Source organism: Asterias rubens, chromosome 8, assembly GCF_902459465.1.
Source record: "Asterias rubens chromosome 8, eAstRub1.3, whole genome shotgun sequence".
NCBI lineage: Eukaryota > Metazoa > Echinodermata > Asteroidea > Forcipulatida > Asteriidae > Asterias > Asterias rubens.
In genome coordinates this window covers 20393216-20449421 of record NC_047069.1, presented here as the reverse complement: position 1 = coordinate 20449421, position 56206 = coordinate 20393216, and the positions used below count along the sequence as shown (strand labels likewise).

Genomic DNA, 56206 nt, shown 5'->3' with positions numbered 1-56206 from the left:
AAGACTTGTAATGCGCACATATCCACCCTGCTGGGTGTTCAAGGCACGAAAACTTTTAAACTTGTTTCATCAGAACATGAAAAGATTGGTTTATTTGCAGGGAAATTTCAGCAGAATCAGGGAGAGTTAGCACCTATAATAATGCATCGATGTATTGGTTTATTGTTGCCAGAAATGATGGCCATCTTTACACATTGTGACTCAGGAGCCAAGAGGGAACTATCTATCACAAATAACTGTCGCAAGCAAGATGGAACCCCTCAATATAAAAACAATAGGCTTAAAGGGTATTTTTTTCTGACACAAAACACAATGTCCACAGATTTATATTGAACTTACAGTTTAAAGATAATGATAGTAAAAAGCTTCACTTAAAATATTACGTACTGAGGTGCATGTTAAATCGTATTAACCAGTTATAGTGTGTTATGGTATAATATCATAACTGGTTAATACGTTTTTACAGTACATGCTAAAATGCTAAAATAATTTTTGAGACTTGTTTTACTCATTTCTCAAAAACTACAGCACCTCAGTAAGTAATATTTGAAGGGAAGCTTTCTTCTATCATTATCTTCAAACCAGGTAAGTTTAATGTAAATCTGTGGACATTTTGAAAAGTACCCAAATCCAACTTTTACTCAAACCATTTCACCGGCAAGTGGCAACAATAGACTACACCAACCAAATCCAATTAACCTGATGGGAAAAATATTCTTTCCAGATAAAGGTGGGCTTGCAAATTTAGTGATCGTTTGGTTCCCATCAAAGGCAATTTATACAGCGTCTTTCTTAGTAGATACTTCTCTTCATTCTGTCTTTGTGTACAAACAATTGTTGTTCCTGGTTAACGTCAATGACGAGTAGAATAAACGCAATCTGCAGCCAATTCATGAATATTCATGAAGCAACCGCTCATCAAGGTCTTCGCTTCCGTGAGCTGGAATGAGTAAGATTAGTCAAGGAATAACAAGATTGATGAGTTATTATTAATTAATACTATAATTTATTCAAACCCAAATTCTATAAATTGAGTCTATCACCCTAAATCGCCTGACCACAACACCCCAAAGTTATTAGCTAAAGTTTGCAGTAGCACCATGTGTAATTTTTTTAGGAGAAGTGTTGGTTCTGAAAGAAACCGGCAGTATGCTCTGATCATCTTCAGGAGAATGAAGACGAATGAAGAATTTCTCCTGAAAATTTTAAAAGCAAACTGATTGAAACGTTGGGTTGTCAATCACTGGTTCTTTTCAGAACTGACACTACTCACAAGAGATTTACACAAACTTTTTCAAAACTATTTGGGTCACGGGTTCGAATCCTGACAGAGTTATATGCCTGTGATTTTTGTTCACAGATCTCGGGAAAGTAGCGAGTATACAGTGCTTACAGAGAAGTTAGGTAGGTGCAGTGGTGCCTTGCCGCCTTCCACCTCTGGGACCTCTATTCGAGCTCCATCGAGGGCACTATGTGGATTGGGTTTTCAGTCCCTACTTGACTGCTTAAGTCTTCCTTGAATTAAATTTCTGGGGTTTTCTTCCCACATCTAAAACTTTAGTTTCATCATCATCTTCTCTTCTCATTAGGCTCTAATTAGAGCGTTGAGAATATTTATCCAGATCTAGAACACACATCCGTGTAAGGGTAACAACCAAAGTTAATATTTCAAACTATTTCAAGAAAAGGATATTGTCTGTCTTCGTCTCTGTCTTCCTCCTTGGCTTCTCGTTTACTCTTTCTCGCCTCTTCCTTCCGCCCATCCTCTCCTCTTGAATCTCTCTTGGATGACTCCTTGACCGGTTTATCGGAACTAGCCTCCTCGCCTCGGCCCTCTTTACGAGACTTGGAACTCTCCTTGGGCATCTCCTGATATTTCAAAATGAACATAAATATTATTGTTTAATTTTTTAAATTTTAATTCTTTGGTCAATACAATAAATATAACAAGCAGGTGCCGTCCAGCTAAAGGCAAAAGTAAAACAACTGTCTGCAAAAAACATGTACCCTCCCATAACTCATTTAAGTGAGTAAAGATGTATATACCAGATGTATGATTACACACAAATCTAAAATTGTAGTTAAAAGTAAAACAAGAAATGGCAAGTAAAAGAAATACTAAAACAATAAACACCAACCATAGTATTAAAACTAAGATCCCAACTGTCAAATGTAAGCAGAAACACCAACCAGACGAGACGAAATAGGAAAAAATGAAAAATAATAAATAAGATTTTTGGTGGTTAGTTATGAACTATTAGGTTTTTACTTTATAGTTGTTGTCCTTTTTTAGTAAGATTTGATTGAGTAAGACTGAGCAAGACGTTGTATCTTCTAAATAACCTAAGACAACATTCTATGGAGTCTAAAGCAAAATCTGCTTACCTTCTGTTTACTGGAGGATCTCTCTCCATTGGTAGAAGCATCCCCCGAGCTTGAGGGACGAACTACGCTCGTAGTTCTTGGCATCTTCATTTTATCCTTATCTTCTCTCACACTCGGTGAACTGGATTTCTTTCTCATTCCTTCAAGAGAGAAATTTCAAGAGCATCAAAAGTAAAAAACCCAAAACAATAATGATTAAAAATAAGTTCTGATAAGTCTCAGGACTGAGGTGATATTTGAAGATTTTTTTTTAACCACCCTTCAAAGGCAAAGTCCGGTTGTTTTAATCCTATACAAATGTAGATGTACAGTATACAACAAAACTAACACGTGAACATTTAATTTTCAAAAGGTGGTTGTGCTTTAGAGATACCCCCCAAAATCCGGAGGAAGAATAATCCCTAATTAATAAGAATACAAAATCTAAGAAATGTTAACACTAATGCTTCTCAGATGCAAATTTTGGGGTGTTCATTTTACAGAACCACATTACTTTAAAGTGAAATGTTTCTGAAAAATGCTTCATTCTATCAAAAGTTGCTGTAGGTTTCTAACCAAAAGTTTTTAATTGCCATTCATTTTAAGAGTGATTACCAAGCCGTGTCATCCCTTTAATTTAAGCCCTCCACCCCTTAGAGGAATAAAAAATCAAACAAATTAATGAAAAAGAAGATGTTTTTATACCTAGTTCGTCATCCTTTCTCCTCTTGGATTCATGTCCCTCCTTGTCTCCTTCAGAGTGATCTCGTTTCTTCTCTCCAGGTTTCTTCTCTTTATCTCGTCTGCCTTCTCGTTCCCGTTCGCCTCGCTCCAATGATTCGCTTTCCTTTGCTTTCTCCTGGCTCTGTAGAGACATTCAAAGATATTTGTTAATTTTGTTTTTACCCAAATACAACGTTGTCTATTAGCACTGTATACTTAGCACTTTCCCGAGCTCTGTGAAAAACATCACTGGCCTATACCTCGGGTGGGATTGGAACCCACGACCTTCATCTAGAGCAGTGTCTTACCAACTAGACAAAAGATTGCGCAGTAGCTAGAGGCAGTCCGAATCCTATATTTCAGCACCCGGTACCGCAACGATTTAATAGATGGAAATTTGCATCCGGCAGATTTCAAATTAACATTACACGTAGATATAGGCCTAAACAACAGTAGAAAAGCACTACATTGTATACAAGCAATACATGCAAATTTACAAATATTAAAAAAGATATTTGTGTTGGTAAATTCATACATTAAAGACACTGGAAACTATTGGTAATTGTCAAAGACTAGTCTTAACAATTGGTGTATCTCAACATATGCATAAAATAACAAACCTGTGAAAGTTTGAGCTCAATCGGTCGTCGAAGTTGCGAGATAATAATGAAAGAAAAAACTCCCTTGTCACACGAAGTTGTGTGCTTTCTGATGCTTGATTTCGAGACCTTAAATTCTAAATCTGATGTCTAAAAATCAAATTTGTGGAAATTTACTTCTTTCTCAAAAACTACAATACTTCAGAGGGAGCCGTTTCTTACAATGTTTTATACTATCGACCTCTCCCCATTACTCGTTACCAAGTAAGGTTTTATGCTAATAGTTATTTTGAGTAGTTACCAAAAATGTCCACTGCCTTTAAGCAGCTCTGTGAAATTTGGTCCACGTTGTGCGTGAAGGAAAAACTGCCCAATTTCATAAAGCCTGCAGCAGCGACTTTCTGCTTATGGAGCGGTCGTCAGCAGAATTTCAATTTCATAAATATGCTAACTGTCTTAACTGTAAGCAAAGCAAAATTTCTCTTTGATTCTTTTTTTATATAATTACTCACTGGCAAACCATCAAAGGCAAAATGACATCTTCCTTAAAAGTCAAAAGTTGATTCCTTCAAGAAAGGAAAAATTACTTACATTGCTTGTATTTGGAGACTGGTGACCGATCTTGCGTCGTTTATGCTCTGTGACAAATAAGACAACAAGTTGTTTATCAATTGTTCAAAAAGTGGTAAAATTTTTGAGATAAAACCAGAGCGAATATTTCCACACAGGAAGGACAATCCCTATACAGAAATACAGTAACGCTTCTAAGATTCAAACTTTGGGGCATAAAAGTTCAAATCTTTTTACATGACCACATTACTTTGAGGTTAAATGCTTCTCAAAATGCTTATACTATCGAAAGCTTCTGTAGGCTTCCAACCAAAAGTTTTAAATTGCCATTAATTTTAAAAGTGATGAACATACATAAACTTTCCCTTTAAGGGACTTTCCAGTTGAACATAAAAAAAGCAAATGATCAAAATAAAAAACATAACATAGTGCCAAGAAAAAGGAAAACGTTTAACATTAAAAATAAAAACTTTACCCTTCTCTACTCACCTCGATCAGTTGCCTCTCTGGCTGGAGACGCTTTATGAGATACTGTCCCCGCTGAGCCGTGAGATGCTGTCCCCGTTGAGCCGTGGCTGGAGTTAGATGCTATACTCTCGCCTCGTTGAGATCTCTCGCTACTCTTCCTCTCCTCCTTAATCTCTCCATCAGCGCCAGCCGAAGTCCGCTTGGATTTGTGCACCTTCTCTTGGCTACGGTCAGCGGAGGGCGTTGTCTTCTCTTGTCTGTGACATCACAGGATCAATACCGAATTTAGAAATTATTATGTCAGTCATGCAACTGCAGTTTTTCAATTAACACCAAAAAAAAGAAGAAAACAAAAACCCCACAAAATCTGGGCCCAAATTCATGGTATAATATAGCATTACATTAAGTTTATATTGTTGTGACTGGTGCCCAACTAAATTTTTGCTTAGCAAAGAAATTTGGCAAGCAGTATTTTCTGCTGAACAGCTTTATGAAATTTGGCCCTGGTGAAAAGATACATGGCTGATAATTATGGAGAAGTTGATGAGATATTTTTGGTTTCTGGGATGTGACATGAAAAGGTTTGTCTGACCTGGTGACTTTCTCCTCTTTTTTGCGAGTTTTGTCTTTGTGGTTCTTGACTTTCTCTTCCTTCTTGTCCTCCTTGTGGCCTCTGTCATTCTTTGTATCATCCCTTGTTTCCGATCTACGACAAGAAATAAAGAATTATTTTATATTTCTGGCAATGAAACCAAGGATGCCTCATAAGTGAACGGAATCGATGTAGCTCGCAAGCCTCAGGAAACTTGTATCTCTATTTGTCGAATACTGCAACAAACTCCTCACATGATAAATAAGTTGCAGGTGTGGGGTGTGGGAAGTGGACACAAATTAGTGATGAGCTCCCCTCATGAAAGTGCTCATTTGACTTTTATCTAGCCTAGTCTTGAATGAGTCTATTGATATTGCTTCTCTTATACTTACTGGTAGGCAGTTCCATTCTTGGGACAAAGGACAATTTGTAACAGTCCTTATTGGTTTATTAAGGGTGGGTGAATGAGATTGATGATGATTTCCTAGTGAGAGTTTGGTTTCCCTGTGGTTTGAGTTGATACTGGTCCGTGTCAATAGCAGTTTTATGGTGAACAGATTTTTATAGGAGTGTAATCAAGGTGTTTGCAGTCACTCACTCACTCACTCTATTTCTGATTGCAATGTGAACCAGAAACACTGGGGTTAACCCCAACTCTTCCATGATAATTGTTCTGGGTTCTTTTACGTGAATCACCAATCCTAGAACATGGATTAATGTCCCATCAAGGACAAAGAAATCGTGGTAAAGCATTTTGTTTAAAGGGAAGGTACACGTTTGGTAATTGTCAAAGACCAGTCTTCTCACTTGATGTATCCCAACATAAGCATAACATAACAAACCTGTGAAAATTTGCTGTGCTAAAATGGTCATCGAAGTTGCAAGAAAATGATGAGAGAAAAAACACCCTTGTTGGATGAATTTGTGTGCTTTCAGATAGGAATCAAAGACTTCTAGCTAGAAGTCTGTTATTGTTTTGGTGAGAAATTGCCTCTTTCTCAAAAACTACGTTACTTCAGAGGGAGCCGTTTCCCACAATGTTTTATACTATCAACAACTCTCCAATGCTCGTTACCAAGTCAGTTTTTAAGTTAGTATTTGTTTTGAGTAATTACCTAACATGTACCTTCCCTTTAAGGACACAATTACCAGGACTGGGACTCAAAACCACACTCTGCTGATCAAAGATACCACTGCTCGAGTCCAGTGCTCTTAACAGCTCGGACATGACACGAAACATGTGAACATGGAAATGACCCCCATAAAATCCCCACAAGAGTTCTACTGGGCTGAGGTGTTTGGGTGTTGATTTCTGAGTCAAAAGTTCAACCCAGTCAAAAGAGGCTTTCATCTACCTGTCTGGAAAAGTTACAACAGGGAACTTGTGGCTTTTTTATAACTTTTGACTTAAAGACACTGGACACTATTGGTAATGGTCAAAGACAAGTCTTCTCACTTAGTATATCTCAACATATGCATAAAATAACTACGGAGCTCCAGGAGTGCCATCCCACATATTGAGAAGTCGTCTTGATGAGATAAATTATGTCAGTATCTCAATATGTGGGATGGCACTCATGGAGCTCCGTAAATAACAAACCTGTGAAAATTTGAGCTCAATTGGTCATCGAAGTTGCAAGATAATAATGAAAGAAAAAAGACCCTTGTCACACGAAGTTGTGTGCTTTCAGATGCTTGATTTCGAGACCTCAAATTCTAAACTTGAGGAAAATGGAAAATTACTTATTTCTCGAAAACTATGTCACTTCAGAGGGAGCCGTTTCTGACAATGCTTTATACTATCAACCTCTCCCCATTACCAAGTAATAATTAATGTGAGTAATATACACATAATGAATGTTTATGAGTGCAATGGTGCGAATATGTTCATGAGTTGAAAGATGGAATGTTCTATTCAACGAGGCGGAGCCGAGTTGAATGGAACATTCCAGCTTTCAACGAATGAACATATTCGCACCATTGCACGAATGAAAAACATTCATTATTTGTTTTATATAACATCCAAGTAGAACTTTGTCATTTTGATTGAAAGAAACAACTTTCAAAACAAACAATTTCAACTGTAGAAGCCGAATGCTAGTAATTTTACTATGCCTTCTTGCTTGCAGTAACACCTGCTGCGTTACCAAAGACATGCGCACGCAGTGATGTTTTTACTCAGCTTTTTCGTTCCATTCGAAAAGTACCATTGCACGCTGGCAGCGTGCCAGCGTGCAATGGTACTTTTCGGATGGAACGAAAAAGCACGGCGAGTGACTCAGCGTGCAATGGTACTTTAATTTGCTATCACGTGACGGACAATCCTCCAATCAAATGGCAAGGATCTGCTTGGGTGTTATATAATACCCAATAATGTCCACTGCCTTTAAACATGGCAGAGTAAACAACTTTGGGGAAAATTTAGTATTTTTCTGTTCTTTTGGCACTTTAACACTAAAAGCAGATGAGACACAAATTCTGTGATTATCTGTTTTTTTTAAAGCAGAAATAAAAGATCGGCATGGTCAATGACATATCTCCTTAAAAGTGTAGATTTCACAAGCCTGCTCCTTTATGATCAAGTGTCTTGGCCCATGGTAGGGTTTTGAAATTTTTCCAGAGCAGTCTTACTTTGAAATTTGTGCATGTTGGAAATACGATATAGTACGGTCTGCAGTAATACAATGTAATGATAAACTCTAAATGAGTTGGGGTGGTTATGAAAAGAACCATTGGTTCAACTTTATGTTTTGATCTGTATGCTCTGAGCCTCTTCTTGAGAAAGCTAGACTCTGAGATTCAGAGATAATCATTACATGGTGTTACTGTAAACCTTATTTATATCAGACTTACTTTGTTTCAGTCTTGATGTTGATTGATAAGGGCCCACTCATGCTAGAACTGTAAGATTTCTTGGTCGTGGAGGAGTGGCTGTTGGAAGAGGACTTACTTCCCGATGACCTCTCTTGAGACATAGCTGAAGAAAAACAAAAAACGAAAAATTAAGAGCGTTAACAATCAGGCCATTGACAGAGTTACTAAATAAAATGGCAAAGATGATACACAAGGATTTGGGATGATTAGGGTTAATGAATAATCCTGAATTAAGAAGAAAAACATCTGCCAAATCTCAAGACTGTGTAACTACCTGCAGTAGCCGTTACATCAGTCTTGGTATCCCCAGAGGTACCTGCTGAGTCTGCTGAAGTCGCTGTACTAGGAGCTGTACTCTTCTTAGTACTCGATGAGGACTGCGACTTAACGTCTTTACTGTGGAACTGATCTTCAGCAATCATGTGAGACTTACGAGCCTTCAACTGTCCAGAGTACCTGCCAAGAGAAAGTATCAGTTAGTTCTATAATTAATAGTAAACTTTAAGTAATAGTAATAATAAAATAATAATATGGATTTATAATGCGCACTTCTCCAGAACACCGATGAAGGCGCCTACACAAAAAGAAAACATTATACTATAGAAAATGAAGAATTTATTCAATTATGTTTATAAACATAATTGAACTTATATATAAATTATTGAAGAATAAACATAATTGAACTTAAATAAAACCCAGCCTTGAGGAGAAATTCAATGATAGGTCCTATTGTTAACAAAAAGACATAAACCCCCTTCCACTCAACCAAAACATTCACAGTTTTGGCCAGAAATAACCTTCTAAAAAAATGGTGCACCCCTTTGTGTCCCCCCCTTCAATGTTACCCAAGTTTCAACGCTGTACACATTGTTACTCACCCCATAGCGAGAGCAAACAGGTCAGGTCGTTTATCCTTCCCCTCTGCTCTAATCCAAACCCTAACCCTAACTTGTACCCCCTTGCAATTTGACCCTAGTTTTGTCACCGTACACATCGTTACTCACCCCATAGCGAGAGCAAACAGGTCAGGTCGTTTATCCTTCCCCTCTGCTCTAATCCAAACCCTAACCCTAACTTGTTCCCCCCTGCAATTTGACCCTAGTTTTGTCACCGTACACGTCGTTACTCACCCCATAGCGAGAGCAAACAGGTCAGGTCGTTTATCCTTCCCCTCTGCTCTAATCCAAACCCTAACCCTAACTTGTACCCCCCTGCAATTTAACCTAGTTTCGTCCCCGTACACGTCGTTACTCACCCCATAGCAAGAGCAAACAGGTCAGGTCGTTTATCCTTCTCCTCTGCTCTAATCCAAACCCTAACCCTAACTTGCACCCCCCTGCAATTTAACCTAGGTTCGTCCCCGTACACGTCGTTACTCACCCCATAGCGAGAGCAAACAGGTCAGGTCGTTTATCCTTCTCCTCCGCTCTAATCTTATCCACTCTTTTCTCCAAGACGACACTCAGATTCAGCACCAACGGAAAGTACATTAAAATCTGCCACAAAGAAAAACATACAAGATTCTCAAAATTTTTCATCAGAACATGTAAAGATTGGTTTTATTATCAGGGAACTCTCCACAGGTTCAAGGACAGTTGGCAGCGCTGGAAATTGTAAATTTCAATGAAATCTTTACTGAAGAGTATACGAGTAGTTCTTGAAAGAAGCTGGAGTATTTTGGGCATATAACAAGGAAAGACGGGGAAATTTTAAGAAGCAGTGCATGGAAGGACGTGTTGCTGGTAGCACTGGTAGTGCATGGAATACCCTAATGAACTTAAGGAGAGAAAGAACTAAATGCTCTACCTTCGTTAGCAGGATCAACGTGTTTCTAATCTGGGTGTAGTCCTTTGACTCTAGACAGGAAACTACAGCCTGGAGGGAAAAATACAAAGAAACATTAATTATTTTTTCCATATTAAACTTATTACTATTTTTATTTTTGTTTAAAATGTTCAGGTATGTGAAGTTGCACAGGGAGCTGTGATGGTTTAATGAATGAAATCAATTGTCCAGTGACCAAGGGTAACAACGTTTGAAGCCCAATGACCATTTCTTTGGAAATGAACTCTCTAAGGTCCGTGTCACACAAGGCAATTTACAGGCAACCAATCTCCAAGAAGAAAAGACATTCACATTTGGATGTTCACCTATTTTTCTTGGGTATTGTAAGACATAAAATTACTTATGTGCTAGCAAAGTGGCCCTGCAGCAGCCACCCTTGGTTGCCTCCAAAAGTTGTCGTGTGTGACAAGGCACTTAGAGTTGTTGTATTTATAACTATTATCCATATAGTGTTTATTGAAAACTTACCTTGGTTAGTTTATACTGCCATTTATGACAAACATGTCTGAAGTTTTCATAGTCTAACTGATCGGCCTTGTTGCTGGACTCAGCCCCGCTTGCTCGTAGTACAGTCACAAATCCAATGTAGTTCCCACATTCCTGGACAGCAAATAGTGAGGAAAAATGGTTCACCAGTCAGTCGTATTAGAAACTTTGCATGGTGGAAATACGGTATAGTAAAGTTTTTGGTAACACCATGTTATGAAAATCTCTAAATGAGTTGGGGTGGTTCTGAAAAGAACCATAAGTTTCAAAACGATGTTTAGGTCAGTATGCTATGATCGTTTTCTGGAGAAAACTTCTATTTCATGAACACAGCTGACTGTATTTTACCTTTTCGTAGATGGCTTTGTCACTATGCCATTTCTGAACAGTCTTCAGCATTTCACTTAGGAAGCGACCGTAACGACTTGCTTCATTCTCTGTACAGCTTGCTAAGGTGTACGTGATGTCCTGGAACACCTGTATGGACAAAATCAATCAATTATGTATCACACCTTGCCTATAGTTTTTTATCTTTTAACACTGTCCAATATTGTCAAACACAGTAGTTTATATAATGTTGATTTTAATTTATTAAGGGACAAAGCATTGGCTCAGGACTATAAAGTCTTTTGTGCAAACTGTATGAACTTCAATTTTTGAAGCTCCTGGTAAACTGGGTTTAGTGATCAAGAGAGGTCTCAAAAATAATCGTTTCACAAAAAGAAACATTCAGTTTTAAAGAAAACCATCTATTTGTGTATTATGTTTGTCTTAAATTTATATGCATTTTACACTTGACAATGGATATGAAATTGATCTGATGAGGTTGTTATTACAACAGAGTTCATGCAGTTTTTGTATGTAATGAGTTATTCTTTAAAGGCTACAACTATCTTTGGATATGAAATTGTTATCAATGACACTGTAGCACTAAGCCAACGATGGGCAATTCATGTCAATTTATCAAGTTTCAATGTCAATGTAACCACTGTTTCAGCTCCTATCTAAACAAAGTTTGGACTAGGAATTTTTTACAAATGCAAAAAATAGTTAATAGCCTGGTGTATCAAATTCAAGCAGAGGTCTTTTAGGGTCAAGGGTCAAAGCGTCAGGCTATTTTCAATTTTACTGCATTTCTCACATTGGTCCTTCAGGTTGGTCAGCTGTTTGAATCAGCTAATTTTGTTTTTCACTTATGAATTTTTAGTGATTCTGTTCATCTAAACTGCTCACAAGAAGTTAGGAAACTTTGTTCAATCAAGTATATTTTTATTATTTATTACTCTCAATGTGTTATGTTATAAATCAGTACAAAGATGAGATGTTCCTCTTTAAAATGGTACCACATTTGCAATGATGACATGTTGCTGGACTTGCTGGACTTGGCCACATGCGTGAGAAAGAGACAGAGTCACAAATCAAATGTGCCAAAATTAGCAATTTTCTGTTGCTGTATGAACAAACAATTGACACTGTAATTCAAGCAAGCAAGGCAACTTACTGATCTTAATCCACTTTATATTGAGACAAGAAGTTCAGTAATGAGTCTTGCAAATACCCAAACAAGGTGATTTTCAAGAGATACGGGGTAATTGTGTGTTGTGTTCTCACTGGTGCAAATCTTTGTGTAAACCATTCATGGTTCTGAAGCTTGACCGGATTGATAATTGATCATTACCTATCGACTGTTTGGTACAGATAACGGTAATTTTGGCACATTTGATTTGTGACTTTGCCTCATTGTCATTCATGTAGCCAATTTCAGCAACATGTCATCATTGCAAATGTGGTACCATTTTAAAGAGGAACAACTCAGCTTTGCAATGATGTATAACTTAATACAAACAGAGTAATAATTAATACAAATATACTTAATTAACAAATAGTTTCCCAACTTTTTGTGAGCAGTTTAGTTGAAATCATAACTCACCCTGTCGTAACAAAGTAACGTTGAGAAGTTCGATGTCTTGAGCTGGTGGACAGTGAGAACAAACTTAGCGCAGTACAAGGCGTCGCTGGCCGTGAAGCAGCATCTTGGGAAGATGCACAGCTGAAGAAACTGAGTTATCGTCTCGTTCTTGGTGGACCCTTAGAGACGAGAACAATCAGACATAAACATATTAAGAGGATGTAGCTCTTGGCAAATAAGTTAATTATTTAATTGAAAGACACGAGACAACTGAACTTGTTAGCTTTGGGTTTACTGGCTCTACTCTAGTATTTACTGGCCCTCTACTTAAATTGCCCTGGGCAAGCAATCTGGACTTGTTGGCCATGAGTTTACTTGCCCTATTCTAACATCACTGGCCGAGGGCCAGCAATTTCGGACTTGTCAAGACACCAGTTTACTGGCCTTATTCTCAAATCACTGGCCTTCGGGCCAGCGATCCGGACTTGGCAGGTCATGAGTTTACTGGCACTACTCTTGGCAGTGATCCTGTTCAAGCCCTGGACCTGGCGCTAAAGGTTTCTCATCATTCAATATAATAAGCCAGCAGCTGATTTCACAAAACTGTGCACATCAGCATTACTTCACTTGTGCAACATTTACTGCCCAAGTTGTGCACCACTAACACAACAAATCTTACTAGATGTTAATAATAGCACAACAAATCTTGTACAAGTGGACTTTTTCAGTTGCGTAAAGTTTTGTTAAAATCGGCAGCTAAACATACTTGCAGTGAACCAGTTATCACATTCACTCTTGAGTCTAGCCAGTACTCGTTGACAATGCTCCACTTGTTTCTTCTGCTCATCTCGTAGCTTCTCCATAATCATGTTGTGTCGTTCACGTTCCTTCTTCCGCTTTGTTGATACCTACGCAAACAATAAAAATAAAAATTTGAAAACTTGGTTCCTATATACATGTAGCACACTTATCTTAGTTGCAAGATCACGTGCTTAACAACATAAATATCCCTGTTCATTTGAGCACACTTTAAGACCATTCTTCAAACTTTCTCAACCCAACATAAAACAAAATTCTGCTTAAATTAGCTCCAAGGGGTTAATCCAACACAATACTGTCTAAGAGGTTTGTCAGTGGTGGTGGGAGGGGGGGGGGGGAGTTGGGCTGGTGGTCATGCTTTTATTTTGTAAGGGGAACGCTGCAGGGGGCCACAATTCTCTTATGTTTTTTTGCATTTTGTGGTTGCAGTAGCAAGCCCGAACGCAATCATTCACTAAATTAAATTATGGAAGAATGCAATTTCCTCTTTTTTTCCTGTTTCTTTTTGTGAGCACTTTCAAACTTGGAAGTGGGGCATGGGAACTTTGTGGGAGGGGTAGTGGGGGGAGGGGGCACTAATGACTCACCATATCTTTGTTGTCCTCTAGACTGTTGACCTGTTGTTTGATCTTATTGACTTCTTTATCATAGCTCATGTCAGGAACGTACAGATCGTACATGGACAGTGTCCAGAAGGTGCAGTAAAACTGGGGACTACAAGCGGAAAAAAACAACAACAAGAAAAGTTTAGCTACAGGGTAATATCAGTGGTCTTATTGGTTAGACACCTGCTCTAGAATGGCAAAGGGAGTGGGTTCGAATCCCACCCAAGTAATATGCCTGTTTTTTTTCTCCAAGGGTTTGGGGTGTTAGGGTTATAGATTTGTTGAAGATGAAACGGAGTGAAAAAATACTCAGCACAGTGAGGTATACTGGCCAAATAAAACGTCTGACAACCAGTCATAATTTTCTCCAAGTGGTCCAGCTAGCTAGTTTATTTTTGAAAAGCATCCCAATTTAACATAAAATATAGACCAGTGAAAAAACAGATAGCAAAGTGAAAGAATAAGCTGAAGTGGTCCAACTGGCAAATTCAGTGTTGAAAGGCATCTCTATTTAATATAAAATATGGATTTGTGATAAATGGCAACTGGTTCCGCTGGCTACTTCAAAGTAGAAAAGCATCCCAATTTTCCAAATAAGGAATGAAATCTGACCAGTAGTGAAGCGACAAGCTAATCACTTACAAACGAAGAGCAAACCCAGAGACTCACCTGATATCATCCCATACTTTGGGAATATGTAGCTCTCTAACACTGTCAACCAGCGAGCTGAGGACAGTCTGAACTGCCTTGACGTAACACTGCATCTTCTGTTGACTAGATAGCTTCTGGCTGCTATTGGCTGACCGATCAAGCTTACGAAACTCATCAAATTTAGACTGTAGAAACAAAAACGATATTTACTTATGATATTTTTGTTATATTTGTGAAAAATAAATGCTCTGACAACAGGAAATGTAATTGATTATACACATTATTTCTAAATAAACATTATTATGACCAAAACTAAAACCAAAACAACAGCAAATCTGAGTAAGAGACATTGCAGACAAAAAGGTCTAAAATTAAGATCAAAATTTTAGGAGTGCGTTTTTTTCGACCTTCTATAAACCCCTGGAGTTAAAGATGGTCAGGGGGATTAGGGAACAATTTTCTCAGCACTAGAGATCAATTATTTCATTTCTGATGTGGCGTGTTCTGGTCAAGCAGTTAAAAGAGCACCATACTTAAACTCTGGTGTTCCTGATCAGCAGAGTGTTGATTTGAGTCCAGGTTGCAACACTTAACAATAAGGCGCGTCCTTCGGATGGGACATTAAGTTTTAGGTCCCATCTACTAGGATTGGTAGTGCAAGTAAAAGAGCCCAGAAAGTTTAACCCCGGTGTTTCTGGTTCACATAGCAAGCACCCTCGTTTACAGGTTTCAGTGGCTGTTTAAGACCTCGTCGCCACTCTTTTTCCCCATGATCTTGACCTAGTCTTTATTCTACTCACATTAATTGCATGCGTACACATTGGTCTGCAGAGAAAGAAGGCACACTCAGGTGTAAGATGAAACTCAGTCACCATGGTGGATAATGCTGGTAGATGCTTGGTGTAGTCTTCAGAACCAAGCTGGTTGGCAAGAAATCCTCCAAGTTGAACCAACGTGTCTTGACACTAGAGATGATTAGGAGAAGACATAGAGGTTTGTTTTATTCCTAAGATATTACCAATAAGGGAGACCACCAACATAGGGCTAGCCAGCTAGTACAGTAGGTAGAGCCCCATTATTTTCATCTGGAGGTGGTTGGTTCAAATCCTGCTCTAGTAAATTTGTCTTTGTTCAACAGCACATCATTTACTTACCCAGTCAGTTTCCCTTGTGGTTTATTATTTGACAATAAAAAATAAAAAAAGATAGTGCAAGATTTCTTCTTTTTATTCTCAAAGAACGGAATGAAAAGTGCACCACTCAATTTTTTTTTAGTTGATCTTAAAATGATACATTTCAATGTCAGATAGCTATTTTTCTGTAGTCGTGCATGGTAACTTGATCTGCTAAGAAAATGCCTTCTGTGCTAAGCAATGTTGTGTGCTTTATAGCTTCATGCAATTGTGAACACATCTTCTTAGGGAACTTCTTCCTAGGGTCCAATTTCATAAAGCTGCTAAGCACAACAAAATTAGGCTTACCAGAAAAAGCTTACCAGCCAAACAACCATGTCACATGTACAACCTGTGGCTGGTATCCTGCTTATTTCTGCTTACCTGGTCATGGAGTTGACCGAGCAACTTGACGTGAACATCAATCCCTTTCTTGAAGACCACATGGAATCTTTCTTGAGACATCAACATGCAAAGTGCCACACCCAGGCTGTCTGTAAGGAGAGCATCTTTAAGACGCTGAGACGACTTCTTGGTGTTACGGACCTGTGAAAAGTAGCCGCCCTAAAAAAGACAAAAACAAAACAAAACACTTAAATACAAATTCAGGAATTCAATCGTGTACATTCTGGGAAAACGATAAGTTGACTCCAGTGGTTGGCTCAGTTGTTTCCTTTCCTGCTGTTCATTTCTGTAAACCCCGGTTCGAGTCTCCAGCTGAAAACTTACTTGGTGTAACAAGCAGTCAAGAGCTGGTGATAGTATAAAAGGTTGTGATAAATGACTCCCTCTGAAGTAGCATAGTTTTTGAGAAAGAGGTAATTTCTCACTAGAATATTTTAATCTAAGAAAGATTGGAGGCCTTTCTCAGGCATCTGAAAGCACAAAACTTTGTGCAAATTTATCTTTTTATTAATTACTTTCTTGCAAATTTGATGACAAATTTTGCCCAAATTCCTACAGATTTGTTATTTTATGCATATGTTGGTATACACCAAGTGAGGATAATGGTCTTTGACAATTCCAAAACATGTCAAGCGCCTGCAAATAAATAAGAAAAATAATAGACTTAATCTACCTCGGCTCTGAGCAGTTCTCCTCCAGCCAGCGCATCAAGCTGATCAGGTGTCATCTCCTCAGTGACTTCAATCCCGGCCATCTTGACGATAATCTCTCGTAAGATCAGAAGATCATAACTCTTACATGCCTTCATCTGATTGGTCACATACTGTAGCAGACCAGTCAGGTCAATGTTGTACTTACGGAACACTGTCCCACAGAAACTGGCCAGACCTACATATTAGGAAGTGATTAAGATAAGCGTCAGTCTAACTGAATGAGTTTTGATTATTAGTACTAGTAATTTTATTTATTTTGTTACGCATCCTACAGGGCAGTTAGTGCCATTTACAGAATGAATAAAGGTATGATTATCTGCTATTTTAAGCTAATATTTGCAAAAAATACAGCTGCTCAAAAACTGCAATTTGCATAAATCTGCGCTTCAAGTTTGCTTAAAGATAAATTTCTCACAGGCGAACTCGGGGAATCTGAAAAAAAAAGCGCATCTGTGTCTAATATCCAACTCTGATTTCAGCCTCACTAGATATGGTAAGCAGAAGTGCTTTATTTTTCCATTTCCATTCCTGCTTGTGTCACAACCAATTATTACCCCTGGACCTACACCCGTAAGAAGGGCACACATGTTGCTTACTAGTAATTCACACCAACAATCTCTACCCTCGCAGGTAGCCATTTACTCCTTGGTGATGAGAAGCAACTATTGACCCCTTGCACAATAAGCCATTTGTGTGTGAGCCTCAAACTGGGGACAGCGTTGAATAGAAATAAGCATTATATAACTCTGTATTGTCACAGTAGTAGGGAGGTTTAGCTGCATGTTACGCCAGCAAAAACACAAACGTGAATGTGAGAAATTTTGTTGTAAAAATCTCACAGTTTAAGCATATGTCAAGTTACCATTTTTCACGATATACGTGAGCATGCAATAAGCACAAAGTGTTGATGACACCTAGATACGACACAATTTTCTGGTGTTCAAGTTCTCGCTTTTGCTCGCGTAACGTGAAGCTAAACCTCCCTACAGTAGTGACACTTTCATCCAAACAGAAACATAAATAAAATAAAAATATTGCATGAAGGCGAGGCTCGCTACACACACATGGCGGATTCATGCAAAGAGCCAATACTTGAGTTGTCAAAGAGCACTCTTTGAGAGAATTTCACTTACTCTGTATCCAGAGAGATAGGTTTGTGTCGTCGTGTTTCATCCGTTCCTTCTCTGGATTGGCTAGGGCTTCGATTACACAGTCTAAAGGTAGGTCAAATTAAGGTCATTTCATTCCAATAACAGGTAGCTTGTTAAAAACAACTTGGTTTATGTTAATTTTATTAAGCAAGTTTGATTTTGCTATATTGAAGACTACTAATCATACTAATCTGATGAGTAACGAAAAGTCTTTGTAAAAATTAAACGAGTCTACCAGTCACAGCATAGTGTTTCACTTGTAAACCTTTTCTCTGTTCCATTCTTTCTGATAAATTAATACTTAAAATTACTTTAAAATTGAACCACATGTCCTATTTCATAAAGCCAGTTGCCAGAAAATATTTTGTCGCAAATTTTTCCTCCTAGAACAAAATCTTACCAGTCATAAACATTTTACCTTACATAATAATTTTGCTGGCAATTATGCTAAGCATATTTTTTGTGCTTAGTAATGTTTGGAAATCTTTTTAGATCTTAGTGGATAAGCACAGTGATAAGGATACATGCTAGGACATCATAAGACAATGATGTCAGGTACTTGAGTGAGTCCACCACAGGTCCAATGAAGTTATCATATCTCTGAATTGTGGATAATACCTGAAAAACAAACAAATAAGAAATTATGATAGTTAACCCTCCTACTCTCTGACCATTCAATATGTTCTCCATGGTTTTAAATGATATATAAACTATGCCAGCCTGCAGTAAGATATCATGTGGTGAATGCGTCTTCATAGCACACACTCATGTACAATAACACAAAATATTTTAACAGTGTTGAATGGTTGGATTAACGTGCTTGCGCTCTATCAATTCTGAGCTATCTAGCCCAATGTTGGTGGTCTCTCTGTTTTGTTGACATCTTTGTTCGGGAGTGCCAGCCAGAGGTAAGATCTTTGGTCATATTTTATGGCATGATAGTTGGTCCTTCAATAAAAGTATGAACACGGTTAAGGCACTAAAAGACTTTCCAGGCTATTTAATCACAACTTTTCTGATTTTTTTCCATGGGCAAACAATCTGGAATCAAACTAGAGTAGAAAGAATACCATGCCTGAATTATTTAGACCAAGACAATCAAGATAGAATCTAAAAAGATCTTACATATTCAAAGAGGATTCCCGGATTGACGTGACTCAGTTTGCCCAGCTGGCGTCCCAGTGGTTTGACATTATCTTTAGTCAGTCGCTTCATGATGTATTTGGCTCTATCCGTAGTGGTTGCTTTGATTCGAATCAATGGAGGATGGACGGCGTAGGTACTGTTCTTCCAACGACCGTACAGACAATATCTGGATGCACAATTGGGATAGAAAAGTTCATCCTTAGTGCGTAATACGGTTATTACTCCTCTTTGTAACAATACAAAGCATTTATAAGGCACTGTACGAATAAAAGAACAGAGGGCCTAACAGAGGGAGGTAACAAATTAAACAAGAAAACTAATACAAAAACAATTAAATGTCTAGCCAAGAAAACAAAACAAAACAAAAACAGAAGCAAGTTTCTGGGAACAGAAGTGTCTCGAGGAAGCGTTTTAACAGTGCCAAGACTCCACTTCTCTTAGATGTGTAGACTTTAGACAGGGCAGCAACAGAAAAATGGTCTGTCCCCTAGCTTTCCTTTTAGAAATTAGTCATTCAGCCAACAAGATTTCGGTTGATGTTTGGAACGGAGCCATTGCCTTGCTTAAAGCCATTGGACACTTTCTGAACAGAACAAAAATTAAAGGTTCAATAAATAACTTACAGGGTTTACAGAAGGTAATGGTGAAAGACTTCCCTTGAAATATTAATCCATGAAATGCTTTACTTTTTGAGAAAACATTAAAACAATTATCAATTCTCGATGTCGAGAATAACAGATTTTTTTTAAACACATGTCATGACACAGCGAAACGTGCGGAAACAAGGGTGGGTTTTCCCGTTATTTTTTCCCAACTCCAATGACCGATTGAGCCTAAATTTTCACAGGTTTGTTATTTTATACATAAATTGTGATACACGAAGTGTGGGCCTTTGGACAATACTGTTTACCGATGTTGTGCGATTGCTTTAAGGACATAAGTGAAAAGACAGGGACTCGAACCCCCATTTGATGATCAGAAACACCAGAGCTTTTACTTCTGGTTTATCAAAAAACATCCGATTGAGTTGACAAAAAAAACAACTGTACATGTAAACATAAACAAACCGTAAGTAATGATTTGAATAGATTTTAAGGCGAAGACGTACCTGATATTGTAGGGCATGAGTTTAAGTAGACTCCACATCTCTTCTGAGAGGCAAGCATTGCTGTCTAGCGTACTCATAGATGGTAATAGAGTGCCCTCAATCAGTGATAACAGGTTGCGATAAACCTCCTCCTGATCAACAAAAATCATGGACAAATCATTAGAGACAATGGATATAATGATGCACAGTTAGCCACCTCCAGAAACTAGCACCAAAACTGGCTGAACAGCTAGGATCCAGTGCTGTGCAGCATTATGTAATAATACATTTCATCCCTAAGTACTGCTTAAAAACTGAATTGCGGCTACAACATCTTGAGGGCCTCTTTGACAGTCAGTAACATCAGACAATAAATGACCACAGACAAATATTACGGACAAAGATTAATAAATGAAAATGAGGCAAAATGAAGGTCCTGGAGAACCAATTTAGATTTTAAAACTTTAATTTGCTATTTTTATAGTTTTTATAAACTTACTAGGTTTGATTTAAAGTGTTGCACAAAAACATCATCTAATAATAAGTGGTATTTAAATTAATTGGTTTACACATCTCTCTCCTGACTGACAAAATGCTTTAAGCCAAAATTTTCACAGGTTTGTAATGTTATTAATAACACAAAAATAACACTGTCTTTATCTATTTGTTGAGCTCTACCAATCCTGTATAATACCTTTCAAAAAATACAGACAAATCTGAAATAAATTGACTGTTTCTTCACATGAATCCCCTTCACACTCCCGCGCTTAATTCACATCAAAGACCGCATTCCTACTTACCCATTGTTCTTTAACCTGTTCCTGCGCCGAGGCTCTCTTATTCAGCACCACCTTGCCAAGTCGTACCAGCTTCCAAATCAAGACCGGCTGAGAGCCGGCGTACGGACCCAGGTAGTTACATATCCTGAAGGTGGGGCTTAGCTGGAGGAGAGCCTTGGGGACTGAGATGGATTTACTGTTGGTTGGAGGATTGACGGATGAACTCTTTGCTCCTTTGGGCATTGCGTAACTTAAAAGGAAAAAAACCTCAAATGAATATATGTCATTCAAATTGAATTAGCCTTTTTAAGATATTGTAATAAGACAGTACTAGCCAGCAGTATTAGATCAGTCAGTTATTGCCAGCTATCTGCCTAACATCCGGTTCAGACAGGCGCGCCAGAGTTGCACCAAACCAAATAGATTAGGAGCGACTCTGGGTCGACTCAACTAAATTTTGGTTTCAGACAGGCGAACTTAACATAAAATTTACATTAGGTTCGGCTCATGACAAGATCGACATCTGAAACCAATGCACTCCAGAGTCGTTCCGATCGACTGCAACAGTCGATCTTTCGCCTTCTAGCGTGTCCAGTCGCTCCAAACTGTTTCAGACGCCAACTTTTCAAGTACTTAATTCAGAATTTGGTTCGGCGCGACTCTGGAGCGTCTGTCTGAAATGGGTGTTAGATGGTCTTAGCTTAGTCAACCGTTTAGCCTGTATTGATACCTGTCGTCGCTAACCCGTTGAAGGGTTGTACTGAAAGACAACGCTTAATGGCTCAAAAATATAGTCAATTGCTTCTTCATTCTTATACTTAAAAATGTTTTTTATTTGGTTTGGTTACACATCCAACAGCAGAATAGGAAACAAGAAATAATCAGCTTTAGATGTGGGAGGGAAACCCCAATAGGGGAAAACCCACTGATGTAGACTGGGAACCGAATTGGAGGTGAAAAGGCAAGGAAAGAAACCAACCTGAAATTATTTTTTCTTGTGATAGAAATTAACAAATTAACATCCATATTTTGAAGTGTAAATTGATGACCAATTCTATACAAGTTTTGGCATCAACAGTGATAAGGTCTAATAAAAAAACACAAAAAACAACAACAACGACAACAACTCACTCTTTGTAGAGAGGTTGAATCATAGATCCGACGAGATCACAGAGTGCTTTAGCTACTGGGGCATGAGACACAGCACTGAAGTGTGGTAAGCGGTCAATGAGTTGCTTAGCATGAGACCAATCACCGATCCTCAGCATTGCTTCAATCAAACCAATCTTCTGATTATCTAGAGCCTGAAAACGAGTTAGAAAAAAGAGTCGTTTAATCACTGTTTCTCTTTAAAGTCACAAAACCCAAGGTAGAGACACGGCGTTTAATATCACCATGTCACTGCCAACCTTACAAGTCCTACTCCAAGACAAACCTATAGACCTTATGCACATCGCAGTCAGGGAGATATTTAGAACTACATTCCACATTATACGGACAAATTTTACATAATCGTGGAGATTTTCAGAGTCCTTCATCAGAGAGCATGGAAAGACTGGCTTATTTTCAGAAAACTTTCTGCAGTGTCAGGGAAAGCTGGTTGCTTTGGTATAGCCAGGGACCACACCCAAGTTTATAATTCAACCTAGGAAGCAGCAGGGGGATGCAACTTTTTTTAGGGAGACAGCCAACATTACGCCTAGACAGCTCAGTTGGTACAGCCCCGATACGTAATCCATCGGTCGCAGTTTCAAAGGCAACTGAGTTTTTTTTTCTTATTCAATCACAAATAAATATTTACGACTGAGATCAGAGAGGATTCATGCAAACTAAGAAAAATCTTGGAGGTGTCCAGTGTCTTTATAACAAAAGATTGAAAAGATGGGTCTTGAGATGGCACTTGAATGATGACAAGTACGCACCCTTTCATCTTTGTTCTCTTTATCTTTCTCCGCTTGCTCTTCTTCTTTCTCTCGATCAGACAGCAGGACAATGGTCATCTTACGAGCAAACTGACGAGCCTCTGTGATGGACTTTTTGTAGGTTTGCATGATATCTGTGTCTGATGGCATCAACTGGACAGAAACAAAATACACAAATAACTTCAGCAAATTTCCTGATTATCTGTAGAGAATCACCACCCAACTTGATCTCTGGGAGTCTGAAAGTGTGGGTTTGAATCCCTTCCTAGCTGGTAATATAAATGTTTCCTTTTTCGGATACTGTAGTTTCTATTTTTCTCTATTGACCCAATTCATCCAAGATCATATCCCCAAAAATGACACTTATCCTTCATCACTGCCACCCCCACGACCCCCTACTCCCATCCTCTCGCCTCTCTTCAGGTACACCAATCTACCTGGTACCCAAATCTATCTTTAACTCAATAAATATTGGTTGGGTCAATTTTTGCAGTCAGATTCTCTCCTGTGTTACTGTGCAGGGTCTATTTTAGGTGCTACATGAGATTAAACAGGCATCACATATTTGCGCTGCAATTTGACTCCCCAAAATTGGCAGAGCATGGGCACGTATGAAGTCAGTGCAAGGTGTGAGGTCAGTGCAAGGGGTCAATCAAGCAAGAGTTGGTGCAAAACATAAATGAACAACAAATTAATTTTGCCTGTGGGGAATTGCGCCAAATGTACAAAATATACTTACATGTGGGTACAGGTCATCCAAGTCCACTAGTTCATGTTGTAGAAGCAACGCAGCTACTTTCTGAAGAGAATCTGGTGTTGCAATGTTTTCTTCCTATTGACAAAATGAACATGGGAACAGTTCAGACGAGGAACATTTTTTTCTAGGATTAGCCTGTGTTTATGCTTAACAGCTTTATGTAATTAGGGCACCACTGGCTTTTATCATACTTTCGTCATGTCCCCTGTGTGCAAAAGCAATAAAGAAAACTGAACCTCATCATATCAAAACGGGAGACTATTTTAGGGATAATTTCAGTCTCATGTAACATCAATGACTTACCTTGTAGAAGTGAAACTTGAAGCCCAGAACGTGGCATATAGTCAGCGGTTCACACATGTAGTTCTGTAGTAACGGTACAAACAGTTGGTCCATCTGTGGGGAACATTCAAACGCCTCCAGGATGATGTCCAGGACACGGTTAGGATCCAGATCAAAGCAACCTGTCGACAATTAATGAATGAATGAATGAATGAATGAATCAAAAGTCATTTATAGAGGCACAGTTGAACAGTTTGAAAGCCTGCTGGAACAGGTGAGCCTTAAGGATTGTCTGGAATGAGGTGAGTGAGGTGCGATTCTAATTTGTACAGGAAGCTTATTCGACACTTTGGGGCCATATACGGAGAACGGTCTCTCTGCAAAAGTTTAATAGCTAGTTCTTGGCACAACAAAAATGGAGCAAGAGTCTTTGTTGAGATCTCAATTTGAGCATGCCCGTGATATATCCAGGAGCTCGTTTATGGTACACTTAATCCATCAGGATCATAATTTTGAAGATTAATTCTTTGAGAGATAGGAAGCCAATGTACAATGTAGGTTGGTTAACCTGTTAACATTCAATTACCAAAAATAACATCATCAACTAGTAAATAACCCACTGTTTTGATTTGTAAATAAGTCCATTTAGGTCTTGAAGGTACCATACTGTAGGTACAACCATTTTTTTAGTAAAATAATTCCCTCCGAAATGAAATCTCTGAAGAAAAAAAATGCTTACTGTCTGCAACCACTTTGTCTGATATTATTTGTCTAAAAGAGATAGGGAATTGTCCATACCTATAAGTGATTTGATACTTTCTAGTAGCTGTTCATGATTGCTTTGGGTCCCACATGAAAGCTGAGCTAGCTCCGCCCCTAGTTTGCTGTAACCTTCACTCTCTTCACGTAGGAGGTTGAACTTCTGCTGCTTGTAGCTATGGATAATAATAACAATAAAAACTAATTCAAGTACAGATTAGGTGAGTGTGTCTACGTTATTCATATATGCATGTCATAAGGAACCATTGCCTATAAGCTTTGCTTCTTAAAGACAGTGGACACTATCGGTAATTGTCGAAGACCAGTCTTCTCACTTGGTGTACTTACAACAGCTTTGTTTTAAGTCGTACGTATTTTTGACTGAAGGTTAGCTTGCTCTGGATGACTTTGATTTCTTCAAGTGTTTCATACTCCATGCGTTCCTTCAGCATGGACCCACTTAGAAAACTTTTCTGAGGATCAAAAAGAAAGGAAAAAGCGTCACAAGTCAGTGAGACAGAGTGTAAAATAACAAAGAATCCCAGACCAAATTTCATGGCTCTGTTTACCCTGCAGAACTTTTGCAGTAGCCACTTCTAAAAATCTGGAACGGTTTTGTTCATGCAGAAAGAATAATCCGCAATTTGAATTCACAATCTGAGAAACGTTTTTAAATGAAACGTTACTTGGATAGAACATTTCTTGAATCCCTCTCTCTGCAACTACATTCGTTCCTCAGAAGGGAATCCTTTCTCAAAATGTTTTCCGTTATCAACAGCTGCAGTGCTTCTTACTAAGTAAGTTTTTTATGGTCAGTAACATTTGTAGTAATTTCCAAAAATATACCCTCCCTTTAAATACTAAAGTTGTTGATTTAAATTCATTAAACAGTCTTCAATGTATTTGAATAAAAATATTTCTAACAACTTACAACACACAGCTTCAACAACTCAAATAGAATCTCCCTCTCTGATTTGGTCTCCAGACACACTGTTTCAATATCTGCAAAATAAACACACAAAAAAACCATTTTAAACCAGGAGAACAAAAACACTTCAAGTAATACACCACAAGGGAAACTGACCAGGGTAAATGGGTACCTGAAGGGATGTTGATGTTATAATTAACAAACATGTTCAAGATGGGCTTGGGTGCAAGTCCAGCCTGTGAGTGCGGAGCTGCCCTCCAAACAGCTGACTACATCACCAGTGACTGTGTTTATCACAGCTGCCTGGTGAGCAGTCCATATGAGCTAGACAGTCTGGCCACACAATGGCTAGTGACACCAATTGTATCATCTAAACAGTTTAATTAGCATGTATCAGCAACTTGTGTACACTGCTGGTGCTGCATCTTCCTAAGGAGTTGATATGGTTTCGGGAATGTTTAGGGCCTAATAAACAGGGGTAATAATGGTACAAGACTCTTTGCGGGGCCTTCTTGGCTTCATACAATAAACTCACATCAGGGTAAGAAGGCTTTTAACCAGTATAATTAAATGACCTTGGAGCCCCTCTTTGAAGGTGCTGGACACTATTGGTAATTACCCAAAATAATTGTTAGCATAAAAACTTACTGGGTAACGAGCAATGGAGAGCTGTTGATGATGGTATAAAACATTGTGATAAAACGGCTCCCTCTGAAGAAATGTAGTTTTTGAGAAAGGTAATTTATCACTCAAATAATAAAACACTTTAGGTCTGGGCATCTGAGAGCACACAAATATGTGCAACAAGTTTTTTTCCCCCCATTATTTTCTTAAAACTACAATGACCAACTGATGAAACATTTTCATGGATTTATTTTTTATGCATATATTGGGATACACAAATTGAGAAAACTAGTGTCCAGTGCCTTTATTGCCATTTTACCCTTTCAAAGAAGTGCCTGATTAGTGCATGGAAATTTGTTTACGTACCAATGATGCTGAATGTGTCTGCTATAAGGGAACCAATGCCGGCGTGCATGTGCTGCATAAACAAAAAACATACAAAATAATATAAAGTGTTTATGAGAAAGTAGAATCAGCTGTTGCAAATAACTTACCAACCATAACACCCAAGGTTATAAATGCAAAAAATTGTTAGTAGCCTGACGCGTCGACCCTAGCAGTCTTTCTCGAAAGTGTTTATGAAATAAAAACTCTGCTAATGGCTGCTCAGCGGGGGGCCATTCTGAGTAATCAATGTAAACAACAATTTAGATTTTGTTTCAAACTTGGACGAATTGGTCTTGAGAAATGAAAATCAAAATTCAGTTTTTGTTTAAACAAAATATACATAATCATTTACAAACAAATAAGATGAAACACCCAGCTGCCCAAGAGCACTCATTTATTTCCTGATTAAACTAGAAAGTGCTTTTTTAAAAAGGAAAAGCTATTGAAAACCCCTAATGTTGGAGATATCTGGTTCATTTGAGGCATTACTTTGTTCTTCAGTGTACAGATTATATTATGAAGCTATTCAATATTAAAAAAGCAAATTTTGGGGTGGTTGGGTTTTTTAAAGCCGATTGGAGAATAACTTACAGAAACATCAGCGAGAGCTGCTGTTGCGACGTCCGGTTTGAATGCCCCTTTGAGGCACTGCCAAATGATGCCATACAAAGCATCTCGTAATCCTGTAAAATAATCAGTGAGCACTATGTTAACAACAATGTGACTGGGGTACATTAAATAACAGAACTCATTTTCATCCACTGTCGATATCAACCTGCTAGGGTTTGACCTTAACTTTTCTTCTGTCTGAGACTTGCATGGCGAGTCAATTTTTCAAATAAAATCGTCAGCTCAGTATTGCAATATTATTCTCATATCAACCAAAAAGTCCTCAAGTAAAAAATGTGTATAAGTTTGAAAAAATGAATCAAAATCCACCCACAATTGCCAGATAATTACTTTGGATACCACTCTTGATCAATAAAATTGGTACCAAATTAGGCAAAAGCAATTTTAAGAAATACAAACAACCTGACAATGACCTTATATTCAATGCTTTCCAACACTGGTGAACTAGCCAGTCGAATCACTTGGATTGTGAATTTTGACTGTTCCTCAGGTATTTTAACTAGCATTTGGCCAGTGGACAACTGTCAAGGAGAACGCAGTGAGAGTTTAGAGGAAGTTGGTTTACCTTGAGAGTCAGCTGATACGATGCCATCATTCGTTGCCAGGGCAATCTGAGAGCGACACTGCTTTAAACTAAAAAGGAAAACACATATAAAGGAAAACAATGTATTTGTAAAAACAATTATGTACAAAGGTTCCCATTTGAAAATAATTTCAAAAGGTAAAATATGCTTCAAGAATCAGGATAATAAGAGAGAGCAGGGTCTAATAAAATGACACTGTTTACCGCAGAATTCTGCGCTTGTAAAGCCATGTAAAGCACATAATTCTTGGGACAAAAGCACAGAGTTCCGCTGTAGGCCTACCACTTAAATTGAACCAAGTGGTAATAATTTGATTTAGATTGCAACTTATGCAGTGTGGGGGAAGATAATAGAGTGAAAAGTATTATAATTTATTGTACAAATTAATAGATGCCAGGTAAACATAGTTAATTTTCAAATAAGCGATCAGTCACAAACGCACTGTTCATTTTTTAAAACTATTTATTCGAATCATCATACATGTTGTTTAAAAATATACTGAAATCTTTATGGTAAATAAATGAGTAAAGCCCGGTTCATACTTCCTGCGAATGCGAATGCTATACGAATGTTGACGTCACAAATTCGCAACGAAATTCGCATTGAGTTGAGTTGACCTCAACTCACTTGCGAGTATCGCTGCGAAAGGAGGGTTGTGGTGTGGCGTCAAGTTCACTTCAATTTCGCTTCGCATTCACATTCGCAGCAAGTATGAACCGGGCTTTAGGCGTTATAATATATGAAAGACAGGCACATTTGTACTGGAACATTTCAAAGGGCACCAAGGCAATAACCAAGGGGCATTGATACACATAAGAGTGATACATGTGCAAGTTAACTCTATGTAACTATAATTAAAAGGTAATTTACAGTACAGGATAACTTTATTTAACTATAATTAAAAGGTATTATACAGGATAAAGGAAAAACTTAATTGTTTAATTTTAGTCAGAAAGCTTACTGATTATGAAGTTCAAACTAAAACCAGTTTTTTCCTGTGAAATATTTCCCTCTGAAAAGAAAGTCATATTTGAGAAAATTATACCAGAAAACCTAAAATATACAACAGCTGATTTCGGAATTCAGGATATTTTTACATGCTGAAAAATTTGCATTTTTTTTTCTCACTCGACAAGTCCAAAGTATTTTCTTAAAAGATACTGAAAAAAAAGAAGAAAAAAAAAAGAGTTTCTAGATAAGGGGAAAAGCTTCTATATGAGTCCTGATTATAGCATCAAGTTAAAGCCATAACACACTTTTGGTACAGAAACAAAATTAAAAGTTCACAGATTTACAAATAACTCATAGGGTTTACAGAAGGCAATGGTGAAATACTTCTCTTGAAATATTATTCCATGAAATGCTTTACTTTTTGAAAAAACATTAAAACCATATCAACTCTTGATATCGAGAATTACAGAATTGTTTTAAACACATGTCATGACACGGCGAAACATGAGGAAACAAGGGTGAGTTTTTAAGTTATTTTCTCACGACTCCGATGACCGATTGAGCCTAAATTTTCACAGGTTTTTAATTTTATATAGAAGTTGTGATACACGAAGTGTGGGCTTTGGACAATACTGTTTACAGAAAGTGTCCAATGGCTTTAATGTCACATCTCAGAAAGCCTATTGACCAACAACACAGAGGCTAGTATGTTTGTAAACTTGCAGTTTGAAACTTTGTAGGGTGAAAATAAGGTGCGTTTTACAGTAACACCATGTGTAAATCTCTTTCTCCTAAAGACGATTAAAAGCATACTGCTTGAAATTGCGTATTGTCAACCATTGGTTCTTTTCAGAACAAATACTCAAAAAACAGATATACATGGTGCTACCACAAACCTCACCTACTTGCAGGATGCTCCCAACTCATAGAAGAATTTCCAAGTTTCATGTATCATGTTACAAAGCATTGGCTTATTTTGTACTTCACAGTTGCTAGTGTGGGTTGCGCTTCACAAGACAAATGTGCTTCTAGTGCCCATTCTTAATTAAATCATAACACCCCCAAAAACCATTAAAATCCAACCGCAAATGCATTTTGTTTGATTCCACTGGACTGAAGACTTCACAAGTAAAATATGAATGCTTTACGTGGTATTCGGCTTGCTTACAATCATCAGAGTCAACAGCGTTATGTTTGGTATGGTTTTGGATTTTGTTAGACCTTGTAAGTCACTCAAAGGAGTTGTGGTTCCATCGACTTTGGCTTACTGTGGCTGTTTGCTATAGCAGCAGTAATGCAGCATTGGCAGAGAGTATTCTAGTCAAAGTCATAGCCAAAGCCCTGCATTGGCACACAGTGGTCCAGTTGAAGCCACAGCCACTGTCATGTAAGGATGCAGCATTGACAGACAGTTGTGTAGTCAAAACCATAACCAAAGCCCTGCAAGGAGGAAGCATTGGCACACAATGGTCTAGTCAAAGCCATAGCCATGTAAGGATGTAGCATTGACAGAGTGGTCTAGTCAAAGCCACATCCTTGAAAGTATGCCAAATTTGCACAAACACTACATTGTCCAGCCAAAGCCAGAGCAAAAGCCCTGTAAAGATGCAGCTTTTGCATTCAAAGCCACTGCCAAAACCTTGAAATGATGTGCAGCAATGGCACACACATTGGTCTAGACACAGCCACAGCCCAGACATGATAGTTTAGCTTTGACACCCAGAGGTCTAGTCAAAAGCGGAAGCCCTGACATAGAGACAAACTCTGTAACTTGTGTGCCCCACCTCATAAAGCTTTTGAACACAAACAACTGCTTAGTAGAGAATAATTATGGTAACCAGAATCATGATATGAGCCCCCCCCCCCAAAAAAAAACAAACCAAAACATGCAAGGTATAGTTTTGCAGAGGAAACAACTTGCTTAAGCACTACTGCAAAACAGCATTATCAAATGGAGATTAGGACTTCTGCATTAGATCCGTCTTAGTTTGATTTTTACAGTTCTAACAAATATTAACAAATAATTTAAAGGAAACATAATAATGAGCAGGCTTATAACCTGATTTTTATGATAATAAAAATCATAATTACAGTACCCTCATTAAAATGATAAAATAAGCACATAATTTACAAATTTAAATAACAGCTACATCCTATACAAAGTCTCAACTTTCAGGCCAAGATGGAGGTGCCTTTTGCATACTATGGCTTTGCCCTCTGGAAGATGAAACTAAAGTGTAAGGTTTTATTCAGGTTTTGGTAAAAGGATGTCAAAATTTACTGGAAATCTAAAAATGGGTGTCCAAATTGTTCACTTATTATACATTCACATGTAAATCCACTGAAAAAACAAAGCTTGATTAGAAAAAAAATGAATATAAAACATTCTAGATTTAAAAAAAGGGTTACTTTTTAAACAAAGAAGTTTTTGTAAGGTTTTCACATGTATTAGTGAGAATGGTTTAAGACACTGGACACCTTTGGTAATAGCAAAGACCAGTTTTCTCACTTGGTGCATCTAAACATATGCACCAAATAACAAACCTGTGAAAATTTGAACTAAATTGGTCGTCGAAATTGCGAGATAATAATGGAAGAAAAAACACCCTTGCCGCACGAAATTGTGTGCTTTCAGATGCTTGATTTCGAGACCTCAAAATCTAATTCTGAGGTCTCAAAATCCAATTTAAATAATTTAGTGGAAAATTACTTCTTACTCGAAAACTACTTTACTTCAGATGGAGCCGTTTCTCACAATGTTTCATACTATCAACAGCTCTCCATTGCTTGTTACCAAGTACGTTTTTATGCTAACAATTATTGTGAGTAATTACCAATAGTGTCCAGTGCCTTTAACAACTTGTACAACCAGTTTTAAAGTTTCCATCATACAAAAAGTCTTAAAAAACATAAACACATAATTCTAAGAATTTGTTTGTTTTGTTTTATAAGAATCACGTTAAACTTGATAGTATATAATTTACAGAATATGCATTTTTGCCAGCTAATGGCCCAAATCCCCCATATCCTCTGACCTCTCCTATGTCACTCCACATCAAGTTGTTTGAACAAGATTTAAATGTCTGACTCAGTGATAAGCAACTGATATTAATTTTGTACACTGGACACTATTGATAACTGTCAAAGACCAGTCTTCTCACTTGGTGTAGCTCAACATATGCATAAAATAACAAACCTGTGAAAATTTGAGCTAAATTGGTCGTCGAAGTTGCGCGATAATGAAATAAAAAACACCCTTGTCACACGAAGTTGTGTGCTTTCAGATGGTTGATTTCGAGACCTCAAATTCTAAACTTGAGGTCTCGAAATCAAATTTGTGGAAAATTACTTCTTCCTTGAAAACTACGTCACTTCAGAGGGAGCTGTATCTCACAATGTTTTATTCTATCAACCTCTCCTCATTACTCATTACCAAGTGAGGTTTTTTGCTGATAATTATTTTGAGTAATTACCAATAGTGTCCACTGCCTTTAAATGATCCAGCTTACAACAGTTCAGCTTCTAAAACTAAACATCAACTAAACCATCCGAAGACCTTGTTTCAGTTCAGCATGCCCAGGGCAAACTTAAAACTTAAGCCTAGCCTCCAATTTATAAAAAAAAACAAAAAAAAACTGGGAAAAACCCTTCTCATTGTACCGAAGTACTTATGACAACAGAAAACATTTTTTGGGGTTGATTCAACAAACCATGCAAACTGAGAAAATCACAGACGCTACAGGTCAAACATGAAACAACTGCAAAGTAAAATTTGAAAGACGGCTTTGTGATCCCTCTTCACATTTTACACAAAACGTACCTGCCAGCATAATTTTGATTAAACCATTGATAAACAATGGCCTATTCCAAAACAAAACTAAGGTTGAATATGTACTTAGAAGTTGCCTTTTGGACTCTTTTGCCTTTTGGCCTCTTTGCCCTTTGCCTTATGTAATATTTCAATTTTAGCAAAATTAAACTCAAGTTAGTTTTTGCAACCTTTTGAATGTTGGAACACACACAAATAGCCAAAATTGTCACACACAAAAATAGGCACTACTTTCAGTGTGTCTCAGTCACTTAAAAATATTAGCAAATTTGTTTGTTCTTTGATTGTTTCGCTGGTTTCCCTCAGAATTCATAATCACATTAGACACCACTTTGCAGTTGTTTTGCATTCATGTTTCACATGACGTTGCCTTGTTGACACATTGAACATTTGAGCTGTAAAGAAATATCCAGTATCCATAATCATGTGTTTTCTGTCATGGTCAAACTGACACGAACACAGATCATGTACCTCGCATTAGTATCAGTGTAGCTGTGAGATTCAATTGCCCATTCAAACAATTCCCACAAAATGAAAGTGAAAATGAAAGAAACATCACATTTTTATGTCCCGACGGTTGTTGGTACTATCGACATCGAAGACAGGTTTCTTCCCGATTCATGGAGAAAACAAAGTACGTCCAAATTGCAAGAAGAGCGGAACGGTTCACTCATTTCATTACAAACTTAAGATGTTAGTCATTATGAGTTGGAGCATTGCATTCTGAAGATGCACAGTGTCATTGAGTTCATCTCTGAAGAGTGAATGACTTCTTTTCATTACTTTTTGTTTAGGGTGGGAAAAACAACGATGACAACAAAGTAATTCATTACTTTTAAGGTCAACATAATGATGCATGTAGTGAAGCTGATGAGATCTTCCAACCAACATGTACAATGTCTGAGGTTGGTTGAATCTTGTGGAGTTTCCATTTGAGTTTCCAAATAAAATGTTCTTGCTTTTATCAAGAGTGAATGATGATAAATTGGTACGGTGTGCCAGGGCAACGATGCTCAGGAATGATCTTTGACCTCATTTTGAAAGAGAGGGTAAGCCGAAAATCTTGAAGGGGGAGCGGGGGTGGGGGGATCATCCATGGAATGTGCTAAGCGAGCTGTAATGCAGATTATCTGACAATGTGGAAACGAGCTGAATGCACAAAACAGGAAGTGTGGGGGTGCTGTGTTTTAAAGTTGGGTACAATCTCAGTTGACAAAGCTCAGTTGGGTTGAAATTCTGGAACATGCAGGATAGGCAACAACAAGTTTCACAGATTTCAAACATCAGACTCAGAGTCATGGATGTATCTCTTCATCTCGTCCTTGCAGAGGTTTGGGGTGAAATAATTTTCACTGAAGAAGAATATTGACAAAAGCTGAAGCTTGATGTGTCAGTATGAGTATGTTGAGCCAACTTTTAACTTTTTAGTGTTCCTGGTGAAGTGTACGCTGACTTCCAACACAAAAATTTGATTGTTCATGGTAGAACTGTTGCAGATGTGGTCTGTTGTGTTGGTGTTCATCGGCCATCCTTGGATTCCTCTGTCTAGTGGAGTACGTGTGAAAATGGCAAGCATCAATGTGGTATTGGTGGTAGGCTAGATATGCCTACTTGTCATTTGTTTTGAGTTCATAGTCAATATTTGGTGGAGACAACTAGCTGATGCTGATACAAGGTGTCATCTGCCTTGTTGATGGGGGTAAACTTGCTGGTCTTGCATGACGATAACGATATCGACATGATGATAATGATATCGTGCCATACATACAACCAATGCTGCAGGATCTCATCATCTGGAACGTAGTCAGAAACTGAAGAATTTGCTTGCATCTCCGGATTTGCTGCTTTCCTTCTTGATCTAACTTAGCAGATTTGACGGCACTGACAGGAAAGTGCCAATTGGAGAACCACTCTTGATCTTTGTTGCGCTGGATTCATTCCACCTGCTGGTTTTTCTTGGTGGTCAGTGAGCGTGATGCGTGGCTTGGTGGTTCATGGCATGTAGATGTAATGGACGACGATGAAGCTTAGCTTGGCTTGCTCTTCTTGACATGCTTGGACGAAAAACAAGCCCTTCTTCTTTTCGTTGCAACCTTTTTTTCTGCTATTGCTCGCCATGTCGACCGACTTTTTCTCGACTCCATTTTCTAGATGAATCTTTCTAGCTTCCCTAGCTTGAGTGGTGGGAAGCTATCTCTCGATTGGTAACTTTCCTCCAACGATGCTGCATGTGCTGCCTGCCGTTCATAGTGAATGGACAACAGCCGGCCGTACTCACGTAATACCGCTGCTGCGACCTCGACCTCCCCACCAAACCACCGACGTGAGAAAGCTGAACAAGATCCGTCGACGTGAAACTACATTTCGGCTTCCAGATGAAAAACCTCTTTTTAATGAAATAACCTCTCCGTAAACACACATTTTCGAGCCAGATTCGTCTTGGCTTTTACAGCTATAAACAGGGTTGAAAAGTTCTTCAATTGATGAAACTTACAACTCATTACGGCCCGTTTTCTCCCAGGTTTTGCACAACTCTTCAATCTCCATAAACTGCGCCATCTTTGATCAAAAAAGTTCCCGGATGATTGACGTCACGGGCAATATCGACGGTGGCCGAAAGAGGACATCACAAGGACTAAATATGTAGCCGCATATGGGATCCCGCCACTGACCTATATATAATAGAGATCAGTGGATCCCGCAAGTGTTTTACCGTTTTCCATCTGGATCTGGTTCAATACTTCTGTTTACTGAAAAGGGAATCTGTATCTCCACTGAGCATGATCATACAGGGGCGTGTCAGTTTTGGAGGGGGGGGGGGGCAGGAAATGAGGTGAACAGTATTATCCCTTATTAATATCGAATGCTCCTCCTCCCCATTATTTTAAACACTAATTCTAGCATCAATGATTCTATAAGTCCTTTTCAGAGAAATTTTTTCCAAAAAGTAACATAAAACAATAAGAAAGAGAATAATTGAACATCAAAGAACAAAGAAATAAAACAACAAATTGATTTACATCACAACTTTTTTTTTTTTTATTCCTATAAAAATCCAGGAATATATAACATGTATAAAATATTCTTGTTAATTACAGAATTACATATGTTAATTTGATTATTTGAATAAGATTTTCCCAATCTTTATCTTATTTGTAAAAACACCACTTTTGTTTTTTGTAAAAGTATTAGCAGTTTTGATACTAGCAGGATTTTTGTCAACAGAATTGTTGTTAAAATTGTTTAAAGAAAAATCAACTTGAAATATTTTTTTTTATAAGATAATAATAAAGCAAAGTTTCATATCTTTAAGATCACTAAAGTAATATGCGAACTAAAGTAATTAAAGTAAACATAATTTTGAGGAAGACATCTAGATAAAATCAGTATAGACTATATTGACACAAGGATGATGTGTAAAATTACAAATCGAACCAGAGCCACAATGGTAAGAGGCAAGAGCTTCAACCACTAACTATAATTGAACAGTTAATTATCACCATATACTTCTTCAAAGATTGTTCATTTGTCTGTTTGTTTGTTAAGATGATCTTCCTGCAAGGGTTATCTGCAAACTCTCACAAGGGGATATAAACACCAAGCTGGCAACAGCCAATTTTCCTCATACAAACATTGGTTTAACATCTATGATACAAAATTGTTATTAAGTAACTAGATGAAAACACTTTTTCTACTCAGTGAAATTAGAGGTTAGCTTGGTAGGATTCAAACCCACAACCTTGTGGTTGCAAGTCTTGCAGGCTAAACCACTGAACCATGGTGATTCTTTTCAATCATCTCCATCGCAAAATACAGCCTCCTTGTGGAGTTTTTACTGTAAGCTAAGAGGCTCTGCTACCCTCCTGGGCCTAAAGTCATAAAGCCTGTAAGCACAAAAACTTGCTAAGCACCGAACAATATTGCTTAGCAGAAACTGGTTACCAGCCAAAAGTCCACTAATTTTACAAAGTTGTTGCTTAGAATGGAAATTTGCTAAGCAGTATTTTCTGCTTAACAGCTCAATAAAAATCTCCTTATCAAATTTCTTTGCTAAACAAAAACAATGAGTAGAGAAAACAATGTAAACTTTATGAAATTTTTGCTGGTAACCTGTTGTAGCTAAGCAAGATTTTCTGTGCTTAGCAATGTTGTTGTGCTTACAGGCTTTGAGGAAATTGGGCTCTGATCTAAAGCATCTCATTAGCTACCTCGGTAGGTACTGTAGGAATATGGACTTAGAAGTAACGGTACGTGGTAATGTTGATTTGGGTTATGAATCTCAAACACAATCTGTGAAAGAACGAAAAAAGAGAAAAATAAACCAGGGGGATAAAATTAATATTATCGAATGGTGTTGGAACGAGAACTGCACTAATAAACTGAGCTTTTTTATACCACCATAGTCAAAGTCCAACAGTTTTGGTGTTGAGTAACTGAATGGTGTTGTTGGACTGAGGACTGCACTAGTAAACTGAAAAATGCTTAAAATGGGATCAGGCATACCGTGTTAAGTTACTGGTTGATGTTGGATTGAGGACTGCACTAGTAAAACATTTATGCTATACACGGGATCAGCCCTACCACCTTATCAGAGTCCAACAGTGTGTTGTTGAGTATTAACTGTATGGTGTTGGACTGAGGACTACACTAGTAAAACGTTTATGCTTTACATGGGATCATGCATACCACCATCATCTGAGTCCAACAGTTTGGGAGTTGACGTAGGTCCAAGTAAATCACTAAATGGGGTATGGGCTATGGGATTTGAGGCATGGCTCACATGGTGAGGTATCAATGTATATGGTGATTTTGGTTTGCAGGGATAACATGTGTAATATTATAAGAGAAGGAGTTTGAACGACAAGACTAACCACAGAGTAACAAAAGAAAACCCTGACAATGCCCCTGTCTGACCAGTGGGAAAAGATAGGAGACCTCCAGCAGAATGGCCGCTTAATGAGCCGGATTAGATCTCTTTGTACAGAAGGAGTGGTACTGCCACACTGCACTGTTGCCTGCGTGTAAAGATGAATCATTGGAGACAAGAATTGCAAAAACACACAGTTTTTGCATGCGCAGTGTGTTTTCTTTGTCTTTCATGGATGCGCAAATGGTAGAACTGATTGCATTGACTTCTTTATATACCATTTGAGGTGTTTTCATGGAAATATCATTTTTACTTTTTTGCGACTTTCCTGTCGCTAGCGGTGGTTCAAAATTTGGGTATTAGCACATGAGGGTGGTTGCTATTCAATTGTGTTTTTCGATTTGGTGGGCGAAAGTGTCCGAAAATTTCATCAGGTCTCAAAACAGAAGTTTTTTCTTTAAGATATCCATACGACATACGACGCCAAAGCTGCGTGAAGAACCAAGTGCGCACGGGCAAACTCACATACGCCACGTCGCCGGGTGATTACAAGGTGTCATTAACAGCCACGGTACCGAGGGTTCAGCTGTTGAAGTCCCATCGTTCAAACTCCTTCTCTTCCTTCCTTTATGGTAATATCCACTTGCTAGGTAGATAAGTTCTTGTGAGATCTTGGGTCGATTTCACAAAGAGTTAGGACTAGTCCTACCTTAGGACTACTCCTAGGAGATATACAAATTGCATGGATAGTCCCAAGTTAGGACGAGTAACTGGTCCTAACTCCAGATAAGACTAGTCCTAACTCTTTGTGAAATCCACCCCTGGTCTTTCTATATGTTCCATTGCCGCATAGTAGATTTTTTGAAAATTGGGAGACTTCTCAACTTTATGGGTTAGGGTTAATAGACAAAAGTAAGTCTCAACACTACCATGCAACCATGCCCTGCTTTCACGTACCTCTACATATGGATAAAACCCAACAGTCTGGATTGATTTGAAGTAACTTCCTGTATCAAACTTGATCTTGTAGACTCCAGCAATGAACTGAGCTTGAGTTAACAAGTTGGGTGCTCTACCATCACTGTTGGTTTTCCTGGATTAGAAACAAATAAGTAAAATAAAAATGAAAGAAGTTGTAAATTAGTTTTTAATTACAACTGTTTTGTCATTCCAGTTAAAGACAGTGGACACTAGCAATAGTTATTTGTAATTGTCATAGACCAGTCTTCTCACTTGGTGTATCTCAACATATGCATAAAGTAACAAACATGTCACGCAGAGTTGTGTGCTTTCAGATGCTTGATTTCGAGACCTCAAACTCTAAACCTGAGGTCTTGAAATCAAATTCATGGAAAATTACTTCATTCTCGAAAACTACGTTACTTCAGAGGGAGTCGTTTCTCACAATGTTTTATACTATCAACCTCTCCCCATTACTCGTTACCAAGTAAGGTTTTATGCTAATCATTATTTTGAGTAATTACCAATAGTGTCAACTGCCTTTAAAAGCTGATGTTTATTGATGATTTTTTTTAAAGAGAGCTTCAAACAAACCAGAAAAATCCATACTTGACTAAGCCTTAAGAATTGTATCGGCCTAAGTAAATTGTGTACAACTTTGGTAATGCATACAGACACAAGCATGGCCTACATGTAGGTATAGGTACACACATTCTTGTGTCCATAATACAAACAACAGTTTGAAAATCACTGTGTACTAGTTAGATGTACATTAAAAAAGCGGATATCAGAATATCATGCATAAAATATATAAGTCAAAAGGTACAGTGACAATCCATTCATTACCCTCTCGCGATGACATCAAATTCTTGGGATTCTGAACGTTGATAAGACACGTCGATGGCAAGGTTTTGAGCTGGTCGGCCTAGCGCTGTGTCTAGTACATGAGTAGTTAAAGGACTACCTGCCATTGTTGATGATGTCTCGTTAAGCCCAAGAAGTACAGTCTGTGTAAAACAAATTAAAATAAATCAGTAAACTCTAGCGAAATAAAGAAAACAACTTAGTGTGTCATGGCTGAGTGGTCTCGTGCACTGAACTCAAGTTTTGCAAATTTCATAGAGCTGCTTAAGCAGACAATAATGCTTAAATTATTCTTACTGAGCCAAATTTTGTAGGAAACCATTTGCAAATTGTACACATTGCATGGTATTTTGGTCGGTGACCTTATTCTGGGAAGCAAAATTGTTTTGTGATTAGCTAATTTTGTGCTGATAATCACGTCTGTGAAATTGGGCCCTGGTAGTTAAGTCATTGGGGAGGGGTTCGAATCGCGGTCATAACACTTGAGTCCTTGAGCAAGAGGCTTAACTATTACAAACTGCTTCTTTTCACCCAGGAGGTGTATTAACGGGTGCCTCCCAGACAAATGGGAGACTTTCTGGGACGATAGAGGGCAGCAGACCTACCGGGTAAATCCATTGTTCTCAGAATTATGCGCATGTTCAGAACTACGTTAACAAAGGAAATTTATCCGGTAAGTCTGCTGCCACCTAGCGTTGGAACGTCTCCTATTGATAAGAATCCATCGTTTTAGTCCATGGTATACATAAACCAAAGTTTTTCCATTGCTACCTCCTGAGTGCTGGCACTGCAGTTCTAGTGTGCCACATTGCAACCATCCAATGCAATTCATAAACAGCTACTTATAAATCCTGATCCCCAGCATGGTGAGAGATCTCTGGATCCCAGGTATGGTTTGGCCATCTCACTACTACAACACTCGGCCCCAGTTCGGGGCTGGTCCCAACTATAGTTGGGACAATCGTGAAGTTTGGAGGGAACAAATAAGTGAGGATTGATCGCTACCTACTCCTAGAACTGTGAGTTCGAATCCTATGTTTTGGCAGCGGGTATCGCAACGATATGTAATAGATGTTAACTTTGCAACAGGGATTCAGAATATTTTATTTTTCGGTGTATGGGTAAAGAATTAATATTCTTTATCCCGATGCAAATTTAACATCTATTATATAGAACTATGAGGTTCGTTCTGCAAACTTTGTGAGACGATAGCGGACTGAACCTCATAGTTCTAGGAGTAATCGTTGGGAGGAGGGTTACACACCACATCCTTATATCCTTACCTGACCTTGAGTGGTGCCCTGCAAGTGACCAATCAAATTCCGGATTCGATAATTTGAGTCTGACATCACATCACATCTACAAATTGTCTGCTTCTCTTATCTGTGAAAAAAGAAAAGAGATTTGTAATTCAATTCATAAGCTTCGACTTAATAATTTTACTTTGACATTGAGGTTATAACAATAAAAAAACATGATTAAAAAAAGACGCCACCTCAAATGTCAGAACTTTTTTGACAAAATGGAACAAAAGGACACAATTCATCTACATTTCCACCAATCATTTGCACACATTTCCAACATCATGCATGAATCGTTTGATTAGATTTCTGAGGGTTGGTGTCTGTTCAAGAAAGCTGTGTTTAGTAATAAGTGAGACTAAAAAATATTGTGAACATGAACATGTGCGTAGACACTTAGTTGCGATAACGTAACTCTCCTGCCGACGGCGAAGCCTCCGCCTTCGCCGTCGATGGAGGGTTATTTATCGCAGCTAGTACTTTAGTAGACACTTTAGTTGCAATAATCGTAATCTTCAATCGTTCCAGCGGTCACAGAGGATGGAGGATTGCGATTATCACAACAAACTAAAAGACACAAAGTGGAATTCAGCTGAAACTTTCTGGTGTGACTTTTAAGTTTTAATCAGTATCTTTCTTGATTTATTTTGCCAATAAATCAGCATTACATATTTACAAAAATCACAATCTAAAAATAAAAAGACCCTACCTTTATTCAGGTCTTAAGTACAGTAACATTACTAATACTACACTATATCATCCCCATATCATGACATATGTACCACTCAAAACCACCAATTATTAACACAAGCACTGGGTGCGCAAGGTACATGGGCAGCAGGGCAAACATTTTTTAAAATGCAGTTGCATGGGTCGCACTAAATACCGACAACTCACGACCCCTCATGACAACTCACGACAACAATTTTTAAATGCACTTCAACAGAACATTTGAACGTAAGTCAACCGGTAAATATATGCACAAGAGTAATATGCACCCAAATCTCTTTCAAACTGTTGAAAAATTGTATTTTTAAGTGTACAAAAAGTGTTTTTTTTTATTTACACCGAAATTAGTAACGAACGGAAATATCCGCCATGTTGTCTTTCAACATACTTCGACGATTCCATTACACGGCAGGGGTGATACAATATGCAAGAATAAGATGATTATTTACCATATATTATGTGCCTCTCATAGTCCCCATAGAGTTTTAAAAAATATTATATTTAAATCTTCCACTTTTATTGAATTCCAGAGTGTTGGCTTAGTTACTAAACCGCAGCTAAAACCAAAAAGAAAAAAATACAACTCAGCCCTCAGAAGTTACCCATGCCCCCTGCGGTGTAATAGAATCGTCCACGTACGTCGAAAGACAACATGGCGTATATTTCCATTTGCTACTAAATTCGGGGTAAAAAACACATTGGAAAAGTTTCCGTATGGCGCCACCACTTTTTCATTCGAAATAAAATAATATAGTATCTAATTTACCTGATTGATATATCCCTTTTTGTAAAAATGAGTGAAAAAGTGGTGGCGCCATACGGAAAGTTATCCAACACATTTTTTACAGTTAAAAGAACAACATTTTCAACAGTTTAAAAGTGGTTTAGATGCATATGACTCTTGTGCATATATTTAACGGTTGACTTATGTTCAAATGTTTTGTTAAAGTGCATTTAAAAATTGTTGTCGTGAGTTGTCGTGAGGTGTCGTGAGGTGTCGGTATTTAGTGCCACCGCAGTTGCATTGTTGCAGTGCATTGCATTTGCACTGATTGAATTGCATTTATTGCACTTGGCTTGCCGTTTATCACAATTAAATTAGAGACAACAGCAAAAAACAAGTAACGGACAAAAACATGCCATAAGCCCATTATAATGCTATGATATACCTTCAAGAGATAAAATGTCTCACCTCACCTCAGTCAGTGTCTATTGTTTGAAAGGGTTTGGCGGCAGACTAGCACCGCTTATGAAGTTGGTTTCCCTTGCTTGTTGCTTGTTGCTTGTCCTTTTTCATGCATCCCTTTTAGTTTCTCTTTATTGAGCGCATTGGGTTACCAGACTGAAGTGAGCATCATTTCAAGTTCAAACTTCAGTCTGGTGCCGCGCGATTTGTGTGATACACATTTTTGTGACATCATTCATTTCCTGTTGCATAACTTGAAATCCTGAGAGCCTGAGAGAGCAGAGGCTTACCGCAGACCGGCCGGCCTCCCGTTTTATGGTCTGTTTAGATGTTTTGACAGCAAAAGTAGCAGGGGCTCGAGGATGGCGGTGCTCAGAACTGTTGCAAAAGGTAATTGTGGTGTATATCAATCAATAATAAAATGGCAATATTCTGTTTTTCACTTTTTTTTAACGTTTCTTGTTATCCTCTAATCTAATATAATAAATATATCCTCCTCTTACCAGTTTTCACGCTATTTTATGCCTTTTTCTTTGAATTGGGAACAAAATAATGATGCCATATATCAACCGATGCCCTAAATATCGTACTAGTACAATCGATAATTACAAAAATTTTGAAAAAAGAAGTAAAGCGGCCCAGTTACTGGGTCTACTCCAATCCCATGAATCCCATACTTGACTCTTGATTGAAACTCATTGAAGGCAGGTACAGGTGAGTATGACTTCAAACAGTGCAACCAACTTCCTCTACCACCCGGTAGTACCATTCAATTGTTTGGCTTCCTCAATTATCTCTAACCATCCCATCCTATGGCCATGGACACATTTATTGCTGTGTAATTCTAGCAGTAGTTTAGAATTACAATATATTTTTACAGCTATTTCCCTGTAATAACTATTTAACTTGACGCTACTCCTAGAAGTTATGAGGTTCGTTCCGCTATCACACCTCATAGTTCTAGGAGTAACTTATATAAGGCTATTTAATTGTCAGAATTATTGTTTTTCTGGTTGATTACATTGTTGTATTTTAAAGCCTTGAGCGGGCTATTTAAAGCCATTATACACTTTCGGAACAGAAAAAAAAAAGTTCACAGATTTACAAATAACTTACAGGGTTTACAGAGGGTAATTGTGAAAGATTTCTCTTGAAATATTATTCCTTGAAATGCTTTACTTTTTGAGAAAAATTATCAATTCTCGATAGCGAGAATTACTGATATATTTTAAAAACATGTCATGACACAGCGAAATGTGCAGAAACAAGGGTGGGTTTTCCCGTTATTTTTCACGACTCCAATGACCGATTGAGCCTAAATTTTCACAGGTTTGTTATTTTATATATAAGTTGTGATACACGAAGTGTGGGCCTTTGGGCATTACTGTTTACCGAAAGTGTATAATGGCTTTAAAAAGAATAAGAACAATGTAGGTCTAATGTTAGATGTAAGTAGACCAAGTAACAGGGTCTCTATTTTCCTCTAGTTTCATTTAAAAAAAATTATACATAACATCTAGCATCACCTGATTTGCTTTCTAGTCATGCTGAGAAGGAGAAGAAAACAAGCATTAACACATAAAGTGAATGGAGACAGTTGTTTGGTTTTGAGTTTATTTGTCACCTTTTTTCATACTTTTAGGAGTTGGTGTTGTGGCAACGATGTCAACAGTCATGGTTGCTTATGACATTTACCATCAACGCAAATCTACTCTCCACACTGTGAACAGTCTAATCAGACAGTACGTCATTAATAAACTTATCGCCGTCATTGGTTCTCGGATGCGTAAACGACTCGAAGATGACTCCAAGAAATGTCGGGCTGTTCAAGACGAAATTCTCCTAGCTCGAGTTAAAGAGGCATCCAATCTGGTCTACGGGAAAGAATTTGATTTTGGTGACGTCGTGGACAGAAAGGATTTTCGCTTGAAGCACCCCTTGACAAAATACGACCACTTCAAGCCATACATAGAGCGCATTGCAGCTGGCGAGGGCGGGATTCTCACCAAAGACCGGCCCATCATCCTCGGTGTTACGTCAGGAACGTCCGGAAAGAGCAGCATCATCCCAATGACCAAAGGGCAATCTTTAGCATTTTTCACTCAGGGTATATCTGTTTTATACAACGCCATGAACACTGCTTACCCGGAAACAAACAACCTTCAGAAGATCCTTAAGTTCTTCTACACACCGAAGTCTCGCATCTCGGCTGGCGGCATACCAGTCGGTCCGAATTCCTCCTCCCCCAAATCCACGCAGGGTCTTCTCCCACTCTACACCACCCCCCTCACCGGTTACGAAATCATGAGTGAGCCAGAGGCACTTTACGTTCACCTTTTATTCGGTTTAATGGACAGAAATCTGGGAATGATCGAGGCAAACTTTGCGTCTCTCATACACACAGCTTTCGTCGAGCTGGAACGTAAATGGCCGAGCTTAGTTCGAGACATCGAGATGGGGTACATCTGCCCCAGTCTTGACATCGACGATGGGATCCGACAAAGTCTTAATAAGATGATGAAATCGGACAAAGCCAGAGCGGAGGAGCTGAGGAGAGAGTTCAAGAAGGGCTTCAAAGGAATTGCTAAGAGGATTTGGCCTCATTTAAACATCTTGGCAGCTGTCGATTCTGGACCGTTTCAGATGTATGGGAAGTTACTGAGTGAACACTATACAGAAGGTTTGTTTGGGGGAAAAAATTAAAACTGCAGAATTTCTTCTTGTTGGTGAAACCAAGGAACTCTCACATGTAACAAACAAGCACTGTAACCCAAAGGTCTGAAGATACCTGTGTAGGGAAGATGATGAAGAAATGTCACTTTTAGATATGGGAGGAAAACCCCAAATCACTAAACTATCTTTTTTTTCAAAAACAGACCCTAAACAATTTTTGGTGAAGTTAGTGGTGACTTGTGTAAAATGTCTTTTGAGTCCGAGAAGAACTGGTGGTTTGACAACTCGACAGCTCGATCAGTTTGTCCTGATTGTCTTCAGGAGAATGATCATCTCCTGAAGATGATCAGAGCGTACTAATTTAAATAGTTGAGTTGTCAAACTACTGGCAGGCACCCACAGCAAATGTCATGTTTGTGCCATGTGCTTTGCTGTGGTGCCCTCTGCAAAGCTCCAATACAACTTTCATTTTACTCGTAGAAGTGCCCTTTATTACCAGAGGAAAGTTGTTGCACCCCTTCAAGAGCGAAATTTCAAGGCCTGCATTGGTTCTTTTCGGAACCACCATCAGTTCATAAGAGATGTATTGCATGGTGTCTCCACAAACTGATCACTTGATTGTATCTCCACCATGCAGAGTTTCAAATCCTACTTTAAAGGCAGTGGACACTATCGGTTATTACTCAAATCAATTATTAGCATGAAACCTTTCTTGGTGACGAGTAATGGGGAGAGGTTGATGGTATGAAACATCGTGACAAACGGCTTCTTCTGGAGTGCCATAGTTTTTGAGAAAGAAGTAATTTTCTACGAATTTGATTTCACGACCTCAGATTTAGAACTTGAGGTCTCGAAAACAACCATCTAAACGCACACAACTTCGTGAGACAAGGGTGTTTTTTTCTTTCATTATTATCTCGCAAGTTCGAGGACCGATTGAGCTCAAATTTTCATAGTTTTTTTTTTTTATGCATATGTTAAAATACACCAACCATGAAGGCTAGTCTTTCACAATTACCAATAGTGTCTACTGCCTTTAAAACATTTGTGTAATGAGTATCTTATATTATTTTCTCATCAGGGGTACCTACATATTCTGCATTGTACGCTGCAACAGAAGGTTTAATTGGTGTCAATATGTGGCCTAAGAGTGACAAGAGAAGGTACATGCTGGCACCAAGAAGCATGTTCTTTGAATTCATTCCTGTAGATAAGATGTAAGTTGACATCCTTCAATTTCATTTCATTCTGTTTTATTCACCAGCAAACATTACAAAATTGCTGATCTAGAGGATCGTCATGAAACAGACCGAACAAAATTGTAAGTTTTGCATGTGGATTTTGTTCACAGAATCAGGAAAAAACTGACTAGACAGTGCTAATGCATATCGGTGTAAGGGTGAAAACAAATTATATTCTTGATCTCTTTAAAGGATTTGGTGATGAGAGCATCAGTCGTATTGAAACGTGTGTTGGTGAAATTCGTGTTTGGATGCAAGACAATTTCCTTAAACTTAATGATAACAAGACTGAATTTATGATACTTGGTTCACGCCAACAACTCTCTAAAGTTACTATTCCGCCCCATATTAATATAGGTGACTCCGAAGTTACCGCTGTTACCAAAGCTCGTAATCTTGGTGTGATCTTCGACTCTTCCATGACACTTAATTCACATATTTCTAGTATTGCACGTTCTACAACATTTCACATTCGTAATATAGGCAAAGTGAGGAAATATTTAACACAAAAAGCAACTGAGCAAATAGTCCACTCCGTCGTCGTTTCCAGACTTGACATGTGTAACTCACTTCTATATGGTCTTCCTAATACTAAAATTGAACGACTTCAGCGTATTCAGAACTATGCTGCTCAAGTTATCACCTTAAATAAAAAGTCCTGTCATATAACTCCGGTTTTGAAAGAATTACACTGGTTACCCGTAAGCAGTAGAGTTAAGTATAAACTTCTGCTTTTGTGTATAAATCACTCACCAACAATGCCCTTGCATATATTGATGATCTACTCAAACCATACAATCCTCCTCGCAAACTCCGGTCTTACAATTCTAGTCTCCTTATTGAGCCCATATCCATTCATGGGGAGACCGATCTTTCTCACATGCTGCCCCACGCCTATGGAACAAATTGCCAGCACTAGTAAAATCATCTGTTTCTTTAACACAATTTAAGAAAAACCTTAAGACACATCTTTTTAACCAAGTATTTAAGAAAATGGTTTGATTTCTACCCTTCGATGTTTTCTTTGATATTGCATTTGTATTGTATTTCTCTTCAACATGTTCTGGATTTCTTCTTAGCTTAGGCTTACGTTTCAATTTTGGTTATTGTACATGTAAATATTATTCTTTGTATTTTAGCGCCATGAGCACTTTGTTGGATTTGTGCGCTTTATAAGTTCTCATTATTATTATTATTATTACCTTTTCAAAATGTCCATAGATTTACATTTAACTTACATGGTTTGAAGATAATGATAATGGAAAGCTTCCCTTCAAATATTACTTACTGAGGTGCTGTAGTTTTTGAGAAATGAGTAAAACAATGTCATGAAAATATGTTTGTAAATGATTAAAATAATTTTTGTCATTATCTTCAAACTGTGTAAGTTTAATGTAAATCTGTGGACATTGTGTTTTTGTCCTACAAAAAGTACATAGACCCTTTAATATGCAAATTCAACCTCTATCACAGAAGAATGTAAAACACTGAGTTTAATTTTTTATTAGTACCACAAACAAAATAACGGAAAAAGTGAAATTGTTTCTTCTCAGAAATTGACAATAACTTTGGAGGGATCCTCAAATCAGTTATCCAGAAAAAAACGTTGATGTTCCCTTTTGAATGACAGCAGCAATTTCATTCAGTTGAGGTTTGCGGTAGCACTATGTGTACTCTTTTGAGTAGTGTTGGTTCTGAAAAGAACCAGTGTTTTGAGAACCACTACTCGAAAGAAATGTTTGTTTGCTCTGAAAAGAGTCCGTGTGTTCAGAATCAAACACTACTCAATTTTGTTTTAAACATAGTGCTACCTTCCGCAACCTTGCCTGATTATACTCTCACCATACAAGGGCAATTTCATTCCTCTCCTTTCTCCCCCCTGTGTAGCTTTGAGGATCAACCCGATACCCTGTTCATAGATCAGGTGAAGAGAGACTCTGTCTATGAGTTGGTTATTACCAATGCTGGAGGACTGTACAGATTCCGCTTTGGTGATGTCGTCAAGGTCGTCGACTTCTACAATCAATGTCCGGTTATTGAACTTATGTACAGGTAAGCTTTACTTTAATAGTTATACACGTAGTCTTCTTTAAAATCTGATTTCTAGGTTTTTTTGTGCACAAGGAAAAATCAGCAAAATTGTAATTGCAAAAAAATAGTTAGTGGACTGACATGCCCATCGTAGCAGAGTCTTTTTCCAGGCCGCTATCACAAATGCTACTCGTTATAAGGTGACCATATTCGTGAGAGCAGGAAATCTTGCAGGAGGCCAGTAGTCTTGCGAGACCATCGCCAGTGTCGCGAGAATTGCGGACAGAGTTGGAATGCTATCATGGTGACAAACCTTTATCGGCTTGTCCACAAGTGCACAAGCCGAAGGAAATTACAGTCTAAAGCCCGGTTCATACTTCCTGCGAATGCGAATGCGAAGTGAATTTGACATGAATTTGATGTCACAACTATCCTTTCGCAGCGATATTCGCAAGTGAGTTGAACGGAGCTGAACTGCTGCAAATATTCGTTGCGATTTTTGTGACGTCAACATTCGCTTCACATTCGCATTCGCAGGAAGTATGAACCGGGCTTTAGTCCTAAGTCTAAGGAGTTTGCAGTGCTTAGCACACATCAGCTGACACACATAGGCTTAACATCTCTTTAAGTGCAAGTTCTTTTATCTTGATGATCATACAGGAAAGGTCAATATCTAAATGTGAGAGGAGAGAAGACTTCTGAGGACATCTTGTACAAAGCTCTAACGGACACAGTGGATGGATTCAAAGGTGTATCACTCGTTGATTACTCATGCGCTGAAAGCCCTCTGCTGGAAAACCAAGACAAAGGTAAAACAGTCTATCTCTTTTATAGACTGGTCCCTGTCTTTATGTGCAAGGATAAAGACAGGCACTGGTCTTAGGGGAAATGGCCCAATGATTTCATTGGATACAATGATTTCATTGGATACAATGATTTCATTGGATACAATGATTTCATTGGATACAATGATTTCATTGAATAAACATGCTGTGGCGTAAGCTTTCCATACCTGTGTTATGATTGGTTCGAGGCGATGTACATGTCGTGTCAGCTTTTTCTTTGACAATCTGCATGCAGCGTACGTGTGCATAATGTTGTATTACATCATGTAGTATTGTTTTATTCACTTTGTAACACTTTTTGTACACAACTATAAAAACCTGTCTTAGTTACATGCAAACTACATCATAGCGTCTATCTTGTAAGCTTGATTAATTTTTTAACTGTTTATCGATTTTTTTTATTAAGTTGTATTTTTCATTTGATCCTAAGCTACCAAATAGCCTAGATACAGCATTGCAAACCCTTTCAGCGTGTGTTATGGATATAAGTAGTTGGATGGGAAAGAACAAACTTAAACTTAATGAGCAAAAGACAGACTTTTTGGTAATTGGCTCTAAACACAACTTGCGCAACATGAACAATGTCATTTTTACATTTGGAACCACTCAGATTGTACCATCAACATCAGTCAAGAACCTTGGTGTATATTTTGATTGTAATATGTCTATGTCTTACCAAATAAACCACCTTTGCAAGTCTGTTCGATTTCAGTTTAAAAATGTGTCACAGATACAGAAGTATGTATCTGAAGAGGCATGTCATCATGTGATTCGCAGCCATGTTCTTTTCCGGTTAGACTATTGTAACGGGTTGCTTACAGAAGTCCCACAGGTGCATATTAAGAGACTTCAAAGTTTGCAAAACTGGGCTGTTCGTGTTATCTTTAGGTTAGATCGCCGTCATGATGCCATGCCTCTTCTAAGATCGCTTCATTGGTTACCAATTAAACAGAGGATTGTATTTAAGATTCTTTTATTCGTTTACAAATTCTTTCACAATCAGGCACCAGTGTATTTTAATGAATGTCTTGAGTTGTATCGACCTTTGCGTACAAATCTTCGCTCCAATGCAGATCCATTTCGCCTTACTTTTCCCATGACTCACAGTAAGGCGGGAGATCGAACATTCACTGTTTCAGCAGCTAAAGAGTGGAATGAACTTCCCTCCTATATTAAATCTTTTGAAACAGTGAATGTGTTTGAGAAGATTCTCAAAACCTACCTCTTTCCTAATTGATTTCTTTTCTTTTTTTCTATCATTGTTTGTTTGTATACTGTTTATTTATTGCTCTTTGTAAACGCTGTGATATGGTTTTACCGTGAATAGCGTACCTAAATGCTTAATAATAATAATAATAATAATAATAATAATAATAATTAAGATGTCGCTTGTGCATATGGGCTATTACCAATATTGTTCACATGCCTTTTTCTTGTTTGTGGTTTTTTTGAACCCATTTGATTTTGTGTTTATTTTACAGTTGATGATTTGTTCCCGCACTACGTGGTTTTCCTGGAACTTACAAAGGACATTGACCCTAAGGCTCCTGTTCAATTGACCGAAGAGCAAAAACTACAGGTATGATTAAACACTCAAGATTGCTCCTAGAATTTAACATTGATCTCTCAAAGTCCTATAACTGGGGCGTCTTTGCTGAGAGGTATAGGGTGGTAGACTAACGTCCTGAAAGTTCTAAATGATGGTTTGAAATCTATCCTGGTGAGACATGACACTTGTGTCTGTGAGCAAGACACTTTACACTTGATAAGAATTGCTTCTCTCCACCTAGAAATGAGTACCCTAAAGTGGATTTTTAAAGTGGATTGTTTTAAGAGTTTGGGGCTGTGCCTTTTCTTAGAATACCTAGAGTTAGGGTGAGAAGTATATTGTAGGTGTGTCAGATGCCCGAGAAAGGCTTCAGACAGATTCAAATATTTTTTGTGAGAAACTACTTTTCTTGAAAACTACGTTACTTCAGAGGAAGTCGTTTCCTACAATATTTAATACTATTAACAGCTCTCCGTTGCTCATTACCAAGTAAGTTTTTATTCTACTATATACTTTTATTTGTGTAGTTACCTATCGTGTCCAGTGCCTTAAGCAGCTCTATGAAATTGGGCCAAGTATAAAATTGCTCCCCACTTCTCCAACATTTCCAGCTGGATAAGAATCTACGAGAGCATTCCTTCATCTACAATTCCTTCCGTGAGAAAGGGAGCATCTCTTGTGCCAAGGTTCACGTGGTGAGGCGAGGCTGCTTCAAACGTCTCAAGAGGTTCTCGCTGAAGACGAGGAGCGTCTCGGTCAACCAGTTCAAGGTGCCCAGGGTCATAAGACGACCAGAGACGGCTCAGTTCTTGTTTAATAACATCGAGTGATTAAAGTAAGTGTTGTGTACTGAGGCTACCTGGGATGCAAACCTGCCAACCTTGAGGAATGAGAAAGAGGAATCAAGCAAAATCAAGCAAAATCATGTGATTCTTACTAAAAGTATGCACACTGAATGTGCACCCTAAAAAAAAAGTAAAACCATTGTCCGGATTTTGGGCCAGCATTACGAACGTTAAAAGGCTTTAAAAAATAAACTGCAGCTAAGACAAAACACTCACAGAAACATTGGCTACAATTCTTACATTGTAACAATGTGTTGTGCATCCTCATTTTCAAGATATTTTTGTAGCATTCCTTAGAGTAATTCCACAAGCGCGATGCGTCCCTCGTCGGACCATGGTCGGACTGCTGCCAGATTATCATAATTATTTTTTATATATTTCTGGTAATGAAACCAATGATGACTCATGAGTCATTGAAAACGTGAGGAAACTAGTAAAGAGTGTTCGCTACATGTATTTGAACCAGAGATATCAGGGTTATAACCCCTACTATTCCACACTAACTGCCCTGAATCGGATTCCAACTCAAACCCTGCTGATCCGAAACACCAGAGGTTGAATCTTTTGTTCTCAATCGTCAGGGACGAAACGCAAAATTAAAACTGCCAGTTAAAAAATCTAACAACATTATTTCAAAATATTTATACAAAACGACAGAATTATAATTTGATACTTAAACAATTTTGTCATTTAATTATTTCATTCAGATCATGATAAACTATTTTTGTATAATGATAATTGTCTTAAACACAAAATGTTGTTAAATACAGTCAGTACGGCCCACCAGTATCCATACTTGTGCCTCACAAAACCACCCTACAGTTGCATCCTACCCATAGGAAAGTACTATCACATGTGACGCCCCATGTCGAAACCAATCATTTCCTGCCCAAAACTCATAACTGGGTTATTTTGCTTGTTCAGTAGACAAAAATAACCATAACCAGTTTTAATAGGGCTTTTCACACCAAAGGGCTTCTCAAAGCGCTTCCAACATTATTACCCTGGTCACTGGGCCTTAAATCATTCCTCAAACCATCTCAGCTCCCTGGGGAGTATACAGCCTGTGTGACAATTATAACGTGCTACTCGGCTAAATCAATTACAAAGACCATTTCTGCCCTCACAGTTACCCATTAACCCCTGGGTGGTGAGAAGCAATTGTAGTTAAGTGTCCTGCAGCCGATTTCACGAAGCGCTAGGATTAATCCTATCTCGAGTTGGGACGAGCAACTCGTCCTAACTTAGAATGGGTTCGATGTGTCCTACGTCTTCGGATACGGAACTTCCTAAGTCCTAAGATTAATCCTAAGTTAGGAAGAGTTTGGTGAAATCAACAGCTGCTCAAGGACACAAGTCATGGCCGGGACTCAAAACCCACACTTAACAGAAACACCAGAGCTTGAGTTCGGTGCTCTTATCCACTCGGCCACGACACCCTACTAGAGCTTTCAAATAGTGCATACCTTCGGGCTATAATAAGACAAGTATTTTACACTATGATAGCAAGTATTTCACAATCAGATAGAATGTTTATTACAATACATATAATGGTTAATGTTTTGGTCTTTTTACATTAACTGTTGACCCAACTGTATCATTTATGAGATCTGCCTGATTCTGCCGTGGGGCGTGATTAATGATGTCCATCAAATAGGATCAATAACTTGGTTTCATGCAATAACTAAGAGATGATTATTTTATCTAAGTGGTGGTCCGGAGAATAACCTGAGGCGATTTTGTTCTCCAAATTTGAACGCAGTATTCTCAAAGGTCATCTTGCAGACAGCCACCAGGCCCTAATTTCATAGAGCTGTTTGCAGAAAAAGTTAATTTTGCTTAAACATTTTAAGCATGCCCCGAAAATTATAAAAGTTTAGAGTAAATAATTGTGTGGTATGCTACAATTAGAGGGATTGAGTTTTGTGATGAACTTATTCATATGCCTTTTTGAGGCATGGTGGACGTGATAAGAGTGTACTGTTTGGTTTGGGTGTAAACACACAAGTTTACCCAAACCTTATGGTGTTGTACAATGTAGCATTGGTGTCCACAATATCTCAAAAGGCCTATCGATGGAATCCTCCTGAAACTGGGAAAAATTAGGCTCTACCCTCACTTTAAAATGGTTTAAAGCATCATTTTATTTGATTCTATTTAGGAGCAAAATTTAAAACATGAAGTTACTGGACAGCAAAACAAAAAAAAAAGTTGATGCATTTCAAAGAGGAACTTCTGCACCAGTCAAAAGGTCAAATTCAGTGCTGTTTTTTATTGAATATCATCAGAAATAAGTATTGAACTGAAAATTCTCTGTACATAAATGTAAAAACCATGTGTAATGTGACATCAAACGGTTTTGGTTTTGGTAAAATTAGTATACCAAACACAGTGGCATTTTACAATGTTCAGTGTGAGGTTAGAGACTTGAAATGTTTTCCCCATTTTCATAAGGACCCTATCTATTAGAAAAGGAGTGGATCACAAAACTGAATTCGACCACAGAGCCCCTCTTTAACTTAGCCTAACGATGGATTTTACAAACTAAATAAAGCGTGGTCAAAAAGATCATTAGATGTAAAGTAATTTGTGATATTTTTGATACTTAAAATCAACATGCAAGCATGATGCTTCCACTTTATATTTTCGTTACCGAGTGTGTGATGTAAAAATGAATAAGAAAACAGTTACAAGTTTAGACTATTTGTATGAAATGTTTGTGGAAATAAATGTTTATGAGACCTGTAAACAAATTTACAACTGTTGAATTTTTGTTTCCAACTTATATTTGTCTCTTCGCTTCTTGGGACTGAAAAATCACATTTCTTAATCATCGTCAATAAACTTGGGATTTACAAATGAAGGATTGACATCTGTAAAACTCAGACCCCAAAAAGTTTAAAATATTTTGACCAAAAAAGGGCATCCACAGCCTCGGAATAATAAAATACTGCTTAACTCAGAAAAATTATGTTAAGTACTATAATATGTGATCAAGGTAAATTAAAACGTAAATGATATAAAAATTGAACAAGATTATGTATTTAAACTTGAATACTGCATTTTAACAGTCAGTTCTAGTTTCTTGCTTTGGTCCGAGAGGGTAAAGACTGAAGCTTCTGGGTGTAACATTTCAGAGGATTTAGGGATCAAGACAAAGAACTAGTGTAGTGGGTCTGGGTCTCCCCTTTGGTCTCGAGGATGAACCTCCTGGGTGTTACATCACCCAAATTAAAGAGTTAGGGTAGTGGGTCTGTGTCTCCCCTTCGACTCTCTACATCACCACAAATAATAAACTCGAGTTGTGGGCCTGGGTCACCCCTTGGTCTAGAGAATGAAGCCCCCTGAACCTCCTGGGTGTTACATTTCAGAGGATTTACAGACTCTCTACCTCACCACAATTAAAGAACTACGGTAGTGATTAAGACAAGTCAAAGAGAAACTTAAATAACTCTTTCTAACATTCTTGACAATCCGTTACATCTCGTCGTAAAATCTACAATCATCTACAATCTTAAGACATGCACAAAAAATCTTATTAAAACAGAAAAAAAAAAATCCAAGCACAACAAAAACTCCTTTATGTACAACATCCATCAGCTGCAGTTACACCAGTCCACTGGTTCTTAAAGACACTGGACACTATTGGTAATTGTCAAAGACCAGTCGTCTCACTTGGTGTATCTCAACATATGCATAAAATAACAAACCTGTAAAAATTTGAGCTCAATGGGTCGTCGAATTTGCGAGATGATAATGAAAGAAAAAACACCCTTGTCACACGAAGTTGTGTGCTTTCAGATGCTTGATTTCGAGACCTCAAAATCTAATTCTTAGGTCTCGGAATCAAATTTGTGGAAAATTACTTCTTTCTCGAAAACTACGTTACTTCAGAGGGAGCCGTTTCTCACAATGTGTTACAACAGCTCCCCATTACACGTTACCAGTAAGATTTTATGCTAATAATTATTTTGAGGAATTACCAATAGTATCCACTGCCTTTAATTTTGTTAATTATTATTTCAAAACAAAAAAAGACTTACTTAAGAAAGTGGCCATCAAAGTGGATCGATTATTATAAACCAAATGGTTCACCATTTCTACGGATCAAATATAAGTTAAAATTTTCATATCACAAATCATAGATTTAATAGCATTGTGTCCTGCAGACACAATGCCAAATGAACCACAAATCTGAGCTCAAACACAGCTGCATATTAGCTGTGAATACATGTACATTGATGGCATGTACATGTACCTCTTGACGATGTCTAGAATAAGCTAGTCCAAATATTGAGACCTATAAAGCACTCCACTTAAAGCTAAAGAAGTAGTCCCGGCGGATTTTCTACCTTCCACCCAGGTAGTAGTTAAAAACCAGAACAGTTTTTTTTTTATCACTGAGAAGTCTCCTCAATTCTGAAAATATACTACACAGTAGTAGAACATAAAGCAAGAGAGTTCTCTAAGAACAAACTCTACCTGGGAAGTAGATACACACATG

At 38.0% G+C, this 56206-nt stretch overlaps 3 protein-coding genes across 8 annotated transcripts; 1 reads left to right on the top strand and 2 right to left on the bottom strand.

Moving 5' to 3' along the window:
* Window positions 1-575: 575 nt before the first annotated feature.
* LOC117293302 (THO complex subunit 2-like) lies at window positions 576-35183 on the bottom strand. Of its 2 annotated transcripts, none has more exons than XM_033775550.1 (36): window positions 35106-35183; window positions 27813-27880; window positions 27209-27300; window positions 26597-26648; window positions 25610-25680; window positions 25027-25151; window positions 24718-24854; window positions 23941-24101; window positions 23620-23712; window positions 22881-23033; window positions 22090-22262; window positions 20980-21208; window positions 20201-20331; window positions 19072-19258; window positions 18471-18564; window positions 17929-18009; window positions 16756-16970; window positions 16062-16241; window positions 15306-15470; window positions 14524-14690; window positions 13837-13963; window positions 13197-13338; window positions 12452-12609; window positions 10870-10998; window positions 10504-10635; window positions 9997-10065; window positions 9571-9686; window positions 8465-8646; window positions 8170-8293; window positions 5317-5430; window positions 4746-4981; window positions 4278-4324; window positions 3070-3229; window positions 2386-2525; window positions 1694-1869; window positions 576-949 (listed from the first exon to the last, which is right to left on the bottom strand). In XM_033775550.1, exons 1-36 carry the CDS (start codon window positions 35168-35170, stop codon window positions 919-921), a joined length of 4722 nt encoding a protein of 1573 aa, XP_033631441.1. In that variant the 5' UTR covers window positions 35171-35183; the 3' UTR covers window positions 576-918. The 2 variants fall into 2 exon arrangements, with proteins under 2 accessions (XP_033631441.1, XP_033631442.1); XM_033775551.1 differs by having other exon boundaries at window positions 8507-8646.
* A 1543-nt stretch (window positions 35184-36726) lies between these two features.
* LOC117293202 (5-hydroxyisourate hydrolase-like) lies at window positions 36727-42607 on the bottom strand. Of its 5 annotated transcripts, none has more exons than XM_033775422.1 (5): window positions 42525-42607; window positions 40586-40685; window positions 39285-39445; window positions 38436-38571; window positions 36727-36901 (listed from the first exon to the last, which is right to left on the bottom strand). In XM_033775422.1, the coding sequence occupies exons 2-5, from the start codon at window positions 40649-40651 to the stop codon at window positions 36812-36814; spliced, it is 453 nt and encodes a 150-aa protein (XP_033631313.1). In that variant the 5' UTR covers window positions 40652-40685; window positions 42525-42607; the 3' UTR covers window positions 36727-36811. The 5 variants fall into 5 exon arrangements, with proteins under 5 accessions (XP_033631313.1, XP_033631314.1, XP_033631315.1 ...); XM_033775423.1 differs by having other exon boundaries at window positions 42530-42607; XM_033775424.1 differs by having other exon boundaries at window positions 42502-42600.
* A 189-nt stretch (window positions 42608-42796) lies between these two features.
* Window positions 42797-52928, top strand: LOC117293913 (GH3 domain-containing protein-like). Its single transcript, XM_033776397.1, has 7 exons — window positions 42797-42908; window positions 44161-45198; window positions 46273-46408; window positions 48320-48484; window positions 49124-49272; window positions 50790-50887; window positions 51469-52928. Exons 1-7 carry the CDS (start codon window positions 42881-42883, stop codon window positions 51685-51687), a joined length of 1833 nt encoding a protein of 610 aa, XP_033632288.1. The 5' UTR covers window positions 42797-42880; the 3' UTR covers window positions 51688-52928.
* Window positions 52929-56206: the final 3278 nt, after the last annotated feature.

What these genes read in the sequence shown, in the direction of transcription:
- LOC117293302 (XM_033775550.1), bottom strand. Translation starts at nt 35,170, where the DNA reads ATGGCGCAGTTTATGGAGATTGAAGAGTTGTGCAAAACCTGGGAGAAA. An exon ending in AAGTATCAAATCACTTATAG is followed by an intron (nt 24,102 to 24,717) that starts GTATGGACAATT and finishes AATTGTCGACAG; the next exon opens with GTTGCTTTGATCTGGATCCT. An exon ending in CCTATCTCTCTGGATACAGA is followed by an intron (nt 16,971 to 17,928) that starts GTAAGTGAAATT and finishes CCTAATATGTAG; the next exon opens with GTCTGGCCAGTTTCTGTGGG.
- LOC117293202 (XM_033775422.1), bottom strand. Translation starts at nt 40,651, where the DNA reads ATGTCAGACTCAAATTATCGAATCCGGAATTTGATTGGTCACTTGCAG. An exon ending in AGGGCACCACTCAAGGTCAG is followed by an intron (nt 39,446 to 40,585) that starts GTAAGGATATAA and finishes TGTTTTACACAG; the next exon opens with ACTGTACTTCTTGGGCTTAA. An exon ending in GGTTTTATCCATATGTAGAG is followed by an intron (nt 36,902 to 38,435) that starts GTACGTGAAAGC and finishes GTTCTTTCACAG; the next exon opens with ATTGTGTTTGAGATTCATAA.
- LOC117293913 (XM_033776397.1), top strand. Translation starts at nt 42,881, where the DNA reads ATGGCGGTGCTCAGAACTGTTGCAAAAG. An exon ending in GAGTGAACACTATACAGAAG is followed by an intron (nt 45,199 to 46,272) that starts GTTTGTTTGGGG and finishes TTTTCTCATCAG; the next exon opens with GGGTACCTACATATTCTGCA. An exon ending in GTTATTGAACTTATGTACAG is followed by an intron (nt 48,485 to 49,123) that starts GTAAGCTTTACT and finishes ATGATCATACAG; the next exon opens with GAAAGGTCAATATCTAAATG.